This window comes from Spermophilus citellus, assembly GCF_964194105.1.
Source record: "Spermophilus citellus genome assembly, chromosome: 14".
Lineage (NCBI taxonomy): Eukaryota > Metazoa > Chordata > Mammalia > Rodentia > Sciuridae > Spermophilus > Spermophilus citellus.
In genome coordinates, this window is record NC_138194.1 from 71,417,532 (window position 1) to 71,489,620 (window position 72,089).

General features: G+C 35.7%; 2 protein-coding genes across 2 annotated transcripts; one reads left to right on the forward strand and one right to left on the reverse strand.

Annotated features, from left to right (window-relative positions):
• Positions 1 to 4,628: 4,628 nt before the first annotated feature.
• Positions 4,629 to 19,211, reverse strand: SLC25A32 (solute carrier family 25 member 32; the record flags this gene model as incomplete). Its single annotated transcript, XM_081266472.1, has 7 exons — positions 4,629 to 6,464; positions 7,399 to 7,544; positions 7,872 to 7,985; positions 9,453 to 9,613; positions 10,691 to 10,776; positions 13,472 to 13,622; positions 19,058 to 19,211. The coding sequence occupies 7 exons, from the start codon at positions 19,209 to 19,211 to the stop codon at positions 6,326 to 6,328; spliced, it is 951 nt and encodes a 316-aa protein (XP_081122598.1). The 3' UTR covers positions 4,629 to 6,325.
• A 418-nt stretch (positions 19,212 to 19,629) lies between these two features.
• Positions 19,630 to 58,044, forward strand: DCAF13 (DDB1 and CUL4 associated factor 13). Its single transcript, XM_081266471.1, has 11 exons — positions 19,630 to 19,805; positions 32,299 to 32,498; positions 33,062 to 33,169; positions 37,620 to 37,709; positions 38,773 to 38,928; positions 42,422 to 42,499; positions 44,565 to 44,647; positions 49,949 to 50,113; positions 55,329 to 55,464; positions 57,121 to 57,284; positions 57,862 to 58,044. The coding sequence occupies exons 1-11, from the start codon at positions 19,736 to 19,738 to the stop codon at positions 57,947 to 57,949; spliced, it is 1,338 nt and encodes a 445-aa protein (XP_081122597.1). The 5' UTR covers positions 19,630 to 19,735; the 3' UTR covers positions 57,950 to 58,044.
• Positions 58,045 to 72,089: the final 14,045 nt, after the last annotated feature.

Below are 72,089 nucleotides of genomic sequence, written 5' to 3' on the forward strand. Positions count from 1 at the left end.
ATGCTACTGAGCATTGGTAGACATCAGGTGACCATATGGCCTGAGTTTCCCATATTACCTGAGTGTTTTCTGACCCATTTGAAAGGTTGAGAATGCAGATGTGTAGTAGCAATCATAGGAAGGAAATGGCATATGAGACAGCTTGGGAAAGTCCAGAAGGTACCTTTAATACCAACTCTCCCATACTTCATGCCTATGGCCTCCTGGTGTGTTCAACAGTTGACTGATTAACAGAAAGGTCTGCATGTTACTATGACACAAGCCCAAAGCAGATACGCTGATGTAAGCCCAAAGCTGTAGCACTATAGTCCCAGTAACAGGTGACCCTGAAGGAGAGTTAAGGAAAATTGGGTACTTCACGCACTGGAGTGAAAAATGATCAAAGTATAGATCTATACTAATTCATGGACAGTTACTGTTGCTTTAGCTGGATGGTTAGGGAACTAGAAGAGCAAAAGAAAATGGTAACAGGAAATTTCTGACAAGATGTAGTGGATGGATCTCTGTGAGGATATTTGTGTCCCTTGTCAATGACTACCAAAGTGCAACCAATGCAAAGCACACTCTTAAGAATGAGGGATTGCCAGACAGGGTGGCACATACCTATAATCCCAGGAGCTTGGGAGGCTAAGGCAGGAGGACTGAGAGTTCAGAGCCAGCCTCAGCAATGATGAGGCGTTAAGCATCTCAGTGAGACCCTGTCTCTAAATAAAATACAAAATAGGGCTGGGGATGTGGCTCAATGGCGAGTGCCCCTGAGTTCAATCCCAGTAGCTGCGCCCCCCCCCCCAACAAAAAAAAAAAGAATAAGGGATAAAATAATACAGTGGTTATGTCAGTTTTTTCTCCACCCACTTCAGTGCTTTCAAAGATACTAGGTAATCTTATAAAGGTCCTGATGTACTTACTATTCATAAAGTGGCATCAATTTCTATAGAAACAAGAGCCCATTACTTGGCAGCTGATTGGAAAGTAAGAGTTTAGGATCTATACCTATGAAGCATTCAACTACAACCAGTAATAGAAAAATCCAACTGAGACCAACTTTTAAATGAAGAAAATTTATTTTCAGGGATATATGTTGAAGGATAGATGGCGAGTTGATTCAGAATCCCATATATGTGACTTAGAACAAGGTTTCTGTCAATCTCTTATAGTTGCTTCATTGATGTTGACTCTATTTTGGACAAACTTCACCAATTCATGATCCTAAATTGGTTTCCAGGAGGTTGGAGAGTTATATGCACCCTCATTCAAGAAACAGCAAAAAGAAACATCTGTCAACATACTCAGGAAAAAGATATTTAAGTGTTACTTTGATTGATTAAATAACTGCCACTTCCAAACTGGCCATTATCATTAGCAGAGATGGTACCTTCAGATTGGCCTTGCCAATCAGGGCTCACCTCTGGGGAGGTGAGGCCAGTTCCTTCTAAATCATAAAGCTGAGAATGGAGGGAAGAGGTAGGTTTTGAAAGAAATTCAGGCTACTTCTCCAAGAAAGAGAAATGGACACAGGGCAGTCAATAGCAGGAATTCGTTACAGATATTTCCTATTTACTCTTTTAGAAAGAAGTTCAAAACTTTAACCCCAAACCACATACTTTCTGTATGTTACCTAACACATATGATTAAGAAAAATCATTTCACGGTATTTATTTATTTACTTTAAAAAATATTTTTTAGTTGTCACTAGACCTTTATTTATATATGGTGCTGAGAATCAAAACCAGTGATTCACATATGCTAGGCAAGCGCTCTACCACTGAACCACAACCCCAGTCCCTATATTTATTTTAATAATCACTACAGAGAATTTGCTACAAAATTGGTAATAATACAATTATTATTGTATTATTCAAAAGAAATCCTAATGACTTCTGAAATCAAACACACTTTAGCTGATATCCCTATTTTAGTGTGCTGTCTAAAAAACATGACACTATAATTGTTGTCAGACCACAAAAACATGTATTGAAATGGAATGGCCATCTTTACAAAGCATGATACCCATTGCTTTGGGTATCTGATCATAGTTTCTGATGCACAGCTTCAAGTTGTTCATTTTTTGGCTTGTCTTTTAGTACTCTACAGTCATGTTCTGGTTTTTCCTTTGCCAACCTCTCCCACCTCCATCCCTTCCTAGACTCAGAATACTTTTTCATGATAAAGTTTACTTTTCCGAGGCTGGGGTTGTGGCTCAGTGGTAGCAACTTGCCTGGCACGTGAGAGGCACTGGTTTCGATCCTCAGCACCATAAATAAATAAGATAAAGGTATTGTGTCCATCTACAACCCCCCCAAAATTAAAAAAAATATATAAAATTTACTTTTCCTTTATCAGTTGAAATCCAAGAAGAGCCCACGGTGAAATACATCTTCACAGTTCACTTACTACCTTAGCTATTTGCAACCTGTCCTCAACTTCTATAAATCGAATCTGCTTAAAGTTACCAATAGCATCAATATTCAAACTACCAAAATATTTACATGGTTGATAACATACTTTTTAAGTTTGCTTCTCCTATCTGATTGGTCTTCCTATCACCCCTAGCCATGTCTCTGTACTAATTACTCACACTTCTCTTTTATGGAATAAAACCCCAACAGGTTTAGTAAGGTTCAGAGTTAGCCACTGGCTGTGTGTGTGTGTGTGTGTGTGTGTGTGTGTGTGTGTTGCTGGAGATTGAATCCCAGGGCCTTATGCATGCAAGGCAAGCACTCTACTAACTGAGCTATATCCCGAGTCCACTGGCCCAAGTCTTGCAGCTCACTTTTTCATTTATTATACTGACAACTTACTGCTCAAGACAGGCCACCTCCACTTCCTGCTTGCTACAATTTTCTTTAGATTTCCTTTATAATCTTCCATCAAGGCCCCGCTTAAATATTTTCCCTTTCATGAACCCTGTTCTAGTTCCCTCAAACTGTAAATCACCACCTCTGACTTGATCAACCATGTCTAAGGTTGATCTTTTTTTTTAAATTTTTTTTTTTTAAAGAGAGAGTGAGAGAGAGAGAGAGAAAGAGAGAGAGAGAGAGAATTTTAATATTTATTTTTTAGTTATCGGCGGACACAACATCTTTGTATGTGGTGCTGAGGATCGAACCCGGGCCGCACACATGCCAGGCGAGCGCGCTACCGCTTGAGCCACATCCCCAGCCCCTAAATTTGTTCTACTTAGTTGTACATGACAGAAGAATGCATTTCAATTCATTATACACAAATGGAGGGCAACATTTCAATTCTCTGGTTGTACACAATATAGAAACATACCATTTGTGCAATCATACATGTACCTAGGGTAATAATGTCCATCTCATTCCACCATCTTTTCTATCCCCATAAGTCCTCCCCACCCCCCACCCCTTCGCCCAATCCAAAGTTTCTCCATTCTTCCCATGATCCCCCCACCCATCACAGATCAGCATCCACTAATCAGAGAAAATATTCGGCCTTTAGTTTTTTGGGATTGACTTACTTCACTTAGCATAATATTCTCCAACTCCATCCATTTACCGGCAAATGCCATAATTTTATTCTCTTTTAATGCTGAGTAATATTCCATTGTGTGTGTATACATATAATATATATTTATTACATATTCTTTATCCATTCATCTATTGGGCATCTAGGGTGCTTCCACAGTTTAACTATTGTGAATTCAGGTGCTATAAACATTGGTGTGGCTATATCACTATAGTATGGTGATTTTAAGTCCTTTGGGTATAGATTGAGGAGTGGGATAACTGAATCAAATGGTACTACCAACTCTCGACTAGACACCTGTAACCTTCCTAACCAGTATCCCTCTTCTTGCCTGTCTCCTAATTGTTTCTCCACAGTCACCAGAATGATTTCTCAGACAATCTAAACTTCTCACCATGGCCTACAAGATCTGGTTTCTGTTAAGGTTTATTTGTCCAAGAACTGTTTTAAATTCTTTTTTTTGGATTAATCCAATTAATCCTGTCAATAATCCTATGGCTATGTATCAGATGCTGCTGATGACTCATCTAGATCCCTTTTACAGGGCTGGTGCATTTGTACACTAGTTGCTACAGGTGTTGGCTGCCAACAGCTTTCCACCCTTATTTGGAGGACTGCCCTTACTCTTCTTTCCCTTCCTTATCCGTTTTCTTTATTCTGTTATAGAATTTTCCTAAGAGTACTCCTTCAGTCATTTGCCCAAGAATCCCCATCTCAGGCACTGCTAGAGGAACTGATCTGAGACTTAATTTCACAGATGAGAAACCAAGAGGCAGGTGAAATGATCTGCTTTAGGTCAAACAGAAAATTAGAAGGTTGAAACTTGAAGCTAGTCTGATTTACCAGCCTGCACTCTTTCCTGCAATGCTGTAATGGTACTTCTCCAACCTCCCCTCTCTTATTTATCCTCTAGTCAAGTTAAGTCTTGCCTGAGGGCCTTTGTAATTTCTATTCTGACTGCCTAGAATAGGTTGTCTCTATTTTCTTGTAGTTTGTTTCTCCACTTCTTTAAAAATGTGTCAAATATTACTTTCTCAAAAAGACCCTGCCTGACACAAACCATCCTAAGGAGCCAATATTATCCTCAATTCTGTTTTCATTTTATTTGCTTTCAACACCTGAAATTATACACAGAAAATCCCGAAGGCAGGAATGTTTTCTAGCTGACTTACCACTACATCCCTGAAGCCTGGTAACTGGCACTCAGTAACAGGTAGTTGATAACTATTTGTTGTTGAATGAGTGAAGTAAGATCTCCTTTCTCAGACCTCTTATAGAAACTCTGTAGAAATTTCCTTGAATGTTCTTAATCTAGAACTGTAGTTATTTAATGCAAATTTTATTATGTAAGCTTATATGCTCTTAGAGGACAAGAATTATGATCTATTAATTTGGGGATACTCGGCAGGATTCAAATGACAGTACCTCTAAAACTCCAAATATCAACTACAGCTTATCTTTCCATATAGGTATTAATTTTAGGATTTCATATGAATACAATATAATCCAAAATATGAAAAAAAGTCATGCTTAATTTATAAAGCATTCCTATGCATATTACAATATGGATTAAATACGATTAGGTACTCATCATTTCATCTTTATTTTAAAAACAATGCCATTTCCAAAATATAAAAAATAGACCTATTTTCAAAGAACCATTAAAATATGGCTTTGAAAACCATAATATTTTATTTACAACAAGTAGATGGTAGTGCAATAGCACAAAATCATGTTTATGATAAATAAAGTGTCAGTATTATTCTGGCATCTTTTGGGGGTAGGCTTTTATACCCCAAAGAGAGTTAGAATGACCTCAACAAGTAAAGATCAATAATAGTCATTAATGTAATGTATACTTCAATATGAATTAGAGTGACCAATGTAGATTGATCATTTATTTGGGAACTGGATCCATACATCTGGAAATTAAAGTAGAAATTTAAAACTTCTCCTTTTTTTTTTTTTTTTTAGTTTATTAACAAACACATCCCAAATACTCCAGCATTGGTAAAAGGGAATATACTGAGCATTTCTCACAAGTGATTCATAGCCACACATGCTAAATAATGGCTGTCATAGAAGACCCTAGAAGTTTAGATTTTACAACTTTAAACTACATTAAGTATTTATGTCCCACACCAAGAACTAAGTCCAGGATTACGTTTTAAATTATATTAGAGCCATGGGGGAAATAATGAGCAATGTAATGACAAAAAATGTTAGCTATTTCTCAGAAAATTACATAATTCCTCAAATTTCTACAGTTGGTGTGTTCCAAATGAATTAAAACTAAAGCATGTTTACAATGGACTTTTCTCTCTAAAATATCCCCACTTAAAAAGATCTGGATTTGGCTAACATCTTATTCAGTAAAATTCTTAACACCTTATTCAGTAAATTGTTAAAGTTTAATTTACCCTTGAAACAAACAACATTCTTTTAAGAAGCTGTTTTCTTGCTATTGCACAAGGTCAATTTAAAGTCAATCCAGGCAAACAAGATCAGAAAAAGCAGCAGATTCCTCTAATCCATTTAGCAAATGTTGCAAATTAGTTTCTACTTGAACAATCAAACAGAGAAATGTCTGAAACTCTACAGTTGGTGTCAGTTTTAACATGTTGATGTCAGCCATGACAGGTAGAAGTAGCCAAGTCCCATATACATGAAGAAGCAGAAATGATTGTGAAGACTTAGCAGCTCTTCTAAAGATTAAAGACAAATTATGTTTATGAGCCATTTTGCTGTGTGGCATTCTTCTGAGTTTTATGTCTCAAACACAAAGGAGCGTGTTGCTGCCTTGGGCAAACATATTGAAATTACCTTTCTTTCTTTTTTAGCTTACTTTCTTGTCTCTAAGGCCAAGTAAAAAATGTGAGACATTTTCATATACCACAAAGGTAATACAGCAGGCTGGAGTCACTCTAATCAAATTGGGGGCAATTCCTTTGTAAAATCCACCGATGCCTTCTTTCCTTTAGAGGGAAAAATAGATATATGCTTAATTTCCTAAACAGCAAGCCAGAAAATACAAACTTTAACAGAGATAGGACAGGGAGTAAATAGTCAAATCTTGTTCTGATTTAAGTGAAAATATAGTTTGTAGCCATTTGTAGGGGCCTACATTCTTTTCATAAACTGACTAAGAAAGGGGTTGGGAACACCTCAAAACTGAACTGAAAAGTGCTTTAAATTAATCATCTTTGAAATGCTTTTACTTGTACGGATATGCAGCAGTTTTAACTGATCTACTGTAAGCATTAAAAATCCCATAGCTTATATAAATGCCCACAACAGTAAATATAACACATATAAAAATTTATTTCCTTGATGCCTCCAATATGGAATAAGGCCTAGGAACTTATCACTTAGGTTCTCATTCAGTATTTCTTGAATTGAACTCAATTTACCATTATAAATATTCTGCTCTGGCTTTTTAGAATTAAAGGTAGATAACAGTTTATTCTCATAATGAAAAGCAAACATCTCTTCCATACTGAGGCCTTCTAAAATGTATTAAACTAAGTTTTACACATTCAATGCCAAATATTTACAACACCTCAATTTTATTATTTTTTCATGTATCTCATTTTTTTTTTTCCTTGAGATGAGGGTCTTGCTGTGTTGCTCAGGCCAACCTCTTAATTCGCAATCCTCCTATCTTAGTCTCCCAAGTAGCTGTGTCACCACCCCCAGATCACATTTTATTTTTATATCCATCTTGTCAGACTATTTAGTCTAAGTTTACAAATGAAGAAATCAAGTCTCAGAGAATTAAGTCCATGCCTACACAACAGTAGTAGTAGCCATATTTTTTACCACAGCAATTTGGCCTTTGTTATACAACATGTACAGAATAAAATAAGTAAGGCACTTCATCACAACAATTCTGATATTCTGCACACTCACCTCCATGTCTTTGCAATTACATCCGTTACACCACTATAAAACATGTGTTGATCCTGAAGACGGGCTCTCACAACTTGATATGGGTATGTTGCTGCTACAGCAAATATTTTGGATAGTGCAGCCACAGATATATATTCTACTGTGCTCTAAAATGCCAACACAAAACATTTACAGACAGGACTTCTTTAAAAATATAGAAATAAAAATTATAAAGGACAAAAATATTTAAATAAACCTTTAGATGAAAAATACTGTTTTTCCTCTTTAATGCAAACTCTATGTAATTATGTGGTTTCACTTTAAACATATGTGTATCATTAACTTAACATATAACTGAATATTTAAATACAAATTAAATTAGTAGAGTCAGTATTCATTATTACAGCAATATTACCAAAGTACGCATGACAAAATTTCCATCTCTTAAATGCCTATACAAGTAAATGATATCATTTTTATAAGAATCATCTTACCAGTTGGGCTTCCGGTAATCTATTGATATGCTGGTTATATTTCAACTTTAGCAATTCATATGCCATAAACTGAAGGGCACCATGTGATGTTCCAAACAGCCCAGGAATAAATCCCTAAAAGGGAACAATTAAAAAACAGCAAAAACTAAACAACTTTCAAAGAAAGATACATTTAAGTCAAATATATTCTCTCTCCTCTTAAGTGTAGTACTTTAAGCAAAATTTTATATAAGGTTAAAATACTTTTACTTTATTTTTTAATTTAAGATTTGGATTTTTGCCCAGCATAGTGGCATAGGCCTGTAATTCCAGTGAATTGGGAGGTTGGGATAGGAGGATTGCAAATTTGAGGCTAGTCTCAGGAACTCAGTGTGGCCCTAAGTAACTTAGCAAGACTCTGTCTGAAAAATAAGTGTGTGGGGGGGTCTTAGGATGTAGCTCAGTGGTAAAGCCCCCTGGGTTCAATCCCCAATACTGTCTGCCCCTCCCCACCTGCCTCCAATATGGATTTTCATGTTAGTTCTTCTTTAAACAGTACATGTATAAACACAAAGACAATGCACACCATCAAGAACCAGGTATGAGCAGGCAGTTAGATTCTGGAAAAGTGAAAAAGAAAAGGTAATGATAATTCAATTAAGTAAGTACAGATATTCTAAAAGAATAAGGCAAAAAAGTGATGGAGGAAACACAGAATTGATTTATTTCCAAAACTTTTGCTTATAAGTCAGTAGTCTATAACAACCACCTCATGTTATTGATTTTAAAAACTAGTACATGATTCTTAAAAAAAAACCTAAAATTGAATAAATCTAATTTTGATTTTAAACTGTGGATGACTGAAAAATAAGTACTGTGGGAACTAGGTGTGGTGGCATATGCCTATAGCTTGAGATAATCAGGAGCTTGAGGCAGGAAAATCACAAGTTAAAAACAGTCTGGTATACAGTGAGACCCTGTCTAAAACTATAATTTTTAAAAAAGAGCTAGGTATGTAGGGGTATGTAGCTTAGTGGCAGAGCACCAGCCTATCATGTATGAAGCCCTGTATTCAATCCCCAAAAGTGTGAGGGAAAAATTTATAGGAATAAGACACAGGTGGGAGTGGATGACAGAGAAGCATAAAATGGGGGAAAAGGAGTTATAAAATCAGAAAACAGATGTTAACGCCACTAGTAAGATATTTTGAAATTATAACAATAGGCAAGGGAGTAAGGTTTTTGTTATTTAAAAAATTCAAGTAAGGTTTGAAGTTTGCACAATTTACAGTAAAATAAGATGCTATCAAATTCACTTATCTCTTCTCCAGATATGTTATCCCAACTTGGCTGTCTGACTTACTGAAAAGACACCTGATGAAGTTTTAGACAATTCTCAAACCCACCAGTGTCATGATGATAGAGAATAAATAGCTTAAAATACAATTTCAATATTATAAGTTACATTTGAGTTTTCATTCAATTGGATCTTGCCTAAGGGAGGCTTCTTTTTAGAACTGAATCCAGGTCATTCAGAAGAGAAACAACAGAGCCAAGAGAAACTGCAATTTTCAGTTATGAATATATATTGATGACTCATTACCTTATACAATCCACGCACACCTTCATAATTATATATTTTCACAAGTGCATCAAACATTCCTTTATATTGCCGCTGTGAGGAGTTAACAACACCTTCATACTGTAACATAAGGCGAGTTTTTGTTACCCATAATGGGTTTGTAATGCAGAGGGTCATGGCTCCTAAAATCAAATTTAAAGAAGATTACTCAGCATACAGGTGTTTTTCTACTTAATTCAAACTAAAATACAGTCCATTATGTAAAGGAGGAGGTTACCTAGAAGCTGTACCTGGAACGGCAAGATGTGGTCTTTTTAGGGTCAAATCGTAGACATAATTTTTGAGAGTTCTAAAAAAATTCCTCATGTGGGAGTGAGAGGTAAGTTAAGAGGGAGACAGAAATGAAAAACACTTCGGGATAGCAAAGATGCCTTGACTCCTAACCAATGTGGCCTGGTATAGAAAATAGATGGAAAGGAGACACAGATTTTAGGAGCAGAAGACAGTATAAACCAAAGGGGCTGAAGGTAAAAAGGAAACCAGGAACCCAGCATCTCAATAATCTGTGCATGTACACACATATATCCAACTCTTTTATCACAATCTTTCCCAAACCCATTCAAAGTAGCTACTCCCCCTCAAAAACTGTGTGATGCAATAAGTCACAACTCACATTCTTCACCGAAAATCACAACTTTTACAGAGAAAAAACTAACTAGGCAAGTTTCTAATCTTCTACATTTCTAAGGAGACCTTTATTAAACCGATATTTGTTGAGTCTTATTATGACTCTGTTAGCAGCTAGTTATTAAAAAATGAGTGAAACAGTCCTTGCTTTAAAAAACAATCAGTAAACATTGAGAAACCAAGGTAGCAAGGTATCAAAGTAGGATTTATAAAGATTTATGGGTCTCACTTTGTTCTCTTCTCTAGATAGTACACAAATATAAGTTGATGAAATGAGGCTACTAAATTGAATACTTACAAAGTTGAACTTATACTTAAAAAAAAACATATACCAAATCATCTTAATCTATTAGGGATTCATAACTTTTTTCATTTTTCCACCCTTTGTGAGAAGTACAATTTTTGAAATCCAGAGCGATCAATAAGGACAATCCTAAGAAATATTATGTGATAACTAGTTAATATACTTAGATAAATTTACTTAAATTCTGGTGTCCAAAGAAAAAAGACAAAAAATAAAAATAGAAAACAAGTTTGGAAGGTGATGTTTTATATTTCACACATTGCCTTACCAGCTTCAGCAGCTGAGATGAGGTATTCTGTTGCCTCTAACCGTTCAGCTCTTCCTTCTGTTTTATATGATTTGATGGCATTGTAACTGAAAGAATTAAACATGAGCAGTTTAATTAAAATAGATGTCTTAAAATAGTAAAATCTGTTTTAAATAATATGTAACTTAATGGCACTATCCCCAAAGTAAAAGTCAATGAAAAATACAACCACAAAATGAGATCTTATTTTAAAAAATGGACATGACAAAAATGGTTTACCATAGGATTACACCACCTCTCCCCAACAAATATATATGGCTGGCAATACATATGTAAAATATTTTAATCACATATTCAGCAGTTAATTTAAAAGGACAAGAAAATGGGGAGTATGGAAAGATGTAACTGTGATGCAGAAACTGGGAAGAAAAGGCAAAGGAGAGTCTAATTTGTGCTTAACAAATATGTATGCTAAGCATCTATGTTTAGGAACTTCCTTTGCTTTCTGACAGATAAACATCAAATATAGATCTTTCTTAATAGATTAACAAGGATCATAAGTGGCATACAAATAAACATAGTAATAGACATAATAAAATGATAATCATAAGAAAAGACACAGTAAAATAAGAGATCCAGAAACTATGAGATCACAGAAGGCTTTATGTTGGAGGTGGCACTGAGCTGTGTATTGAGATGGGCACGGTTCCAATAAGGAAAGAGATGAGCATGGGGAAAAGTGACAGTAATAATAAAGTAGATGGTAAGATAGTAAAAACTGAACCTCAATCGAGTAACAGAGATTTGGGTTTTATCTGGCAGAAAACAGTCACTAAACATTTCATTGCAGGGGAGTCAAATCAGGCCTGTTTTTTCTAAACACAAATTTTACTTTCCTCTGAGAAGGATTCAGGTTTTCCCAACACAATTCTAACATGAAACAAACTTTTATTATAAGCAATTCTCATCACATAAAGCTAACTCATATGGCTTGTTCTTAGAAACTCTCTTGGACAATATACAGAAATCAAATTCATAAAGTATTCTTTCCGGGCATGGTGGCACAATACCTGTAATCCCAGATACTTGGGAGGCTCAGGCAAGAGGATCACAAATTCAGAGCCAGCCTAGGAAACTTAGAGAGATCCTGTCTCAAAATAAAAACTTAAAAAGGCTAGGGATGTAGGTCAGTGGCAGAGCACCCAGGCTCAATCCCCAGTACTATAAAATAAAAACAAGCCCAAACATATATGTGTGCATATATCCATACAGTTTACCTGAATATGTCTTTGGGGTGAAAATAAGAAAAACTTTTAAACAAAACAAAGGCTGAATTTTAGTTTGTTTTCACTTTAAAAATTTAAGATTGGTTTGGATACTGCCATTAACTTATGAGATTAAGTACAATATATAACACAAAGGAGAAAAAGGGAAAGACACAGGTGTTGATGTTTTCCTAAAAATGTCCTCTGTTAAAAGAAAGAAAAGCTTTCTCATTCGTGGATTCAGTCTCAAATATCAGAGGCAAGCTCTCAGCAACATGTGCTTCTCCACAGCAGTGCCATGTTGCTCCCTCCTTCTTATACACTCAACAAGATGAATATGCCTGCCATAGGCTCTTTCTGTGGCTTCTTCAGAAGGCCTGCAATAGAAGTTATTTCTAATAGTGATGCTATCTGACTGGTGAAGGAGTAATAAAATGAAAATGAACATGCTGGGAAGATGGAGCAGGTCACATAAGAGTATAAAGTGATATGCTTCAAAACCTTTTAGCTCTTGCTTTCTTTTCTCAATCAGGCTCTTAAGTTATATGTTTTTAAGGACTCCAAATCTGCCTGTTCTTGTCTTTCCAAGTTCATTATGAATCAAAATGCATTTCTGGGTTTCTTTCTTTCTGTGATACTTTAGTGAGGTAAAGTACCCAGGGTGCTTTACCCCATTTTTTTTCTGAGACAGAGTCTTGCTAAATTGCTGAGATTGGCCTCAAACTTGCCATCCTCTTTCCTCAGCCTCCGGAGTCATTGGGATTATAGATATGCGCCACCACACCCAGCAAATCAAATACATTTCTGTAAGTCATCTCAAATATTTCAAGAAACTGTCTGAGCATAAATAAGCAATGATCTCAGGATACTTTTTAGTATTTATAAAATATTCTATTTTAGTATTTATAAAATTTTCTAATCTTGTATAAGTGGAGGAAAAAAGTTATCTTCTTTTATAAAAAATAAATACCAAAGAGAACTGAAATTCATGATTCATTTTAGACAAGAGTTCCAGATTCCTCCAATCTCTGCAATACTTTGCAAAACTACTAATAAATAACAAGTAGGTATATTCAACTTTTTCTAGTCTATTTTGGCTGTTAGAAATGCTCAAGAGTCCTGATATGGCCCAAACACCTCAGAAATTCTGAGGGTGTCTTAAAACTTCATTTTGAATTGTCCAAATTGTTTTTCAAATGGCTTTAACTAAGATAAAAAGTTCTCTTCTAATATGTGAGTATTCTGCTTATAAAAGAAATCAGTTAAACATCTTGCCCTCCTGAATTCATAAAAATGGCTTCTATAAGGGTTTCCCATTTCATTTCTTCATCCTTTCCTTTACAAACTTTCTTCTAGACCAAATGTTTCTGATTATAATAGCTGAAAGCAAAGGAAACTAATAAGCCATTTGCTCTCTAATCATTCCAATTTCCAGAACTGACTCAATGACTCATCTTTCTTCATTAACCAGTATAAAAGCCACCAAAACAAAAATTCCTTTTTATTTAATACTGTGAAATCTCCCAGATCTACTCACAAGAAAAAGTAGAGTCCCCAGGATAAACCTGCACCCCAAACATTTGGAGTTACTCCTTGATAAAGTCCCCGAAGTCCATCAAGTTTCCAAATGGTAGTCAAGCAATGTAAAATTCCTTTATATTTTGGTCTCAGTTCCAATCCATCACTCACTGCATTAAAGGATACACAAAAATTCTAGTTCAGAATCACATATAAACATAGATTCATAAATTAGCTATATAAAGAAAAAATTCAGAAGAAAACCCCTTATTAGGAAGGAAAAAAGTATTTCCTAGGATATTCTATACTTTAAAATTAATGTTAATAAATTTATCAAAGTATTTACTGAGCACATACTAAGCACCCAAGTAATATTTCAGGAAGCATCATATTGGCTATTAAATAATCCTCCTGAGTCACTGGGATTATAGGCATGTTGCCCGAACACCTACCTGTAGTTTTTTATACTGCTTTTTCCCTACTCAAAGAGAATATAGAAACATTCCCCCTTGCTTTTAAGTAGATTCCAAAAATAAGACTTTAAAAAAATGTGATAGTTTTCCATTTCACAGACATTCTATCATTTAAACTTATCATTCCCCAATTTTACATGTTAATTTTCTTTTTCTATTACAAAAAGTTCTCTAAAGAATATCTTGTATGGATTCTTTTTTTTTTTTTTTTGGTACTAAGGATTGAACTCAGGGGCATTTGACCACTGAGCCACATCCCCAGCCCTATTTTGTATTTTATTTAGAGACAGGGTCTCACTGAGTTGCCTAGCACTCACTTTTTGCTGAGGCTGGCTTTGAACTCTCAATCCTCCTGCCTCAGCCTCCTGAGCTGCTGAGATTACAGGTGTGTGCCACTGCACCTGGCTTGTACGAATTCTTATTTCTTTAAAATTAAGTATTAGAAGGGGAATTGATATGGCCAGGCGTGGGTATAATCCCAGGATACCTGTAATCCCAGCAATTTAGGAGGCCGAGTCAGGAGGATCCCAAGTTCAAGGCCAGTCTCAACAATCAAGACCCTGTCTCAAAATAAAAAATAAATAGGGCTAAGGTTGTAACTCGTGGTAGAGCACCCCTGAGTTCAACCCAAATACACAAAAAGGGGAAGGGGGAAATGATATAAGTTATAAATACATATTGAAATTGCCCTCCAAAGAGTTTACAGTTTATTAGCCACAAATAAGCATGCCCAGTTCAATGTACCCTTGCTTCTACTTTACTGTGTGTAATAAGCATGACAAAGAACAACCACTGGACTTGTGTTTCAGTGTGAGTATACACTGATTATATACTATTGGATAGCAATGGTAAAATTTATTTACTACTAAGAGTTGTGGTCAAAAAGTGCAAAATGTTGGCTGGAGATATAGCTCAGGAAAGAGCCTGCCTAGCAGCCACTTTGGACCCCACTGGGGAACAAAACTAACCAAATTATACTGTTAAATTGTGTGCATATACAAGTAAGTAACAACTAATTCCACTATTAAACCTCACTCATTATCTCCCTGTCTCCATCTTCAATATCTCGCTTCCTTTTTTTTTTTTTTTAAACCATCAGAATTTAAACAGGCTTAAATCTCTCTTGAGTTGCCTCGTATTGGATCTCACTGCCTCCGTATCAGTTAAGCTGCTACAAATGAGAAAACAACAATCCAACTTTCTCACCTCCATAGCAATCTAGTCTGGGCTTTACCTATTACTTCAAGGGCTCTAGTTAAGGACCTCCAAGTGCACTTTGGGAGTCCTCTCTTCCTTAAGAACCCCTTAGTGGCAGCTGACATTGTTTATCTTCTAAAACACCTCTTTGTGTTGGCTTGCCTCATCCCACATCCTCCTGATTTTCCTCTTCTTTGCCACTAAATTTTCCTGGCCTCCTTTTCCTCTGCCCATCCTTAAATGTTAGTTTTTATAGGCACTCTTTCTACTCTCAACTAAGTAAATTCACTGCTATCCCTGTGTTCCACTTTCTTGATCACTATCCTGATCTCTTTCCTAACATCCAGCCCTAGATACTGTTTTTACATGGCTTAACTTTCTGGAATTATTTTTTTACTTTCGTTTCTAGCATTTAAATTTTCCCTTCCACTATACCAAACTATCCACTCAGAGCTTCAGACTAATAACATATGTTATTGAATCAGACTTCCTAGGACTGAATCCTAATTGTTAACAATTATTGTGTGACCCTGAGTAAGTCATGTGATTACTCTTGTATCTGAGCTTTCTCATTCATAATATGAGGGGGGAAAAACCCCAAAATAAACTCTAAATGAGTTAACACCAATTAAATGAGTCAGTATTAATGAGTTAATATATGGACAGTGGAGCTAGGGATATAGCTCAGTTGTACATGCTTGCCTAGCATGTGCAAAGCCCTGGGTTCAAGTCCTAGCACTGTTAACAGACACCCCAAACTTTTTTTTTTTTTGGTACCGCAGATTGAACCCAGTGGTGCTTAACCAATGAGCCATAACCCCAGCCTTTTTTTTTTTTGTATTTTATTTACAGACAGGGTCTCACTGAGTTGCTTAATGCCTCACTTTTGCTGAGGCTGGCTTTAAACTCCTGATCCTCCTGCCTCAGCCTCCCAAACCACTGGGATTACAAGCCAAACAAACATTTAAAGCACCTGGAAACATGTCTAGAAAACTGCAAGAACTAAAAATATTAGTTTATTTATGCCACTGGTTCTTTCAATACCACATAACTTTGCCATGTGCTAGTCTTGTTACTGTACACTATGGTTTCTTGATTAGTATTACAGATTTAGTCATATTCTCCTTTCTTCCTACTTTCCCCTAAAAAAACTCACAAATCTTTACAAATGGGGTTATTTTAGGAAATTACTATTTTTACACATTCTTATTTGCTGGGGTTCCTGCCATTTTTGAATCCTAAAAAATTATTTCATGAAGTTAGAACAGATCTCAAAGATCACCTAACCCAATCCTTCCACCCAACACAAAAATATCTTCTAACCTCTGTCTGAACCACTTCTAGTCATCACCAGTTTTATTTCATAACACCATAATGTTGTCAGACCAAAATCTGCTTCCCTGTAATTTCCACTCAACTTATGTCTGACCTTAGGATCAACCCAAGAGGCAGCTCTCTCCCCCATGGAAGTTCTCTATCTTAAAGATTTTCCCCATTCTAAGCTAACCTAGTTTCTTCAGTTTTCTCACATGAAATGATTTCCAATCTTTCTGACTTTGGATATCTTGAAATTTCAATTCACATTCAGAACTCATAAAAAAATTCCAGGTTTGGTTTAGTAGCCCATACATTCAGGACTAAACTCCCATCATCAAATATTAACTTTATTTTATTTTTTCAGACATTAATTTTATTAAATGGTTTTAGTTATACGAAAGAATAAAAACCATGGGTTAGAGCATTGATGCTGATGACCAGATGCTGTATCTCCATTACTCATCTAAATTTTCCTCTTTTCTATTATATCAAAGCCACACTGTGGGCTTTATTATTCCTCTCAATAGCCTATATGTAATAACCTAAACCCTACTAGTTTTCCACTACTCTCCCACTTCATCAAGATTACCATCTTCTCAAGATACCAAGAATTTTCTTCCTTCAGATATAGTCTGCTTCACAGCATTGTCTTAAATTCATCAACCAACAATACTATTTCTCAATGATCATCACAACTGCCACCTTTTCTGCTCCTAAACAAAGTTGCTGAAAAAAGACATCAAGTTATACAGGCCCACACCTGCAGCCAAGCCCAAATTCTTTTATTCACGTTCAAGCCACTGTATACTGGGATTCATAAAAGCAGCATGGTAAGTAGTTAAGTGCCAGAGGGTTCCATAGTTGGACTCCATGGGTTCAAATTCCAGATCTGCCTTTACATTCTGTGACGTGGGCAAGTTAAGTCAATTTCAGTTATCCTCCAACTGTATAAGAGGATAATAAACTCACAGGATAGGGAACAAGAATGTATCTAAAGCTCAGGTAGGCATGGTGGCACACATGCCTATAATCCCAGTGGTTTGCAAGACTGAGGCAAGAAGATCTGAGATCCTGTCTCTAAATAAAATACAAAATAGGGTTGGGGATGTGGCTCAGCAGTTAAGTGCCCCCAAGTTCCTCCAATTCCCAGTACCAAAACAAACCAACCAACAAAGAATGTTTCTAAAGCTCTTAATTCATTGCCTTTCTTCTAGGAAATGCTCCTAGCAAATGCTCAATGAAGATTAGCTATCAATAATAATCGTAACTATATGTATAAGCATCAGAAACTCCATAAAATTATCCATTTGTAGTGTCTTTTCTAAAGGTAACACTCCATAATTTTCACTGATTTTCCTTCATCAAATTGCTTAGTGTCTTCTTTCTGCCAAAGTATTAATTCTCCTATGGAGAACCTCAAGATCCAGTCTTGCATGGAACCTTTACAGATGCATATGGCCATCAGCAATTATGATTTTCTTATAGCCTATCTGTATTCCTATGTTGTATTTTGATTTATTCTACTATGCCCTTGATTTTTGTTGTCTAGAATTATCTAACATTACTACTAAGTCTGAAGTCTTACAATTAGACACTAAGTTCCCTGAAGTCAAGAACTTTATAAAACACTTTTGTAATTAAGAGATACATAAGAAGTGAAGTAAATAAAATACCTAGTATTACTGTAAGATAAATCAAAATTGCAAATCGAATGCTCAGGGCAGGACTTAACTTGTATTAATAACTGAAATAAAAGAAAACAGTTTCCAAATGAAGTTGCCAAAGTTTATTTTGAAACTATCTTTTACAGAATTTAGTAAAACTGCTAATAATTCGAAAGCAACTCCATTTTGAAAATCAGCACCTACCCTGCCAGCCATGATCTTCCTGTTAGGCCCACCCTCAATGACTACCCAACTACGGAAACCACAGCAAAGGCACCAAATAACAATCACAGGACCACACGTTATTTTTTAACTACTCCATTGTACCTGACTATAATAGTTTAGAAGTTTTTTTCAGCAGGCTGCTGCGCCTTGCAGAGGGCAGCCTGGCAGATATTCTCTGTCTTTGCTTGAACTCAGAGATGTGTGTCCAGGATATTTGCGCCAGTTATCCTAATACATATTCACTTAAACAAAAGAATATCTAGAGCTGGCTATTTTTTCGTTCAAAGGACACTGTGCCACACTGTACACATCAAAAACCAAAGAAACTTTGAAGATAATTCTATCCCAAACTCTACCCCAAGCACCTGGTACTTTCCGTTCTGCTTCCAAACACGTGGCTGACCTATAATTTCGAAGTACCTCCTAGAGTGAATGATTCGCAGTGTGACAGCCAAGTCCTAAACTGTCACAAGCCCATTTCCTCCCCCCCCCCCCACACACTTTGCCCACATTCCCTATCCCTTTCCTCGGGGAGCGGGAAAGAGAGAGGCCAGGCCCTGCTTTCTCAAATCCAGTTCCAGATGAGGCAGCGTAAACAGCATCTTCTTCAACGCTCTCCTCCTCGCAGTACAGAAGATACAAGGGAGAGGTCACGGCCCCTTTTTGAGTTTCCACCACTCAGCGCGTGCTTGCAGCAAGAAGGACCCCGGTGTCTAGGCGGGCTCTTACCGGCGAAGCGGATCTTCACGAGGTCGAGCGGGTGCAGCGCGAGGTTAGACAAGACCCCGCCGCTCACACCAGCTACCAGGTTCTCATACCGGACGTGGCGGAATACCGTGCTCCATGCCGACGACCCGGACGCCGACTGGCCCTGACCGTTCATAGGCTCGGGGCCCGACGAAACCACGGCGCCCAGGGTCGCGGAGGTGGAACGAGATGCAGTGGCCGCCACTGTGGCGACGGTCGCTGCCCGGGAGCAGGAACCGTAGGGCACGAGCCCACTTCCGGGACTGGCGAAAAAGCTCCGACGGCCGGGTAGCGGGAACCGAGCCCGGAGACCTTAGTGCGGAGGGGCGTGAGGGGGCACGGCCACACGTCAAGCCGGTGGAGGGCGTGACGGAGGCGGGTTGCACGCCTCCACCTAGTGCCCGCCCCACCTCCCCGGCTGAAGCAGCATGCTTGAGCCAAAGGACGTGGACGAAAACAACAGCTCAAGAACCGCCCCCTGCCAACCTTTGCCGGGACTACTACGGAGCGCCGCGGGATCCAGCTGAACCCCGCTGGCGGACTCGAGGTGGTATCGCGTGACAGGAAGTCTGCGAGAGGCGGAAGTGGAGTGTGCGGGAGGAAGCGGTGGTACTGACCGGACTGAGAGGCTCGTGGAGTCCGGGAGGTAGAGCCGTCAAGATGAAAGTGAAGATGCTGAGCCGGAATCCGGACAACTACGTACGCGAAACCAAGTTGGATTTACAGAGAGGTGAGGGAAGGTGATTGGGAGGGGCGTCTTCTGCCAGGCTTAGGTTCGGCCTCCATTTCCTTGAAGTAAACGAGTGGGGAGACCAGCACTTCGGTCTGGTTGTTTTCCCAGTTTTCTTTGGCCCAGGGGAACTTTGGATACCAGTGTTGTTGCGGAACTGGGTAGAGGGTATGTTTTTTAAAGTCCTTTCCCCCCCCCCCCCGAAGAATTTTTAGCAGTAACTGGGAGTTAGCAATAGGGGGAAATGCTTCCGCCTCCGCAGGTTTCTGTTGTTGAAAAGTGGAACTTGAATGAGCCACACTCGAGGATTGAAGGATTTAAGGATTAAACAGGCTTCTTTAAAACTTTCCAGCTTCTGTAGTCCTTTTATTTCCACTTAAAATTACTTCTGCTTATGGAAAGAAACAGATGGGTTTTAAAGCTATCAGTTTTCGCTTACCAAACCATCTTTGTGAAAAGTTTAAGGGCAGAAAGGGTAAAGTGAAATTAGTAAGTTTTATTTATAATTAACGACCTGTTCGCTCATTAACATGTCGACCGCTTATGAACTGTGATTTTGTTTATGAAACCTAAATGACAAGAGACCAAGCTTGTGTGGACAGACCATTGTAAGTGAAGAGAATAATACCTGCAAAGGCTAGGGCTGTGCCTTCTTTCTCAGGCATAGAAGGAAGGGCCAGGTCTTCGGAATTCGAATGAGGGATAAGCGATTAAAAATGAGGCTGGAACAATGTTTCACTTATGATTAATAGAGACTTGCCAACATATTTATGAGCACTGCTAAAATGTAAGTGTAAGGGTAAGTAACAAGACAGGGATGTTCCCTAAAATGCAAATTAGATTTGTCCTTCAGACTTGACATCATCCACAGTCATTGAACCTCTGGTCCCTACTTCATCTCCAGTTTCACCAATCACTACTTTTCCCACTAGTAGCTTATATTCATCCTTGCCAACATGAGTGCATTTCAGGCATTCTCTTTCAGATTTCCTGTGGCACACACCTTTTCCAGTTAAGCTGCTCTGTCTGGGAAGCTTTCTTTGAACAATAATTTTGCATATTTATTCCCTGCACGGACTCACCTCCACTTCAGTAGCCCTCTTTTATGACATTTTTATACTTTTGTCAGTGTTTATCATAATGTCTTGTGGTTATTACTTTGGTGAATTGTTTTTCCCATCAGACTATACTTGCAAATAGAGGGAAAATCTTTTTTGGTGTTCACTGTTTAAATAATAACCTGGTACATAGTAGATGCTTTATGAATGTCTGAATGAATGAATGAATGAATGATTGGATGGGCAGGTAACTGGTCATAGAATCTCAGTGTTAAGATGTTCTTATTCATCTAATCTTGTTATTAAGGTATTTTTCCTACATTTCCCTATTTATACTTCCTGATGGAAATAACAATAAATGGAAAGATAGAAGTTTTGGAGCTCTGTAAAACAAAACAAGAAAGACATTTATTGTCTTTATTCCATTTTTATCTTAAGTGTTATTTTCTTATAAATTTTACAGAATATTCAAGAATTGGGGTAAGCATTGGGGAATATGTTTTCTAAAATCCCATGGTAATTCTGATGCAGCTGGTTAATATGTGTGAGAACCCCTTACATAAGTATATGCAATGAGGTCTGGGGATGTAGCTCAGTGATAGAGTGCTGGTCTAGCATGCACAAGGCCCTGGGTTCAATTCCCAGCACTGCAAATATATAATAAATGCAGTGAGTTTATAAATTATTTTGTCTTCGGTGCTGGTGATGTATGGTAGGTCCTCCATCAATATTAATTGAATGTTTCTTATTGACTGGATTATGAATTTAGGGATGGACACGATGTTATCTGAAAAACTTTATAGAAGCCATAAGATTTGAATAGAATCTAAGGGGTACATAGGGCTTAGATGGGCTAGAATGAAAGTTGGAGTAAATTCTTGTTGGAAGCCATAGTGTGTGGAAGAATTCAAGAGTGGAACAGTACAAGACAATTTTAAATGACAGTGGGTAAACGTGTTGTCTGGAACTGAACTTCAGAAGGAACTTGAAACCAAACAGGTAGATTTGGGCCAGATTGTAGAAGACCAGAAAGGAAACTGGAACTTCTGGTCTTCTAGAACTTTATTCTATAGGTCATAGATCTCTGAAAATGGATGTTTGGGGAGGGGCATTTATTACAGTGTGGAAAAAAACAATTGGAACTTCAATTTATTTCCAATCTTAAAAAACAAATGAATTTTTATTTATATAATATTTGGATTGATAGGGACTATCTTGTTTCAGCCATGTTAAAATAGTCACATACTATATAAGGTAATTCATATATCCTGAGGAGTGAAGGATTGACAGAGCAATACTTCTAGCTTCAGCATTTTGCAGTTTATATCTATTGGGGGATTATAACTTCTAAGTGATGAAAGGACCATGAAAATCTTTTCATATAGAAGTTCCTTGGTTTTATTATAGCAAAGTTCTTGAAAGAGTTATGGAACATACAGTGAATTAAGCATTTCTTAAATTTGGCAGGCTTCTGTGCTTATGAATGTGAAGTAGGAGGCTTTTTAAAGTTTTTCTTTTTTAGAAAAATGTGTAACAATCCTGATATTCTCTTGTACCAGACTAGAACCTTTTAATCTATCACAGTGTTCAATTGTATTCAAATTTTTAACCATTTTTAATGATGAATGGCAAAATGACTTCAAAAAAGACTTGTAATATGTAGATATTATTTTGATGATGTATGCTTGGAAATATATCCACCATTTAAAAATTTTTATACTGAAAATGATGAAAGCGTTATCTATAAAAATTCATTTTGCCTTTGAAAAATTTTGGAAACAATGATCTTTTTGTTGTTGTTGAAACTGTTGAAATAGCAATTTTGTAGGAACAACAGCTGTTGACATCAGAGGAGGTAGAACTTTTTGGGGGGTATGGGAATTAAACTCAGGGGCACTGAGCCACATCCCCAACCCTATTTTGTATTTTATTTAGAGACAGGGTCTTACTGAGCTGCTAAGCACCTCACTGTTGCTAAGGCTGGCTTTGAACTTGAGATCCTCCTGCCTCAGACTCCCGAGCAACTTGGATTACAGATGTGTGCCACCACGCCTGGCTAGGTAGAACTTTTTAAAACATGCTTCAGAAATAGACTTTGCAAAACTTATGGATGGAACTGAAAATTAAATATACTAAATGAATGTAGCCAACTGTAGACTTCTCTTTGGATCTCTTTACCTTTGTGAAGCACAGGCAGTCCTCACTTTCCACAATGCTGTATTAACTGAACCAGTTCTCCTCTTTGAGACATTCTCAGTGACTGAAGTCACAGGTATTACCATGGGAATGTGCCACACAAGGAATTGGTTCCAGGATGTTTTCAATGCCATTAATATAGTATTGTGCAGAAGCTAGTACTGTCTGAGTTCTTTTCAACTATGTAGCACTTAAAACCAAATGCTGAAACAAATTGAGATTAGACTAGAACCTTTAAATCACAGTGTTTAATTGAAGTTTGTTTTTAAATTTAATTATTAGTGCATATTGATTGTGTGAATTAATGGATTTCATTGTTAGGTTTCCCTTCATGCATGTAACATGATTTGATTGTATTCAACTCCCTACTAACCTTCATCCCCTTCCCTGAAAATTCCCCTTCTACTTTCATGGGATTTTGTGTTTTTTTTTTTTTTTAATTTGTTTGTTTGTTTGTTTTTTAGATTCCACATGAGAGAAAGCATGTGATACTTGTCTTTATAAGTTTGGCTTATTTTACTTAATGTGATGCTCTCTAGTTCCGACCATTTTCCTGCAAATGACATGATTTCATTCTTTATGGCTGCATAGTACACCAAATAAATAGTCCTGGTACTTTCTTGTGTATATATATCACATTTTCTTTATCCATTTATCTGTTGATGGTCTTTTAAGATGATTCCATGACTTGATTATTGTGAAAATGCTCCATTGAACATGGGTGTGCAGGTATCTTTTTTTTTATATTCTGACTTTAATTCCTTTGGGTATATGCCCAGAAATGGTATAGCTGGAATGTATATGTTCTATTTTTAGTTTTTTGAGGCACTTTCATATGGTGTTTCATAGTGCCTGCATTAATTTACTTTTCTACCAATAGTATATAAGTGTTCCTTTTCTCCTTGCATTCTCACTAGCATTTGTTATTTTTATTTTCTTGATTATAGCCATTTTGACTGGGGTTAAGAGAATCCCAGGGTAGTTTTGATTTGCATTCGCCTTTAGCTAAAGACATTTTTCATGTATTTATTGGCCATTTAGTTTTTCTTTTGAGAAGTATCTGTTCAGTTCACACGCTTATTTGTTGATTGGATTATCCATTCTTTGGAACTTTTTTGAATTCTTCATATATTTCAGATATCAAGCCTATGTCTGAATAGCTGGCAAGATTTTCTTACATTCTATAGGCCGTCTTTTCACTTTGTTGATCGTTTCCTTTGCAGTGAAGAAGCTTTTTAATTTGACATAATCCCATTTGTAAGTTCTTGCCATTAATTCCTGAACAACTGGAGTCCTATTTAGAACTTCACTGAATCTTGAAGCATTTGTCCTATGTTTTCCTGTAGTAGTTTCGGGTCTTACATTAAGGTCTTTTTGAGTTGATTTTTATATAGGGTAGAAGGGATCTATTTTCAATCTTTTTTTAACAAGTGTATGCCCAGTTTTCCCATACCATTTGTCAAAGAGGCTATCTTCTCCAAAGTCTATTTTTGGCACTTTTGTCAAGAATCAGGTGGCTTTAGATATGTAGGTTTATTCCTGGGTCCTCTGTTCTATTTCATTGATTTACATATCTGTTTTTATGCCAGTACCTTGCTGTTTCTGCCATAGTGACTGTATAGCATATTTTGAAATCGGGTATTTTGATGCCTCCCTATTATTCTTTTTACTCAGGATTTCTTTTGCTATTTTGGGTCTTTTGTACTTCCATATGAATCTTAGGACAAAATTTCTAGTTCTGTGAAGAATGTCATCAGTATGGGGCTGGGGATTTGGCTCAAGCGGTAGCACACTCACCTGGCATGCGTGCGGCCCGGATTCGATCCTCAGCACCACATACAAACAAAGATGTTGTGTCCGCGGAAAACTAAAAAAAAAAATAAAATAAATTTAAAAAAAAAGAATGTCATCAGTATTTTGATGAGGATCCTAGATTACTTTGGGTAGTGTGGCCATTTTAACAGTATACTCCCAAATGATGACAAGGCGTTCTTTCCGTCTTTTAGTGTAGTCTTCAATTTCTTAACAGTTTTATATTTTTCATTATAGAGATCCTTTACCTCCTTCGTCAGATATATTACTAGGGTTTTGTTTGTTTTGGTTTTTTTGAGACTTGTGAATAGAATATTTTTTCCTGATTCCTTTATCTGCAAGTTCATTATAGGCATATAGGAAAGTCATTGAGTTTTTTTTTTTCTTCACATACACAGCTTTTATTTTGAAAAATAAAATACAAAAGTCATCAAGTTGTCAAGTTGTAAATGTATACAGTAGTCACTGATTTTTTTATATGTTGTTTTTGTGTTCTGTTAGTTCAATAACTTTTATCAGTTTTAATTTGTCACCAGTCTATGTTTGGTAGACACTTAAGGGTTTTCTAGGTATAGAATCATATCATCTACAAATAAGGATAATACAACTCTTCTATTCATCCCTTTTCTTTTGCCTGATTGCTCTAGCTAAAGTTTCTAATACCGTAATGAGTAAAAGTGATGAGAATGGATACCATTGACTTGTTTTTAATTTTTGAGGAAAGGCTGGTAGTTTTTTCCTTATTCAGTATGATGTTGGTTATGGCTTCATCTCATATGTCCTTCATTAGGTTGAGATGTGATCCTTTTATACCTAGTTTATTCAGAGTTTTTGTCATGAATGTTGAATTTTATTGATGGTACTCCTGCATTTGTTGAAATGATCATAATGATTCTTATCCTTAATTCTGTTTATATGATGTATTACATTTATTAATTTGTATATGTTGAACCAATCTTACATCCCTGGAAAATACCTTGATAATGATGTATGATCTTTTTGGTGTGATGTTAAATTTAATTTGTGAGTATTTTATTGAGGATTTTTGTACTTATTTTCAAATGATTTTATAGTTTTCTCTTTGGTTTGGAAGAGTTCCTTTCTTTTCTCTTTTATGGAATAGTTTGAGGAACACTGATTAGTTCTTTGAAAGATTGAATTCAGCAGTGAATTCATCCAGTTCTGGGGTTTTCTTTGTTGGGAGGCTTTTTATTACTGCTTCAATCTCACTGTTAGTTTTTGATCTATTTAGAATTTTATATTCTCTTAATTCAGTTATAGCAGTCATATGAATCCAGAAATGTATCCATTTCTTCTAGATTTCCAAGTTTATTGGCAATGGCATATAATTTTAAAAATATTCCCTTATAATCCTCTGTATTTCAGTAGTATGTGTTGTATTATCCCCTTTTTCATCTTTACTTTCATTTATTTGGGCCATCTGTGTTTCTCGATTAGTTTGGCTAAGGGTTTTTCTATTATTTTACCTTTTCAAACAACCAACTCTTCATTTCATTGATTCTTTGTATTCTTTTTTTAGTTTCAATTTCATTTATTTCTGCACTAATGTTTATTATTTCTTTCTTCCAACCAATTTTTAGTTTGGTTCTTTTTTTCCCTAAGACTGTGAGATACACTATTAAATTATTAATTGGAGATATGTTTTTCCAATGTAGGCACTCACAGCTATGAACTTTCCTCTTGTAATTACTTTTGATGTGTCTCTCAAAATCTGGTAAGTTATCTTTCCATTTTTATTCGATTCTAGGCATTTTTTAATCTACCCACCTACCCCCGATTTTTTCAGTGATACCCTGCTTATTCAAAAGTATATTGTCCAGTCTCCATGTGTTTGCATAATTTCTGAAGTTCCTCTTGCTCAATTTCTTCGTTATTCCATTATGGTCTGATAAGGTACAATTTGTGTGTGTGTGTGTGTGTGTGTGTGTGTGTGTTAAGATTTGCTGTGTGAATTAAAGTGAGATCTTAATTTGGAGAAAGTTTTGTATATATGCTGCCACTATTGGGATATTCTGTGATGTTTGTTGAGTCCATCTGATCTATAATGTAATTTAACTCTGATATTTCTTTGCTGTTTTTTGTTGTTTTTGTTTTTGTTTTTTTTTTTTTTTTTTTTTTTTCCTGGATGACCTGTATATTGGTGAGATGGAGATACTGAGGTCACCCACTATTATTGTATTGAGGCCTCTTTCTCTTTTTATGCCCTGTAGTGTTCATGTTATATGAACACTACTTGATGCTCCAATATTCAGTGCATATGTATTTGCAATTTTTTACAATCTTCTTTTCATGAATTGTACCTTTATCAATATGTAGTAATCGTCTTTGTCTCTTCTGATCAATTTTGGCCTGAAGTCTATTTTGCTGGATATCAGTATTGCTATTTCTGCTTGTTTTTAGATTCCATTTGTTATATCTTTCTCTATCCTTTCACTTTCAGTCTGAGCATGTCTTTGCCAGTAAAGTGAGTTTCTTGCAGACAGCAAACAGGTCTTGTTTTTCAGTCCAATCACCTACTCTGTGTCTTAATTGGAAAATTCAAATAATTTACACTCAGGGTTATCATTGAAAGACATGTATTGGTTCCTGTCACATTATTTTACTTTTGTTTGTTGTGAATATTTATGTTCTTCCTTATTCATCTTAAGAGGTTGATGCTACTCATGTGTTTATCAACTTTTCAATGTGACTTATTTTTTCTGTGCTCTTATGGTTGTGTTTACCTTGCTTCCTCATCTGAGTATAAGATTCTTGGAGTATCGTTTATAATGCTGGTTTAACGGTCATCAATTCTTGTAGTTCATGCTTATCCTGGAAAGTATTTCTTTGTTATTTTGAAAAATAACTATGCCTGACATAAGTGATTTGGCATTTCTCTTTTGCAGCTTTTAATATATTTGTTCTATACTCTTGTTTGTTTAACTACTGTATGTGATGGAGAGGTTCTTTTCTGGTCATGTCTCTTTAGGGTTCTAAATGTTTCTAATACCTGGGTGTCCATGTTAGCTCCAAGATTAGGAAAATTTTCTGTTGTTTCACTGATTGGAGTTTCTGTGAAATTAACCCATAGCTCTACTCCTTCCTCTAAACCTGTGAGTCTTAAATTTAGTCTTTTAATGTCCTGGGGAACTTATATGTTCTAACCATAATTTCTTTTTTTTTTTAATTACTGTTTGGATGTGATAATCATCCACCTTGTCTTCAAACCCAATTTTCTTTCTTCTTTTGATCTGTTGATGGAGCTTTCAACTGATGGTTGTTCCCCGCCCCCGCCCCCTTCTTCCCCTCTCCCTCTTTGGACTTACTGCTTTTTGCATTTCCAAGATTTCTGGGTCTTTTTACCATTTGCTATCTTTTTATTGAATTGTTTTTTCATATCTTGCATTGTTTTCCTTAATTCATTCAACTATTATATGTATCTTCTTTGAATTCATTCATCATTTAAAATATCAGTCTTGTAGATTCTTTATCTGACATTTCATTCACTTCAGTATCTTTGGAGTCATTTTCTTTTTCTTTACTTTTTTTTAAAGATACTTTTTAAAATATTCTTTTAGATATTGATGGGCCTTTATTCTATTCATTTATTTATATGTGGTGCTGAAAATTGAACCTAGTGCCTCACACATGCTAGGCAAGTGCTCTACCACTGAGCCACAATTCCAGTCCCTGGAGTCATTTTCTAAAGAGTTCTTTAGGAGGGCTTATGTTGCCTTGATTTTTCACATTTCTTGTATTTCTATGATGGAATTTATGCATCCATTAAGATGGAACTTTTTTTTTTTTTTAAAAGAGAGAGTGAGAGAGAGAGAGAATTTTTAATATTTATTTTTTAGTTCTCGGCAGACACAACATCTTTGTTGGTATGTGGTGCTGAGAATCGAACCCGGGCCGCACGCATGCCAGGCTAGTGCGCTACCGCTTGAGCCACATCCCCAGCCCCAAGATGGAACTTTTTTGTACTTTTTTTTACCTTATTAGTGAACACTTTTAATGAATGATGTGTTTAGGGAAACTGATTTGTATGTAGTGTTGAATCTGATTATTTTTAAAAAACTAGGTATGCAAATACAGTAATAGTAAATTAAAAGTAATTCTCACCACTTTACCAATAGTAGGAAAGAGAAGAACAGAAATACAATGAACTAACAAGTTATTAATTCATAAGGGTAAGAAGTAACAGATACTAAAAAATAATAGAGAGGAAATAGAAAAAAGTGAAAGTTTGGAAAGTGAGAAAAAGAGAAGAAAGAAAGGTCCAATTAAAGTTTTTAAAAATTTTTTTTTTTAATTTAGAAAGGGAGAAGTTAGAAGAGGAAAAAAAAGAAAAAAGATTCAATTAAAGATTTTTTGAAACCAAATGGAGAGACATGAAGAAAAGAAAACAAATATTAAAAGGGAGAAGAAATGAGAGAGAGAGAGAGAGAGAGAGAAAAGAAAAGGGCAAAAAGGCAAAAGAAAATATGTATATATTAATTTGTTTTGTTTATTATTTTTTTGGTACCTGGTATTGAACCTAGTAGTACTGTACCACTGAGCTATATCCTCAGCCCTTTTGACTTTTTTTTTGAGACAGGTCTCCCTAACTTCCTGAGGCTGGCCTCAAACTTGAGATCTTGCCACTTCAGTCTCCCCAAGTAGCTGGAATTATACGCATGTGCCACCGCACCTCTTTCACATTTTCAAACCAAACTGGAATAACCAAAAAATGTCTTAATAAAGAGGAAACATTTCCTTTCTGCCAATAATGTCAATTGTGTAAGAAAAAGAGGGTGTTTTCATTCCTATGCCTTACCAAAGGAATCTTCTTTTTGTACCCTCTTTGACTGTGTACCCTATGTATTTACCCTTTTGTGTGTGTGTGTGTGATGTTCACCTGGAAACCAAAGCTGAGCCAGTTGTAACAGTGCTTGGTTCCCTTCTCATCAGTACAGGCTAAAATCAGTGCTTCTGGGTTCGATTCTCAGTACCAGGTATACTTGTATACATATACATACATTTTCTTTGCCTTTCTTCCTTTTTTCTTCTTTTATCTCTTTCTCTCATTTCTTTTTATTTTATTTTATTTTTAAATATTTCATCACAAACTTTCTGCCAGTAGCATTTTACTCTGGTTTTATTATCACTGCATATTCCTAGGGCAGAACTGACACCAGTCATTGTAGCGCTCTTGGGTCTCTGGTCCTTTCTTTGATGGCTGCTTCAAGGGTCGGGAAATGCTGTGGGATCTCAGCTGCACTTAAGTGGGTGGGTGTCAACAGATTCTGCACATACTCTACCCCCACTGGCACTGGTGTTCTGAAAATTAGTTCTCACATATATTCCACACGCAATTCTTGTGTGTCCCTGCCCCCCGCTGGAGTTCCCATAGCTGGTTTCCCAAGTTGACAGTTCTAAGTGGAAAGTCATCTTTGTTCACTTAGGTGTCACAAATCATCCTCCCACTACATAAAGCTCTGTAGTTTTATATCAAATGCTTTCCATCATAGCCAAACCAACTCGGAAGGCCAGCACTTGCTGGTTTAGCGTTTAACATTTGCGCTAGTTCCCAGAGAAAGGAACGTATACGGATCTTTGACTCCCAAACTCCAGATAAGACCTTCTCAAGATGACTCCTTGATACTACACCATGATTATATGTAGGGTAATAGAGAATACTTCCGCAGTGCCAGTATGCTAGTTAGAATCCAGGTTTGCTGTCTGTTTAGACTATACTTGCGCTTAGTGTCGAAACCTCTGCTAACTGTGCTTTCTGGGTCATTTTCATTAACCTCTTTTACTTGTGTCACTGTCTCACTTTCTGTTCTACTCTCCAAAATCTTGCTTAATCTCAAGGAGTAGCTGCTCTTTATTTGTTTTGATTCCATCCCCAGGAGAAACTGGAGGTCATTGGGTACTGCTGTTGTACCATGTTGGACTTTCCACCAAGTATTTTTCTTTTTCAATTTTGTTTTACTTTGATGACAAGCTTCTTTAATTACATGCTCTCATTTAATATAGGAATGTAGAAGGGGAGACACTGGCTGAAAAACTGTTGCTAATGGGATACACAATGTAAAGGTGACTACTACAGGGAACCTTTAAAAGTTTTTGAGCATGGAGCTAGGCAGGTAGGCTGGCACATGGCTATAAATGCAGCTACCTGGGCAACTAAGGCAGGAAGATTGCACGTTTAAGGCCAGCCTGGGCAATTTATTGAGACCTGGTTACAAAATAAGGTAAAACAAAAAGGGCTGGAAATGTAGCTCAGTGTTAAAGCACTTGCCTAGCATGTGTGAGGCCCTGGGTTCAATTCCCAATACTGTTAAAAAAAAAAAAAAAAGGATTTTTGAGCATGGAGTGACAGGTTAGTGGAGGGAGGGAGAAGAGTGAATGAGAGAGATCCTTTCAGAGAGAGGATGAGTCAGGACTTTGAGTTTTGGTATTGGGGAATGTAGAATATGGAATTCACAAGGATGACCAAAGTTTGAGCTTTATTGTGTGTTGGATATAATGTACCATTAACAGGGAGTCAAAAAAATAATGATAGGGTGAAGTCATGGGGGTAAGAAGATACATTTTTACTTTATACATTGAGTTGTTTTTTTTTTAAGATGTATGAGCTTAGAATTATTTTCTAAGAATTATTAACTGGGGCAACATGTTTGGCAGAGTAATTAAGAACATGGCTTATGGAGTCAGACTTTATTAGTTTGAATACCTGCTCCATCATTTCATAAGCAGTCATTTAACCTCTCTGTGCCTCAGTTTCCTTATCTATAAATAGTAACAGTACCTAACTCATAGGATGGTATGGAGATTAAATGAGCTAATATGAAGTATTGGAGCAGTGCCTGGAACCTAGTGACCTGTTAGAGTTTTTCAAATAAGTAAACAAATGTGGAAAGTGCTCAATAAATAGTAGCTGTATAATACAATTATAACCACATTGTGTGCCTGTCATTGTAGTGTTTAACACCAGAGGTAAATAGCATTCTCTGCTCCCTGAGCAGCTTTGAGTTCAGTTGAGCAGAACTTCCTCATATACTTGTTATGTGCCAGGTACCATGCTAGGCATAAGGAGTACAAATGAGGAATGTGTCAGCCCTTCCCCTGAGAGGACACAACCAGTAGAAGGATGTACAGCAGGACATGTAGAAGGAAAAACCTTGTGTGTGTGTGTGTGTGTGTGTGTGTGTGTGTGTGTGTGTGTGTCCGTGTCCTAATTATTTTACGAGATGTATGCATTCTATGATTTTTTTGGTAGTTTTAGAAAGATGTATGGACAACAGGTGTTATACTTTTGTATTCTTCATAGTGCTAGGCATCAGTGTCCCTAAGTAAAGGCTCATTGAATAACACATTGATTAGTTTTGGAAAATATTGAATGTGAATTATTTTTTAAAGAGGGATTGTTCTTATTTCAGTTCCAAGAAACTATGATCCTACTTTACATCCTTTTGAAGTCCCACGAGAATATGTAAGGGCTTTAAATGCTACCAAACTGGAGCGTGTGTTTGCAAAACCATTCCTTGCTTCCCTGGATGGTCACCGAGATGGAGTCAATTGCCTAGCAAAGCATCCAAAGAGCCTGGCTACTGTCCTTTCTGGGGCATGTGATGGAGAGGCAAGTGACACTCTAAACCTTGATGTTTAAAACTAAAACATTTTATATTACAAATATTTTTTCTTTAGTTTTTAGTTATTGTAGGTTTTACTTTCAGTTTCATTCTTTAAGATTAAATTGTTTGAAACAGTAAGTTTGATAGTTTTATCTAATCCCCCCAAATTATAAATACAGTAGCTTAAGGCTCAATTTGACAGTAATAAAGTAACTTTACATTAACGATGTGAGTTTTTTTCATAGAGGATATTATTAATGATCCAACACTTCAGTTTCCTACTCTGATAAGGAAAAAGCTTTGAAATACTTTAAACTAGAATCAACAAAATTTGTGATGATTAAATTTTCTTCTCGTTGATACACACACACACACATACACGCACACACACATACACATTCATGTGCATTGAATTAGTTTAGGTTGAAGGAATTGTTTCTAGCTGCCTGGTAGAATGATTCATAGCCTTTTCAGTGACAAATTTCTCTTTCTTCAAATGTAGTATTCCTGTGCCTGAATGTTGTTACATTTATAGTTCACTGAAATTTCCTGGTGTATTTTATCATAGGTTAGAATTTGGAACCTGACTAAACGAAAATGTATACGTACAATACAAGCACATGAAGGTTTTGTACGAGGAATATGTACTCGCTTTTGTGGGACTTCTTTTTTTACTGTAAGTACACAACTGTTGTCATTGAATCTTGTCAACATGTAAAAGAATGATTTAATTGAACAAATTATTTTATAGTTCCTATATTTGTTCCAAAGTCTTATTGGAGTTTTACAATATAAAGAGCTTGTTGAACCTTGAAAAGTTCTAGTTTTAGTTTTTCTTATACTTTTTGTCTTATAAAAAATTACTTAACATCATTGAACTAATATTGTACTAGCACCTAAAAAGAGGGATTAATGGAAGGTAAGACTGACAAGGTAGTTTGGCTTACTCTGGAAGACTGTCTGCTAAAATGAATAATAGTACTTCAGCTGTCAGATAGTAAGGGATCATTGAAGGGTGTGTGTGTGTGTGTGTATGTGTGTGGTAAAATATACATAACATAAAATTTGTTTTAACTATTTTTAAATGTATAGTTCAGTGTTATTAAGTATGTTCATGTTTTTGTTCTATGATTTGCCATCCTTGGAGTGAAAATAGTAGAAAGAAATGATGATATTTAGTAACTTGGAGGTTTAACAGTCTTGACAACTGAAAGGTACCTAGGAAGAAGATAGTTCCTATTATAGAAAAGGACAGGTCAGGAGTATGAGCAAACTTAGAGGAGGGGAAAAGATATGGTTTGATGACCTGGTCTGCCAGTGGTTATTCTAGTGAAGATGCCTGTCATCCCTTTACAAATATAGGTCTGGAGTTAAGGAGGATCAGAGCTAACTGTGGCATTCTCAGTACAAAGTTAATGATTAAAGTCATAGTATGGCATCAGTAGGAGGAAATGAAGGGGAAAATTGTAAATACAAGATGTCAGAGGAGGGGCATCTAGGAAGTAGGAAAACCTGGGAGTAACCACAGAGCTCAAAGACCCTGTTAATGTGCACAAGGTGCCTGACACTATACTATATGTCATAGAAGGAATTTTGTGACAAGTTGGAGCAGACAACAACTAAGGCTTTTTCCATTTGTCCAGTTGGTTATTCTTCTGGATATATTGATTCATTTAATATCCCAGCTAGAGTATTTACTGTATGTTTTTTTAAATGCTCAAAATGAATAAAGGCTGGTTGGAAGCATTATTCACAATAGTAAAGATACGTAATCAATGTAAGTGTCCATCAACAGATAAATTGTTAAAGAAAATGTGGCATATATACACAATAGAACACTTTCAGCCTTTAAAGAGAAAATTCTGTCTTTTGCAACAATAAATGAACCTAAACTAGATGTGGTGGCATCAGCCTGCAGTTGGAGGATTATAAGCTCATGCCCTACCTTAGCAATAGTATGTGCCTAAGCAACTTAGTGAGACCTTGTCTCAAAAGAGAAGATCATAAGAGCTGGGGATGTGGCTCAGTGGTAAAACACCTTTGGGTTCAGTCCTTAGTACCAAAAACAACAAGAACAAAAAATTAATGAACCAGAGGACATCACGATAAGTGATTAGCCAGGTAGAAAAAGAGAAACACCGCATAATATCACTTACGTATGGACTTTAAAATGGTCAAACTCACAGTAACAGAGTAGAATGATAGTTCCCAAGGGCTTTTGGGGGTGGGAGACTAGGAAGACAGGCAGAAGAAATAAGCTCAGGAGATCTGTTGTACAGTTTGGTCATAACAATTATAATTTGGTATTAATAATATACTGTATTCTTGCAAGTTGCTCAAAGAATAGATTTTAAATATTCTCACCACAAAAAAATAAGCATATGAGATAATGGATTTGTTAATTAGCTTGATTTAGTCATTTTGTGGGGAGGGCATGTATACCATAGATTTCTGTCACCTTAAAAAATATAAAATAATAATTAAAAACAATAAAAATGTTTCATGTTCACCACTTATTCCCTTTTTTCAGATATCTTAAAATAATGTTTACTTTGTTAGACATGAAACAGTTTTTATTGATGCACTGTAATGAAAGTTGCCACAATTTTGTCACTGTTTTAAAAAATGTTTATTATACAGTGTCACAAAAGATACAACTTCATCAACTGACTTTTATAATATCTAAGGTACCCCAGTTTGTAATATCAGAAGGTCTTTCTTAGCTTACCCAGCATGGAGATGAAATATTCTAACCAGAATGTTTTCTTGTTTGCACAAAGTGTTGTTAAACCTTTTTCAAGATTGATGTTCTGCTGAAGCTTGTACTCAATAGACTGTGTACAGCAGCTTAGTCATTTACAAGGAAGTTCAGTCTTGAGCTTGCAGATATTATATCAGAAGCTTTGAGAGAAATTGCCTCAAAGGGGGGGGGGTGTGTTCAAGGACACACTTTATCCTGTTTTTTATAAAAGCTAAAATATCCCATTGGTCAAAACCCAATAGGCCAAGGCCTAGGTATCCAGATTATACCTTACTAACTCCCAGTAGAATCAGATTTCAGAATTGAGTTTTAGTATGTTGTCAGTAGCTCAGATTCAGAGTTATTAATAAGATGTAGTCTAACTAGATACTTTTAGCCTATTGTAAGGATGTTGTTACGGATTCTATTTATTAGTATCTTCAAAACCAGAAATTCCTGATTCTCTTGCCAAAACCTGTCTTTAATCAGTTTTCTGATGTTTTGTGTAATGTGAAGTGATTTGCTGGAAATGTTTCCATTTTTTAATTTGCTGCAAAAAGAAAGCTAAATTCATGTTCCTTTTGTAGATAAAAATGTCTCATTATTTTTATTAAAAATTCAGTATAGGGGCTGGGGTTGTGGCTCAGCTGTAGAACCCTTGCCTCACATGTGTGAGGCAACTGGGCTCAATCCTCAGTACCACATAAAAATAAATAAACAAATAAAGGTATTGTGTCCATCTATATCTAAAAAAAATATTTAAAAAAGTTTAAAAATTCAATATAAATTTTATATAACATAGAAATATGAACTTTATTTATTTATTTATTGTGGTGCTGAGGGTTGAACCCAGGGCCTTGTGCATGCGAGGCAAGCACTCTACCAGTTGAGCTATATCCCCAGCCCAGAAGTGTAAACTTTAAAACTAGCAATTTGGTACAGTTTAAACATTCTTTTTTTTTTTTTAAGAGAGAGAGAGAGAATTTTTTTAATATTTATTTTTTAGTTTTCGGCGGACACAACATCTTTGTTGGTATGTGGTGCTGAGGATCGAACCCGGGCCACACGCATGGCAGGCGAGTGCGCTACCGCTTGAGCCACATCCCCAGCCCAGTTTAAACATTCTTAATCTGAAATCTGAAGTACTTTAAACTCTGAAACTTTTTGAGCATTGGCATAATGCCAAAAGTGGAAAGTTTTATGCCATAAAACAGTTTCAATAAAAGTAGAAGGGAGACCAAATAGAGGAAGGGATCAAGAGAGAAGGAAGAGCATGAAGGAGTACTGGGGAACAAAATCTATCATGTACAGAGATATACCACAGTGAATCACATTTTTACATATAATTTATTAATTTAAAATAATAATAGATGGGAGATCAATAGAGTAAAGCAAATAGATCTGGGGAGGGAATGGGAAGGAAAAGCAGAATGAAATTGATCAAAATCTGTTATGTATAACGAATGCCATAATTGTGTATAATTACAGTGCATCAATAAAAACTGTTTCATGTGTACATATTAAAACTATTGTAAAAAATTACCTTCAGACAAGGGATATTCAATGTGTGTATGTATAGTTATGCAGTACCACATATATAATTACTATATACTTTAAACCACAGACCATGTTATATTACACTTTCTGTTTTGCATTCCTATTTGACCTAATTTCAAATATGACTACCAAATACTCAGAGCTAAGTTATTATATATTTTTACTTAGCCTTTTTTGGTTGAGCTGCCTACACGTCTACTCACCATTGTTTTGTCACAATCTAGGCAACCGTAAGCGTGGTGAGAAAACAAATGATGCTTTTTCTAGCATTAGCAAATAATTTTGATCTTATGAACCCCACAAAAGTTCTCAGGGTCCTCTAGGGACCTTGAAAACCACTAATTCAGTAGTTTGCAGAGTCTTATGTCACAGGAAGAAGGGCTTTATTACAAGATTATAAATAATGCCTTTTCTCTTGCTTTTTTATGTCTTATTTCAATTTTACATTTGTAATTATATATCATTGTATTATGTATGACATCAGATCAGCTTAAACTTTACCTAATATTCAAGCCATTTATTATAATCCATTTTTTCCCTAATTTGAAGTGACCTTCTTATAACTGAGTGCATTTTGCATCATATTTATGACCTTCTTTTTCCTATTATTATTCTTTTGCTTTACTTATGCTATTTTATGTACTTCATGTATGTGTCACAATTCTTTTCCATAGAAGGGTGGCATGTAACTGCATCAGTAAATGTGATAAAGGAACAATATTGTACGTGTAGTTTTTTAAAAATGAGATGTTTATAATTTGATATGTGTTGGCAAGTTTTAATTTATAACTGTTGTTCATTATCATCATAATAAAACAAATATATCTAGGTTGGTGATGACAAAACTGTGAAGCAATGGAAAATGGATGGACCAGGCTGTGGAGAAGAGGAAGAGCCACTGCATACAATCTTAGGAAAGGTATAAATATAAATTTCCTTGTAATTTGCCTATTAAAACTCTTCTCTCTTTTTATTATTTCATAATTATAATTTCCAGAAAGGAAAAATGTAAATATGAAATGAGAGGTTTTTATGTGTAATAATTGAACTATTTTAAGCAATTTTTAATTCAGTTACATTTCTTCAAAGCTAAAGAATTTGAACAGTTTTTTGGAGTTTATTATAGTAGGGTTTGATTTGTTTTTAGCTATAGGACGTAAAGGAACATTTTTTATAAAACAACATGGAATAAAATCTACAAGGTAGAGGTTAGGAAAAATAATGCATCAGCTTCTGTTTGGTTTTTTTTTTTTTTAGAATTTTAATATTTATTTATTTTTCCTTAGTTCTCGGCGGACACAACATCTTTGTTTTTGTATGTGGTGCTGAGGATCGAACCCGGGCCGCACGCACGCCAGGCGAGCGCGCTACCGCTTGAGCCACATCCCCAGCCCCTTCTGTTTGGTTTTATATCATCATAGATCTTACACAGCTCAGATTTTCTTGAAAGAATCCTTTAGGAAATGAAGAAGTGTAGTGTATGATGCTTCTTACAAATTGTTCTGTAGATGAGATGCTATGTTAAGGCAAAATTCTAAAATTAGATTTACTCTTTAACCTAAATATGTCCCAATTTTTTAAATCACCACTTTATTTCAGTATTGTGATTAATCTTTTCTTGACCTTCTGGCTAAGAGCAAGTGCAGTATACTGGTTAGTATATATTTTGGTTCTGCCTCAGATCTCAAGAAACTCCAAATGTTCCAAGGGACATGAAGGTGTTGTATGAATTTAAGATGGAGATAATTCCCAGGTGATAATTCCTAAAACAAAAGTGGGTTCATTCTTAAATCTTTTTTTAACTCTTTAGAATACTTTCTTCCACTTGCAGGAATGGCATTAAAGAAGTCTTTTTTTGTTTTGTTTTGTTTTGGGGATTTCCTTAAAAATGAAAGTATGGATAGATGTATTTAAATTTTTAGTCTGCAAATTTGAAATAGTAGTGGAAACATCCATCTGTAACAATCTCTTTGCTTTTAAAGACAGTGTATACTGGAATTGATCATCACTGGAAAGATCCTGCTTTTGCCACATGTGGACAGCAAGTTGACATTTGGGATGAACAAAGAACCAATCCTATATGTTCAATGACCTGGGGATACGACAGTATAAGTAGTGTTAAGTTTAACCCAATTGAGGTAATTTTATTTTAAAAAATATGTTGTTGTTATTTAATCATTTCAGCTCTGTTTAGGAAACTTTTGGATAAAGGAATTTTTAAAAATTTTATTGGTTTTCTGGCATTTGGTCACTTTTTTCAGATTATATCCAAGTTCTGTCAAATCTCAACATGTTTCTCTGAAGTTTAGTTCCAGACATCAGTGTTAACATTTTGAGAGAAAGAATGTGTGTGTGCTTATGGAGGTAGAACTACGCAAATACTCAACTGTTTAACTTTGAATTTATGTATACCTTCAACACTCATGTTTCACTGATTATTTCATTGTACTTTTAGAAAAATGTTAGGTTTTTTTTTTTAATTATCAGAGATCAGAAACAGCAACATTGAGCATTGTTTTCTTTATAATAATCATAAGGATATAGTGCTTCATAATAACATGCATGATCATTATTATACTCTGATAATTAGTGATATTTTTCTTTGTTTAAAAGTCTGCCAAGTTCCTTCCTGGTCTAAGAGAAGACTTAGAGATTGGCCACTACATATTATCTATTCAGGTGTGAATTTAGGAATGAAGGCTCCCTGGAGTCTATGCTAGCAAAGACTCCAGATCTTTTCCTGGGCTTTATTGTTAGAATGCATTTTAATAGCCAGGTGTTGTGGTGCACACCCGTAATCCCAGTGGCTGCGAAGGCCGAGGCAGGAGGATTGCCAGTTCAAAGCCAGCCTCAGCAACTTAGCAAGACCCTGTCCCTAAATAAAATATAAAAAAGGGCTGGGGATGTGGCTCAGTGGTTGAGCACCCTAGGGTTCAGTCCCCCCACCCCAAAAAGAACACATAGTAATGATGAATTCATTGTTCAGAACACTCAGTAGATATGCTTTCCTTCAGAAAGAAAAAGAGATCAAAGCATGCATAATCTCATTTTACAATTTTTCAGGAGACTACCATATTAGGTGCTGTAAACAAAAATCTTGATATGTAAGTTTTATACCCTCAGAGACTCAGACTAGTAAAAGGAGGGAAGAAAGATTAAGTCAAAGTAGCAAATAATGAGAACTATATGATATAATAGAATATAAGGTGCTGTAGTGTGATGTGAGTGTGTCTTTGAAGTATTGCCAAGAAAGCAGTCTAAATACACCTTTCTTGCCACCCACATGTGCCTATGTACACACTTCTAGGAGATGCTACAGATCTAGAGCAGAGGTTGGCAAAGCACAATCTGTGACCAGATGTGACCCATTGCCTGTTTTTATAAAGTACTACTAAAACACAGTTTGGCCCTCTTGTTTACATACTGTCTGTAGCTGTTTTACACTATAATGGCAGCATTGAGTATTGCTATAGTAATCACATGGCCCACAAATTCTAAAATACTCTCTGGCCTTTTACAGAAAAAGTTTACTAATTCCTAGTCTAGAGTATCTCTTTCTATTGTACCCTCATTCCATCCTCCAGCTTCCTTCATGTTTCCCTTGGTTATAGAGTACAGTATGGCCTAGAGGACCAAGCTGGCTTTACAGTGTAAGACCACAAACACAAGCAACTTAAAAGAATGTTTTATGTCCCAATTACTGTGGAGCCAAGTCAAAACTGTATTTTCTGCCAGTGTACCTTTGAATTGATTTTATCCACATCACCATTCTTCTCTATATTTTTTATTTTAAAATGAGTTTAATTATATCTTTCAGTGTATGTCATAGGTGTTTTTTGTGAGCGTAAATTATAGTAATGTATGTGAACATTTTTTAAAATGCTACTCAAATTCAAGATGATGATGATATTACTATAAAAAATAATGAACCCAGACAGATGGGTTTTTGCTTTTCAAGAGACAAATCTTTTGCTTTTCTATTTTGGTGAACATCTACGTCAAAGGAGCTGATGGACAATTCAGAAATCATAAGTCACTACTAGTCATGACCTAGCAACCATGTTTCACTACTAGTCATGACCTAGCAACCATGTTTGTCACACTTGCCTACATAATAGCTTTATTCATTCTCCTGTTTATTATTAAACCTATGAACTGAGTGCTAAAAACAAATGGTGTGTGTTTCTCTTATCCTGTATCAAACTTAATGGAAAAGACATGTTGCTGTGAACAAATGGACTATGTTTGACTACTCTAATTATTAATAATTAATCTTCTGTTAAGATATTGAAGCCTAGTATTCAGTAAAACCAAAAATTTATCTTGAGTGTTGCCATATTTTACAATGTGAAAATTGACTTTCAGAGTAGGTAGATTTTTTTGCTTTCCTCAGATCAGTCTTTATGTTTAGAAATGGAATCTGGTCATACCCTAAGGTGACATAAGGAAAAACCAAGAAAAATTGAGGGGTCTCTAGGGCTGCTCTCAGAGGCAACAATGAGAGAGGAGCCTTTTGGAAAAGTCTGAGAAGAAATCATGGTTGTAACATTAGCTTTATGATGTTGATTTGAACAGTATATGCTTAGTAGTAGGAGTTAGCAGACCATACACCAATTTAGTAAATAACTTCCTGTCCTGATCCATTTGCACTATGAAAGAGTCGGCAGAAGGAAGAGTTGTGTGTTAGAGACCATGAGTGAAGAGAAAGGGTAGTATTTAGGGCTCCTGAACTAGGTAGTAGAGGGCTTATTTTCACTTAATGTCAGTGGTTATGTAAGTACCTTGCACATTTAAAACTGATTTAGGAATAAGCTAAATGTTTGAAACATCTTAAAAAGGTTGGACAAAGAACAGGCCTAATTTATATAGAGAGTTAACAAATATTTAACTTCTAATAAAGCAGAAAATTTACGTGTTAAGAAAATATTGTCAAACAGAGGCAGTGACTTCTTGGGAACCTGAGACAGGAGGATCACAAGTTTGAGGCCAGCCTTGGCAACTTAGCGAGACACTTTCAAAAACAGAAAACAAAAAGAACTGGAGATACCCTTCAGTGATGGAGTATCTGGGGTTCAATCCCCAGTACCACAAAGAAAAGAACAGATATTAACTTTTAAATGACATTACATAAGACTGTCGTATTGCGGTAAAATCAGCATATTCCCACATTGCGGTATATATTGGTATGTCTTTTCAGAAAATAAGTACCCTGAATATCCAAAACCATGAAATTGTTTATACTTTTAAGTTCAGTAGTGTCACTCCTGAAATTTTACTAAGGAAAATTGTTAGTGAGTAGAAATATTTTAAGTGTTGTTTATAATAGTGAAAGCTTAAACAAGTCAAAGTTGAAGAATACATAAATAAAATATGTTCTATTATAAATTTAAAAACAGTGTTAGCTGCACACTGTTATCACTGGCATCTAAAATATATGCATGGGGACTTCACAATGAAACTACTTAGGTTTCTAAGATTATACATGATTTATAACCTCATAAAATGAGCTTTAATGTTACAATTTGGTGTTTTAGCGTAAAGATTAAGGTTATTAATTCATTTGTGCACTGAATAGACATGGTTTGCTGCCAAGCCTGACTTTTAACTGGTGATTATTATAATTATTTTTAGACATTTCTTTTGGGAAGTTGTGCTTCTGATAGAAATATAGTACTATATGATATGAGGCAAGCTACTCCTCTGAAAAAGGTGAGTTTCAATTTTGTCTTTGCTTTTATCATTTCTCTGTAAATTGAGTAGCTGAAAATGTGGAGCAAATATTTTTATTTTCAAAGAGATAGTCTTATATCCCAGAGTGGCACTCTCTCAGCTTCTCATTGCACTGTAGAGACCCTTAAGTTTCTGTGTCTTCTAAGATGCCAGCATGTCTTAGACATCTAATTTGTACTTATTGAATTGAAAATTATTTAATGACATATCTTGTATATTACTACTTAGAAATATATAATAAGGGCTGGGGATGTGGCTCAAACGGTACCACGCTCGCCTGGCATGCGTGTGGCCCGGGTTCGATCCTCAGCACCACATACCAACAAAGATGTTGTGTCCGCCGAAAACTAAAAAATAAATATTAAAAAAATTTAAAAAAAAAGAAATATATAATAATATATCAGGCCTCATGATTATCAGATGACATATATGATAAACAAAGTATTTTATTCCTGAAAGTTTTAGAACTCATTCACATAACCAGCTTTATTTGTTTAGATATATGCTGATGGGTACTATTTAGTTTGCGAGGTGGTTTTTTTGTTGTTGTTGTTATTTGTTTGTTTTTTAGACAGGCACTGTCTTGTCCAAGGTAATAGACTTCCCAACAGTTCTAAGATGATAATTTCAGGACTTACATGTCAAAGCTAATACAATTTATGCTAATTCTGAAGAGGGAGAGAAATATTGTCATAGGTAGAAAAAAGAAATATATAATAATATATCAGGCCTCATGATTATCAGATGACATATATGATAAACAAAGTATTTTATTCCTGAAAGTTTTAGAACTCATTCACATAACCAGCTTTATTTGTTTAGATATATGCTGATGGGTACTATTTAGTTTGCGAGGTGGTTTTTTTGTTGTTGTTGTTATTTGTTTGTTTTTTAGACAGGCACTGTCTTGTCCAAGGTAATAGACTTCCCAACAGTTCTAAGATGATAATTTCAGGACTTACATGTCAAAGCTAATACAATTTATGCTAATTCTGAAGAGGGAGAGAAATATTGTCATAGGTAGAAAAATGAGTACTATTTTTTAATGGTGTTCCACTACTTTTATTTATTTATTTATTTATTTATTTTTAAGAGAGAGAGAGGAGAAAGAATTTTAATATTTATCTTTCAGTTTTCGGCAGACACAACATCTTTGTTTGTATGTGGTGCTGAGGATCGAACCCTGGCCGCACGCATGCCAGGCGAGCGCACTACCTCCTGAGCCACATCCCCAGCCCCTTCCACTACTTTTAGGTTGTAGAAAATAACTGGTTCCATCCAGTTTGCACTCTGTTTATTCTTTTCAGTCAGTCAGGCAATAGGCAGAGTATATTAAACACTGTTTTGTTTTTTAAATTGTTGTGTCTACTGTCAGTGTTTCTTCTCTTCCTTCATTTTTCATTTTTATTTTTTGTGGTACTAGGAATTGAACCCAGGGTTTAATGTGTGCTGTTGCCCAATCATGGTATATCCCTGACCCTTGTCATTGTTTCTTGTTATCTTTTCTAAATATAGTAGTGTTCAATCAGGGGTTATGTTCCCGCACAAGGTATAGTGTTCAAACATGAGAACAGTTACTGGAGAGCTGCTTGAGAGTTAAACATCCTACAGTAGACAATCACACACAATAAGATTATCTTCCCCAAAATACCAGTGGCATTCTGTTGAGAAGCACTCTAAATTATTGGTAATCATAAATGAGTTCAAATTATGCTGGTCTTTTGAAACATTTCTTCTGCACTTTAATTGTAAACTCACCATTAATTTTGTCCCTAATTTGATACTTAGTCATTTAAATTATTTGAAATTCAGGGACAAGGTATTATCCATTTTTCTATTTTTCATATTTGCCACTCTGCCTGTGTATTCAGGAAACAATTATTAATTGATTTCCCATTACTTGAATGATAGTGTACACATAGTACATGTTTACTAAATATTTGCTTCAATCAATAGGGGCGAAAAAGAAATGAAGAAGGAAATTTATTCTTTTTAAAGATAATTAACTTCATACTAATAGGCTAATATGTGCTTCCTTTCTCAGGTTATCTTAGATATGAGAACAAATACAATCTGTTGGAACCCTATGGAAGCTTTTATTTTTACTGCAGCAAATGAAGATTACAAGTAAGTTTTTCTTTTGTAAAAATTTATTCTATCAGAAAGGGCTCAATTGCATACATTTTACTAATACAGTATATTTTACTAGGTAAGTATACCTTCATATACAAGTTAGAAAACTGATTTGTTTTACTAAAAATAATTTCCAAATTGGAAGGGCTTTTTAGAAAATTATTTTCTGTTTTCAGAATGATGTATACCAAGGATAATAAACTATAACCTTTGGAAAAAATCCTGCTTTGTGTTTTTATAAAAAGTTTTACTTCAGTTTGTTCACACCCATTTATGTGTGTATTAGATATGGCTGCTTTTGTGCTGTAATGCCTCAGTTGAATAATTTTGATACAGACCTTATGGTCTACTTGGCCAAAAATATTTACTACCTGGCCCTTTATGAACGAAGTTTGGTGCTTTGATATACTCTATACGTAAAGACTAAACCATCATGTTTTAATGGAAACAAAAATAATTGCCTACAATTTTGGGTTGGTAGGGGGTACTTAGGCACTTTACGACTGGACTACATCCCTAACCCTTGTTGTTTTTTATTTTGAGACAGTCTCTCTAAGTTGCTTAGGGCCTCAGTAAGTTGCTAAGGCTGGCCTTGAATTTATGATCCTCCTGTGTCAGTCTCCCAAGTCACTGGGATTGCAGGCATGAGCCACCATACCTGGCATCTGCCTACAAATATTGGTAGCTCTTACTTATGTACTTATGCCATCAACTGTCACTGTTACAGTATTAAGGCAGAAGAAAAATTATACTTGAAATTTTTAGCTTAATATTTGCGGATAGGTTATTCTGTGACTCTGTTGTTTAAAATTCACTTATCAGCTTTATATTCTATTTTTTTTTTTGGGGGGGGGGGTTGAACTCAGGGGCACTCAACCACTGAGCCACATCCCCCAGCCCAATTTTGTATTTTATTTAAAGACAGGGAGGGTCTCACTGAGTTGCCTCACTTTTGCTGAGGCTGGCTTTGAACTTGCAACTATTCTGCTTCAGCCTCCTGAGCCACTAGGATTACAAAGCATGAGCCATTGTGCCTGCAGCAGCCTTATATTCTTGATCTATGTAGAATTTTGTTTCCTTATGTAATGTTTTAACATTTGTTGAAGCGTTGCACAACGGCTCTTATTTCATCTTTTCTTGAAAGATGAAAACAAAAACGAACATCACCTTTTTTAGGATATTGAAGCAGAGAGATTAACCTGTTAATTCTTATCCAATGCATTTGTTGTAATACTACGTATATGGTAGGTTCCTAATAATTTTGTTTGTTTCATTGGAGAAGGTTGAAGTTTGGTGGTGGATTGAACTTAGATATTCTGTATTTAAATTTTGTATTCCACTTTATAGATGTGAAAGCATAAACAGTAATATTAGTTCATAAATGCGATTTATTACATACTGTTTTAGTGGTAATGACTAAAATCATCTCTTATGATTTCTGTACTAAAAAGAAGCACAGTTGGTTGGTTATTAACTAGCAGTAACCACTCACACTAAACAAAATCCTTTTTTGCTTTTATTGATGTTTCAAAATTAAATGACAGTGTTCCAATTAAAGGCAATGAATGATAGGAGTAATACTGCAGTATTGTGACCACTTTAATAAAGTACATTCTCATTAGCTATTTTGACAAGGTGGACTTTTTTCAGAGCTTCCTTGGAATTTCTTGCCTTGGGAAGAGTTATGTATCATAGCACCCAGAACAAAGAACAGTATAAGAAGTGATTGTTAGAATGTCCCATAATTGCTTTTACTTGAAAATCATCTTGCTGTGGTATCCCTTTTCTGTATGTGTAAATATTTTCCTTCTTTCATAAATGTCCTTTAAATATTCTAATTGTTCTGAATTAGAAACCCAAGTTCGAATCTAGGTCAAGCAGTAATTGCTGTAGAAAGTTGGGCACATCATTTAAACTAATTCTTTGTCACAGTTTTATCATCCGTAAGAAGAGAACTTTGATATAGATGATCCCTAAAGAGTCTCATACCTCAAACCTTGTTGAGAACTGTTGTACTAGGCAGGTAACATTCTTTTTTTTTTTTTTTTTTTTTTTGAACAGAATACCTTTATTTTATTTATTCATCTATTTTTTTTTTTATTGGTTGTTCACAACATTACAAAGCTCTTGACATATCATACTTCATACATTAGATTGAAGTGGGTTATGAACCCCCATTTTTACCCCAAATGCAGATTGCAGAATCACGTCGGTTACACATCCACCATTTTACATAATGCCCTATTAGTAATTGTTGTATTCTGCTACCTTTCCTATCCCCTACTATCCCCCCTCCCCTCCCCTCCCTTCTTCTCTCCCTACCCCATCTACTGTTAGGCAGGTAACATTCTGAAGCAGTTGTCAACTCAAAAATTTAACCTCAAAAATCAGTATGATCTTGGGTGACAATTCTATAAAAGTTTAAAAAATTATTTCTTAAAGAGCAGTGCAATTCTTTTTTTCGTACCGGGCATTAAACTCAGAGATGCTTAACCACTTAACCACTTAGCCACATCCCCAGCTCTTTTTTATATTTTATTTGGAGAAGGGGTCTCACTGAGTGGCTTAAGGTCTCGATAATTTGGTGAGGCTGGCTTTGAACTTGTGATCTTTGAACTCGTGATCTTGCTCCTGCCTCAGCCTCCCCAGCTGCTGGGATTACAGGTGTGTGCCACTAAGGCTGGCAAGTATTAATTTTTAAAAACATACCTTTGAAATAATTTTAGGTTTACTAAAAAATTGCAAAAATATGACATGTTGTCATTGTCCCCTAATGGTAATGTCTTATACAACATAATCATAGCAAAACCCAGAGGTTACCATTGGTACAGTATTATTAAAAAATAATACTATTAACTAAGCTACAGACTTTATTTCATCACCAGTTTTCCAGCAATGTTCTTTTTCTAATCAGGGTTCTGATGCAGGATCTCAGGTTGAATTTAATTGTCATGTTTCCTTAGTCTACTTAATCTATAACTGTTTTTCAGTCTTTTCTCATCTTCTGTAACCTTATATCTTTGTTCAGACTGCTGCAACAAATTTCCATGAAATAGGGTGGCTTAAGCAACACACATTTATTTCTCAGAGTTTCGGAACCTGGTGGTTGGAGATCCAGGTGCCAACATAGTCAGGTTCTGATAAAGGCCCTCTTCTATGTTGCATCCAGCCATCCACTCTCTCCTCCCCTCCTCTCTCCTCCCCTCTTCTTCCCTTCCTTTCTTAGGGCAGGCCAGTCCTCTGGATTCTTCTTATGAGGGCACAGATTCTATCTCTTCCTTTATGACCTTATTGTTTCCCCAAAGACCCTGTCTCCAAATAACATCACAATTGGGGGTTGGACTTCAACATATGAATTTTGAGAAGACATACCAACATTTGGTACATAATACTTAGTACTTTTTTTTTTTTTTTTTTTTGGTACCAGGGATTGAACCAGGGGTGCTTAACCACTAAGCCACATCCTTTTTATTTTTTATTAAAATACAGGGTCTCGCTAAGTTGTTTAGGGCCTCACTAAGTTGCTGAGGCTGGCTTTGAACTCATGAGCCTCCTGCCTCAGCCTCCCTACCTTCTGGGTTTACAAGCATGTGCCACTGTGCTCGGAACCTTAGTCCTTTTGAAGAGGACTTACCTTTCACTTATTTTGAAAACTGCCCTTAATTTGGGTTTAGCTAATGTTTTCTCATTATTAGATAGAAGTTATGTTTTTGTCAAGAATACCACAAAATTGATGTGCCTGTCTTAGTATGTTAATCAGCTTTCTTTTGCTGTGACAATACCAGAGAAAAACAAAAGAAGAGAATACTTATTTTGGCTCACAGATTTTTGAGGTTTCAGTCCAATGTTGCTTGTAGAACTCATGACAGAGGAATAGTATTTACCTCATGGTGGTCACGAAAGAAGTGGAGATTACCCCAGTGACCTACTTTGTACAACTTTGCATTTTCTGCCACCTCTCAACCTTTAATTTAGGAATTTATTAGTAGATTAATCCACTGATAAGGTTAGAACCTTCATGAACCAATCACCTTCCAAAGGTCCCCACCATTAACACTACTGCATTGGGGACCAAGTCTTAAACACCTGAGCTTTTGGGGGACATTTCGCATCTAGATCATAATTGTATCATGTAAAGATTTGGTACTTGATGTCAGTATGTTTTACTAATGATAATATTAACCTTGATTAAGGTGACGTCCATCAGATTTTTTACTACGGTTATTATACTTTCTTTTATGATAATTACATAACTTTGGGGAATATACCTTCTTTTTTCTAAAACTTAAACTTAGTAATCTTAGCATCTTGAAATATTTTGGTATTATTGGTCACTGTAATGCTGTATTACTTTTATCCATTGTCTTTGTTGGCTCATTTGGGGCACTATTTTAGTTGTTAAAAATTATTTTTAATCTTGAAACTCAGAAGTCAGTAGGTTTTACCATTTGTGCATAAAGTAACTTTCTTATTTTGGTACACCCCTTGAAAAGCTGTGTTCACTTTTTAAAGAAATTTTTGTAGCTCAGCATAACTGTTTTTATGTATGTTTGTTTGTTTAGAGCTTTATAGTTCTGCCCCCTGGTATGTCACTGATAGGAATATAAATTAACTCAGCTTTGTTGCAAATGATTTGTCAACTCAAGCCTTAAAAATGCTCCTGCTTTCAGATGTGAAAATCCTACTTTAGAAATCTGTCCAACTTTAATTGAATTTCAGTTTTTAATTCAAATTCAAATATTTGAGTTTTGTTTAAGCATTATTTTTTAAAATTGGAAACTGTTTCAAAAAAATAGAAATTATTTGTACTCATTTAAGAATAAAATCTTTTCAAAGATTATTTAATGATATGAGAAAATATTCATGAGAAGAGCATTAAAATATAAAGCTTTATACAGTATTAATCTCAATTTTATTAAAAATATAAATTTAAATAGCATAGTAAAAAGATGTTTAAAAGTCTTTATTGTACCAACTGACTTTCTCTGGGTAATAGAGTTAAAGGTAATTTTGTATTCTTTATAATTTCTTTGAAATTTTCACATTTTCTATTTACATTATGAGGAAAAAAGTGTGTGTGTGTGTGTGTGTGTGTGTGTGTGTGTGTGTGTAAAATCTTAAGGAGCAATAAAAAGTTGATATTTTTCCTTGTCTCTTGCCTGCCTGTGTTCAGAATTGAGCTATTTATTTAGATGCCCATGATTAATCAGTAGGTCTTATTTTCATTAATGCCTTTTAGAAACACATATGGCTTTTTCTAGAAATTTATATCAGAATTTTAAAATTCTTTTACAGCTTATATACTTTTGATATGCGTGCACTGGACACTCCTTTAATGGTCCACATGGATCATGTATCTGCAGTGCTTGATGTGGATTACTCCCCCACTGGGAAAGAGTTTGTGTCTGCTAGTTTTGATAAATCTATTAGAATCTTTCCTATTGACAGAAGTCGGAGCAGGTATGTGACAACCAATAAACTACTTGTTTTTCTTTGATTTTGGGGTGTGTGTGGAGAGGGAGTCCTAATCTTAAATGTTCTGGCTGGTTATGTATATATGATGGGGCTTACACCCATGCATTATGGCTTGGGATATTAGCTTCCATTGTATCATCTATGGGCAAAACATTAGCCTATCAGGTGGTTTCTTTCACTGAACAGAGCATTATATTTATGTAATTAGTAAACTTTCTAGAAATTTTTAATTTGCTGATAAAGAACTTACATAAGTTTTAACTAACGCAATATAAGAGCAATTAGTATTGTTTTCTTCTTATTTCTTACTCATTTACATTCAACCAATGCAAAATTTAAAAGAGCAAATAAAATTGTCAGCTGACCCATAGTCTTATTTGTGTGAGATTCATATTGTCTTATACAGCTTGGCTCTCTACTATACAGTTTGTTACTAAATATAATATAGTATATATTTATACATCTGTAATATATGGTATCATATATACAACTGTGTGTGTATGTATATATGTGTGTGTATGTGTGTGTTTTGGGTTTTTTTGGTACTGGGTATTGAACTCAGGGAAGCTTTACCGCTGAACCTCATTCCCACCCCTTTTTCTTTTGAGATAGAATCTCACTAAGTTGCTGAGATTGGCCTTGAACTTGAGATCCTCCATGCCTCAGCCTCTAAGCATGTACCACCATGTCAGTGTTATATTTTTGTACTGAGGTAATCTATAGAAAACGATGACAATTTAAGGACTTTCAAGGGTTATTTTTACTTGATTTTTTGCTTTACTGACTGGCTTTATTTTTCTAGCAGTCCTGGGTGTCAAACCTAGCACCTCTTATATGCTGCACAAGGACTCCACCACTGAGCTGTATCCACAGCCCCTTTAGGCTAACTTTAAATAAACTTAGCTCCTATATAAGACACAGCCCCTTGTGTTTGTGCAGTGTGCTTTGGCTTACAAAGCACTTTCATACCAGGCATAGTGGCACATGTCTGTAATCCCAGTGACACAGGAGTTAAGACAGGAGGATCTCAAGTTTGAGGACTACTTTAGCAACTTAGTAAGACCCTTTCTCAAAGTAAAATACAAAGGGCTAGAGATGTAGAGGGCTTCTATGTTTAATCTCCAGTACTGCCCAAAAGAAACAAACAAACAAAAAAACACTTTAATACACCTTCTTACTGTTCCTTAGTAATAATATCTTAGATATGTTTCTAGAGATATGCATAAAGCAAATTAAAGTAAATCAAAGGAAATTTTTCTACAAAAATTATGATAATTCAAGTATTATAGTAGTGTCACTCAAAAATAAAGATATAACCACTTCCATTTTAATATGACAACTACATATTAAAATAGAAACAAAATAAATTAATCTCTAAAATGCAACACACACACACACACACATATGCATGTATGAGTATGTGTACACTCTTACTTCATTTAGTGTCCCGGTCTTGGTTGATAAAATTAGTTGGAGAAAACCAGGGATTATTAAGGTAGTAGAAAAGGAAAAGAAAAAAAGGAGTAAAATGCAGGACTGGGAAAGGAAAAAATAGAAACCTGTGTAATGAGATTGTGTGACAGCATGTGGAAATGGTAACACACTTTATCAGCTTCCTAAATGTTGATGGTAGCAGAGAATCTTTCTCAGACCATTTGTTCACTTTTAAAAATTAGAGAATGCTTAATTCAGTGTTGTAGCTACAGCAGATGAAGATGCTCAACATTTTAGTGCAGTGGTGAGAATTTTGATCATTACTCTTAATGATAAATTAAGCCTGTGGTTTAGTAGGTTTCTGAACCTTCTGGAAGAATGATGTTTGTTTTCAAAGACATATCCTGCCCTTTTCCTAACGCACCCTCTTTCTGTTCCAGCAGGGTCAGGACTAGGGAAAGACAAATTAGGTGCATTGGGGCAGAATTTAAGAAGTTTCTTGTTCTCAGGGTTGGGCCTGTATATATACCACCTTGAGCATAAATGCCTTCTTAAATTTCAGACAGTGAGTACCTCATTTGCCTCAACTTTGTTCAGCCCTATGTTCACCACAAAAAGATCTTTGAGACATTGTTGCCTAAGAGTCATGCAATTCTTCCATGCCTTTTTCAGTCAAAGCTGATTTGCTTGTCTTGCTCTTCAGTGTTTTAACTTGTGATAGTTGCATGGTTCTCTATTCTTGATTCAAGGAAGCCACATTGATTCCCACACCTTGTATCATTAATTGCTGGGAAACAATTATCATCATCATTGTTTAATCTGATTTTGAAGATAACTTGCGTTAAAGGCATACTGAAAAGAGCATTCTGATGACTTTGATCTTTATTCCATTATCTTCATTGTAGAAATACTGATATTTGTTCTTATATGGCTTTTGCTTCCTTTGCAACTGCCTTAATATTTTCCACATTGTCTTGAATGGTTTGTGGGGATAATTTAGTCAGGCCCAAGGCAAGACTGTTAAGAATCAAGAGACTATAGTCCTTCATAATTTCTTGTCACCAGAACGTCTGAAGATAGTAGGACGATATACTTTTCTAACATGATGCATAAAGACAAGAAATGAAAAACAAGCAAAAAGTTAGAGAAATGGGAATATGTATTTGTGTATTTACCTTTGATCTCAAAGACCTGGTTGCTGAGCTGGGGTTGAATTATTCCTAAGCCAACGTGGCTGGCTAAATGCAGATAAGGTCAAATTATTCTGGAATTGTATATAGAAATTCTTATCCTCATTTCCAGGGAATTTTTTTCCTGATGTCATTTGGAGATTTTGTAATCATCATCTTAATATATGCTGCTTCCTGTTGTGTTTAGATATAAATCGTATTCCCTGTGACCTTTGCTTCATCTGCTTGAAAGCTCATCCCACTTTGTTTCCATGGTCTGCTGTTGTTTCCTCTCATTATGTGCATCAAGCAACTCAGGCCTAGGCAGCTTTTTTAATATCTATATTTTTAAAACAATTTCCTTTGAAAATCAAAAAAGTATGGGTTTTTTTGTTTTGTTTTGTATTCTCCACTACAGGAAATTAAACCCAGGTATGCTCTGCCACTGTGCTGCATTATTATCTCAACTTTTTTTTTTGGATATCAGGAATTGAACTCAGGGGCACTCAACCACTGAGCCACACCCCCAGCCCTATTTTGTATTTTATTAGAGACATGGTCTCACTGAGTTGCTTAGCGCCTCGCCATTGCTAAAGCTGGCTTTGTATTCGTGATCCTCCTGTCTCAGCCTCCTGAGCTGCTGGGATTACAGGCATGCGCCACCACACCTTCAGTCCTTTTTTATTTTGAAACAAATTCTCACTAAGTTGCCCAGGCTGACCTCTTATAATCTTTATATATTTATAAAAAAAATTTATATGTATTTTATGTATTTATATATATAAATATATATACTTTATTTATATATATGTTATATGTATAAATATAATAATTACAAGCATATAGTTCTCCTGCTTCAGTTTTCCTAGTAGCTGGGATTACAAGCTGTCAAACCTGACTTAAAATGTATTATTTTAAAGTGATTTTTTTAAAACTAAGGTTAAGTCATTGTTGGAAGTAGGTTTCTCTGAAGATTTTATTCAGTATTTACAAATATTATACAGGTATTGAACAAGTACATTCACTGTAAGAATTAGTTCATTTTGGGGAAAAAATAGTTTATTTTGACTACTAAAGAATTTAAATTTTATAATGTATTTGTTTCTTAATAGTATAGTTTATAAAATGTAGCATGTATGTGAACAAGAAGTTAAGAACTCTGCATAGTTTACCATTAAGGATGATTCTAAGTTAGTTAAATGTCTAACCATTCGATTTCACTGGTTTGAACAAGTTTTTTTAAAATATATATGTTTATTTATTTATTTTAGTTTTAAGTGGACATAGTATCTTTATTTTACATTTATGTGGTACTGAGGCTCGAACTCTGTGCCTCAAGCTTGCTAGGCGAGCGCTCTACCACTAAGCCACAATCCCAGCCCACAAGTTATTTTCTAATAGTTATTAAAGTCTGATTGGATTTTCATAATTTAAACACATTGTATTGCTGTGGGAAGAAGAGGGGCTCTTAAGCAGGTAAAGATTATAAGAAATGAGCCGAGTAAAAGCAGAACATTGAGAAAGAAGAAAAAGCAGTCAGTGTCATCCAGTTTTCATTTAATAGGCTGTTCTGTTTAACCATCCTCCCCCCTTTAAAAAATAGGTTTCTTATGATTTATCATACTGATTAAACATAACTCTTAGAAATAACATAAAAGGCTAGTTGGGTGGTTATACATTAGAGCTACTTTTATTGATAATAATTATATTTGATGTGGTTGTCCTCTATGGGTTTTCTTCTCCTGTGTATAATTTGTTGAGCCTCTTTCCTTTCCCTTAATGTAATCTGCATTTTCAGTCATTTAGTCCAGATTTGGAAAATTCACTTCCCCAAAAGTCTTAGCTTATTTTTCCTGACCTAATCTTTTAACTTGCTTTAAAATGCTGTTTTTAACATTTCCCAATATAGTATCTTCTGTGCATTCACTTAGCATGTTTCACAGTCTTTCCAAATAGGTATCAAATTTGACTATAAAATGATTCTTACCTCAACTTATAAGACACTTTTGTAGCCCTCCCTTTCTTTTCACACATGTAAATTAACTCTCACTTCAATTAAGCTTTTAAACAATGTGCGGAGGCAAATAAAATCACACATCAGATTCAGCAGATCACAAGGTGCTCTTTGAATGCTATTGTTTTTTTGTTTTTTTGTTTTTTTTTTCCTAGTTTTTGAGTGTTGGGATGGGAGGGTAATTGTTGACCTGAACTGAAGTGGAAATGGGCAAAAGGGCTTATTAAGAGCAAGCCATTTTTTTATTGTTACAAAGTTACCCCAACTTTAAAACTTTATTGTATTTGCAATCATATATTTTTTGAAATTCTCTATACATCTGATTTTGCTTAATTTGTTTGTATTTATTTCTTTTATTGGATTATACATTCTTCTAGGGGAGGAATTGTTTTTAAATTCCCTAGAATTTAGCACAGAACAGTATTAATTTGATTCAGTAAAAACACATTGAAATGAACTTGAATTTTCCTTTTATATATAGTCCCTTAGGATTAAAAAATGGTATCCTGATACTTGGCAGGCAATGGGTAAAGAAAATCTATACTAAAATCCCTAGAGTTTTAACTTACTTCTTCTTCTGTAGAGAAGTGTATCACACAAAACGAATGCAACATGTTATATGTGTAAAGTGGACTTCTGACAGCAAGTACATTATGTGTGGGTCTGATGAAATGAACATTCGTCTCTGGAAAGCTAATGCTTCTGAAAAATTGGGTGTGGTAAGAGATCCCATTTTCTTTCATCTCCATAAAGCTAGTTGTTAATTTATTATCATGGATATCACAATGTTATAAAGAGATTTATTTGAAGTTTTTTAGGTATTTTGATGAAATTGATACCTCTGTGATAAAAAAAAAAAGATAAGTTAGCAACAAAACAAACAAAGCTACTATTTGGTAATATTTAAAAGTACTTGGTTTCTTTGTGTCTTCCTTGAGGAAGGTAGTGAAGATATAGGGACTAGAAGCTTAAAATTTAGAAGCCTCTCTCTTCTGTTAGCAGACTAGTAATTGGTAGATCAAAGGTTTAAAGTCGCTGTAAGATCTCTTTAATATCAAAGCCACTAAAACACTTACATAAAAGGTAAATACAGAAAGCTTCAGACTTTAGGGGCTGGAATTATGGCTCAGTGATAGAGCATCTGCCTGGCATGTATGAGGCCCTGGGGTTTTATCCTCAGCACCGCATGTAAATAAGCAAATGAAATAAAAGATCCATTTACAACTAAAAAAATGTTAAAAAGAAAAAGTAAAAAGCTTCAGACTTAAAAAAGATTCAATGAAAATACAGCAGATATTATCATTGGCTAATTACCTTTGGGTTGTGGGATTGTGATTGGTTTTTGTTTTGTTCTTAATGTTTTTTCTGAATGTCCCACATTTTTTTTTTAAAGAGAGAGTGAGAGAGGAGAGAGAGAGAGAATTTTTAATATTTATTTTTTTTTAGTTCTCGGCGGACACAACATCTTTGTTGGTATGTGGTGCTGAGGATCGAACCCGGGCCGCACGCATGCCAGGCGAGCGCGCTACCGCTTGAGCCACATCCCCAGCCCCTGTCCCACATTTTATATAAGAAGTGTACAGAATATTTTTATCAGAAACAAATATTAAAGTAAGAAGTAAAGGTTAAGGGTTGGAGTTGTGGTCCAGTGGCAAGCGCTTGCCTAGCATGGGTGAGGAACTGGGTTCAATCTCCAGCATTAAATAAAAATAAATAAACAAACAAACAAAATAAAGGTATTTTAAAAGTGACACCATGTTTTAAAAAATAAATAAATAAATAAATAAGAAGTAAAGGATAAGTACGAATTATTTTCTCCTTAGGCCCAGTAGGAAAATCAAGGTATAATAAGCTGTAATTAAAGGCAATTCTAATTTTAAGTTTAATAATTAGTAAGTATTGCCTTGTGCCTGAATTTAGTTCATCAATATATGTTCCTCTGATTTGTAGTATCCTTAACATTAAACAAAACCTAATTATTATGAAGTCAGATACTTTTTTTCCTTTTCTCTTTGCATACCTATTTTCAGAAAAAAATAATTGAGTAATTGATTTAGGTGTTTTTCATGTGTTGTTTATACCTACAAGGAAGGCCTACCTCAGTGATGCGCTCAGCCCTACTTCATAGCACTGCTGTGCTTCATTTGTTGGCATCTATCCACGTTGTGGACGTGCTATCTAAAAGGAAATGTGGTGCTTACAGGGTCATGTTATAAATATAACTTTGTAAAAGGCACAAGTACACTGGCAATTTTGATTGCCTGGCATAAAAGTAAAGTTTTAGGAGCAAAGAAGGGTAAGCCTAGATTTGTTATACTGAAACAAAACCAATGCACTACTCATTAAGATACCAAAATGCATTTTTCTTTTTTTAGCTTACATCAAGAGAAAAAGCAGCCAAGGATTATAACCAGAAATTAAAGGAGAAATTTCAATATCATCCTCATATAAAACGTATAGCTCGTCATCGACATCTACCAAAATCTATCTACAGCCAGATTCAGGAGCAGCGCATCATGAAGGAAGCTCGAAGACGAAAGTATGTACTGAGGCAAATGACTGTGTCACGGTTCCCTTTTCTGACTTTCCCATCTCCCCCCATCCTTTTTTCTTTTTTCAGCAAAAGTGAAAGCAGTGAGTATAAGAGTTCCTAATATACTTCATGTAACATTTGAGATCTAACATTTTGTATCTAAAGCAGAACTGCCCCTGCACTGCCATTTCTCCTGTGGAATATTATCTTTGAAACATTTGAATTAATGCACATAATGCAAAGTATTAATAGAAGTTTTAAGTCAGAGCTCTTTTTGTAAAATTAAACTATAAAAATGACTATTATTTTGCTCTTTTGTTAGATGTTGGAATAGGATCAAATCGTTTGTTTTTTAGTAACTGTGGCAGGTTTGTTTTAGACTAATAAAGAATACTGCTAAAAAGCAAATAAGTAAAAAGTTTATTTCTAGTTAAGAGCATCACCTTTTTACAAAACTATTCTCATTGTGAAATTTTTTTCAGTAGTCATTTTTCTGGTGAAAGAAAATGCTTTTGATTTTTTGAGAACATTTTCTTTGGTTAAGATGATTTCTCATAAACTTGCTTATTTTGTTTATTTCTAGGGAATTGAATCGTCGTAAACATAGCAAGCCTGGATCTGTGCCAATTGTGTCAGAGAAAAAGAAACACATAGTGGCAGTTGTGAAATAATATTTGGTATTCCTACCAATCCTGATGTGTAATTAATTGTTGCTTTGAACTGGGAACTCTACAAATAAAAGTACTGGCTCTAGTTTAATAGTAAATATGAATATGTGTTTTTTTCTTTCCCTGTCATCATTTACTTGCCTTTCTTTTTCTGTTTTCCCTGCTTGTGTTTTGACATATCTAAGACCTGGTTGTACTTTAGCCTAGTGAACTATTAGTTTATGGACCACCTAAAAAATGAACCAACCATATATATTTGCCTGGCTTCTTGTCAGGACATTTGGTGTTAACTGCCATGAGAAGTCCCACCTGCTGAGTCACTGGCATTACCTGTTGCTACAACCTGTGGTTTCCATAGTGATGTCCAATGACTTGCACACAACAGAACCTGACTGGTAATGACATGAGCAATTTCCTGTAATTCAAGCCTTTTACTAATCTAGAAATGGGAGCATGATTTTGACCATTTTGAAATGTAACTTTACCACTTCAAATCTTTTAGAATAAAATGCACAGATGTGTTTTAACAAGTGAGCGTGTTAGGGTAGAACCAAGAGGAAGGAAATAAGGATGGTGGCAATATGAAAGGGTTACTTAAGCAGGTAGAGAAACCTAAGTAAATAAATTGAAAAAATTTATTGTAGCCCCTTAGGTTTCCAGTGCCTTGCTATTAATTAAGTCTTGTAACTTGGTTCCTGCTATGTGACCCTTTTCTTTGACGGAAACAAAGCAGATTGCTCTTTGACCTGTTCTTTTATAATCCCCTCTCATCACCTTATTTTCAAAGAATAGGAAGGGAAAACCCTTAATTATTGTCATGAGCCAGAAAGAATAATCAGGAAATGAAGATCTTTTTATCTTTAGAAGATATTCAGACGAGCTTGAAGGTTCAAGCAATGAATCAAAAAATTCTTTGCAACTCAGTAAACACTGGTGATTCATAGTAGGTCTTACAGCTCCATGTTAGAAAGTACTAAGTAAGTACTTGTCTATTTGATGACAAAGATTTCAAAATATAATGGGTCAGTGTTTTCCAGTTTTTTGTTATTATGACAGTCCTAATAGTGCTAATGGTGTATATATTTTAAGAAGTAAAAACATTGTTTGCTTTGATCCCTTCCATTAAAGTTGTTGAATAGCTTGGATTAAATCAGGGCCAAGAACTCTTTTTCAATGAATGAAAGAGTGAGTAATGTATAGAATGAACATTCTTTCATTTAGTCAACATGTGTTGAGTCTTAGCTGTGTGTTTGTGTGTGTGTGTGTGGGGGGTGTGTGTATGTATTTTGAGTCAAAGGCATACTTGGATTGCTTCATGATCACTGAAGACAGTGTCTGGAAATGAACTCATTATTTTGCTCCAGCCCCTAAATTTCATTTTCTGCATTCCCTGAATGATACACCACCCACAAGATACTCAAGACAAGCCTGGGTGTAAAGGCACAGGTTTTATTAATACTAGTAACAATTGCAGCTAATATTTATTGAACACTCACTATACTACAAATGATTTTTGTGCACTTAATTGAAATTAATTTACCTTTAATTCTCATAAAAACTCAAAAAAGAAGGCCTTAATATTGTCCATATTTAGTTTCTGTATTCAATTTATAAGAGTCTTAGAGCTCTGTCTCAAAGGAGATAAACATGGAAACAAGTAATTGAGAACATTATGATGTCTTAGCAGGATCCTGTAGTAGCACAGAAGAAGAAAAGCCTTACTTCTATCTGGGGAAGAAAGAAGCCATCCAGAGGTGAAACAGTGTTTTATTATATGCCCCTCGTTCTGTCATATTGCAGGGGTGAGTAGAAATGGAGTAAAGCTATTTTCAAAATAAATTTGAGATTTCTTATTTAGATATATTACTGTTAAACTGTTTGGCAATGCTGTGTTGCTAGACACTTATTACCCCAAGTCAGTATTAGTTTGGGCTAATATTCTTTCTCTAAAGAGACAAGGGAATTATAGGATGGGAATTAAATTAGGTAGTAAAGATTAATGAATCAAAAGGCACAAAATAGGGCTTGGGCGGTAGCTCAGTGGCAGAGCCCTTGCCTAGCATGCATGAGGTACTGGGTTTGATCTGTAGCACCACATAAAAAATAAACAACAACAAAAAATAAATAAAAGGCTCAAAATATATACCCAGGGGTTTTAGGAGAGAGAAGAAAGGGTGAGTGTGAGATAAAGTTGAAGCTGAGTGTGAAAAGCAGAAGATGTGGGGGTGTGCTGCAGATCCTGGTGGATGGGCCCTTGACAAAAACAACAGGCTTCCAGCAGGTATTTGCGCACATACATGCTCATGCATATAAAAGATTACAGAGGCTAGTAGCAAAAAAAGAAGAGATCTCTTCTATCTTTACCCCAATAATTCACTCAACCAAAGGCTAAAATCAGTTTTAGGATCAACATCAAAAACAACCCTTAGGGCTGGGAGTGTGGCTCAGTGGTAGAGTGCTTTCCTGGAAAGTGTAGGGCACTGGGTTTGATCCTGAGCACCACATAAAAATAAATAAAAGTATTGTGTCTATCTACAACTAAAAAAAATAATAATAACAACCTGATTGATATCATGATTCCTTCCTCTTCTGCCACTACTAAATAAAATTTCTATTGCAACTAAAAGATTAAAATACAAATGTTGACTGAGTTAATACATTATTGATCTAAATATACTAATTTTATTGTAGATTGGGGGTAATTTTGTCACAAGAAAAAAATATTTGGGGCTGGGGATGTGGCTCAAGCGGTAGCGCGCTCGCCTGGCATGCGTGCGGCCCCGGTTCGATCCTCCAGCACCACTTACAAACAAAGATGTTGTGTCCGCCAATAACTAATAAATAAATAAATATTTATTTATTTTTCTTTCTTTTTTTTATTGATTATTTAAAGCATTACATAGCTCATGATATATCATCTTTCATACATTTGACTCAAATTGTGTTTTGAACTCCCATTTTCACCCCAAATACAGATTGCAGAATCACATCTGTTACATACTCACATTATTACATAATGCCATATTAGTGACTGTTGTATTCTGCTACCTTTCCTATCCCCTACTATCCCCCCTCCCCTCCCCTCCCCTCCCATCTTCCCTCTCTACCTCCCCTGCTGTTGTTCAAATAAATAAATATTTAAAAAAAAAAAAAGAAAAAAATATTTTCCACAAGGCAGTTCAAGGACTTTGTAGGAAGGAGTCACAGAAACCCAGGGCAGCTGAGGCAGACCTCCAGGCATTGAGCTGGGCCCAGCTGGGCATTGACACTATATGTATCTGCTTGGGTATCTGCTCTATACACCTGCTGGCTTCTATTTGTTCAAAAGTTAAGCTCTTCATGTCCCCAAACAGTTGCCCTAGCCTGGCTTGACGTGACCTTTCAGTTCCAAAGATCTTTTTAAATTTTTTAAAATTTATTTATTTTATTAGGTATATGTAATAGCCAAAAGTATTTTGATTCATTATACACAATTGCAGCACAACATTTCATTTCTTTGGTTGTAAACGATGTAGCGTCGTACCATATGTGCAGTCATACGTGTACCTAGAGTAATGATGTCCATCTCATTCCACCATCTTTCCTGCCCCCATACCCCCTCCTTTGCCCAATCAAAGTGCCTCCATTTTTCCCCACCCACACCTCTACCCCATCCCCATTATGCATCAGCTCCCACTTATCAGAGAACATTCAGCCTTTGTTTTTTTGAGATTGGCTTACTTTGCTTAGCATGGTATTCTCCAACTCCATTCGTTTACCTGCAAATGCCATAGTTTTATTCACTTTTAATGCTGAGTAATATTCCATTTGTGTATTATACCACAGTTTCTTTATCCATTCATCTGTTGAAGGGCATCTAGGTTGCTTCCACAGTGAATTGAGCTGGTATGAACATTGATGTGGCTGCATTACTATAGTATGCTGATTTTATGTCCTTTGGGTATAGACCAAGGAGTGGGATAGTTGAGTCAAATGGTGGGTTCCTTTCCAAGTTTTCTAAGGAATCTCCATACTGCTTTCCAGATTGGTTGCATCAATTTGCAGTCCCACCAGCAATATATGAGTGTGCCTTTTCCCCACATTCTTGCCAACATTTATTATTGTCTGTATTCTTGATAACTGCCATTCTGACTGGCATTATATGAAATCTTAGTTTTGATTTGCATTTATGTAATTACTAGAGATGTTGAACATTTTTTCATATATTTGTTGATTGTATATCTTTTTTTTTTTTTTTTAGAGAGAGGGGAGAGAGAGAATTTTTTAATATTTATTTTTTAGTTCTCGGCGGACACAACATCTTTGTTGGTATGTGGTGCTGAGGATCAAACCCGGGCCGCACGCATGCCAGGCGAGCGCGCTACCGCTTGAGCCACATCCCCAGCCCGATTGTATATCTTCTTCTGAGAAGTGTCCAGCTGCTTAGCCCATTTATTGATTGGGTTGTTTTGTTTTTTTGTTTTTGTTTTTTGGGGGGTGTTAAGTTTTTTTGAGTTCTTTATATATCCTGGAGATTAGTATTGTATCTGGCATGCATGTGGCCAAAATTTGCTCCCAAAATATAGGCTCTCTGTTTATCTTGTTGATTGTTTCTTTTGCTGAGAAGAAGCTTTTTAGTTTGAGTCCATCCCATTTATTAATTCTTGATTTTATTTCTTTCGCTTTAGGAGTCTTGTTAAGGAAGTTGGGGCCTAATCTGATGTGATGAATATTTGGGCCTACTTTTTCCTCTATTAGGCGCAGGTTCTATGGACTAATTCCTAAGTCCTTGATCCACTTTGAGTTGAGTTTTGTGCCTGGTGAGAGATAGGGGTTTATTTTCATTTTGCTGCATATGGATTTCCATTTCTCCATTGTATGTTTTTTGTGCCTTTGTCTAGTATGAGATAACTGTATTTATGTGGGTTTGTCTCTGTGTCTTCTATTCTTTACCATTGGTCTACATGTCTATTTGGATGCTAATACCATGCCATTTTGTTACTATAGCTTAAACTATACTCCAGTGACCTATTAATTGGCCGTTTACCTGTCTGACTTCAGTTCCCCAGAGGAGAAACTCCTTATCTGTAACCAATTCTTTGGAGGTAGGGTTCTTAAAGCAGAGTCATCTCAGAGCTCTGGGTTAGCAGCTTTTAAATGTCTGCCCTTGACCACTGGCTTAGTGTGGGCTAGAGGAGCAGTGCTTTGGAAATGAGCAGTTGGTAGGAAAACTAAAAATGCTTAGTATATTCAATTAAAGCATCAAAAGAAATAGCAATATCATATTGGTATTTTTGAAAGGGAGACAAAGTTGAAGACAGCAGTGTCTCTCAGGTCTGGATATAGACCCTAATTGCCATCCTTTCTCCATGTGGCTTCATCCTGAGCCCCTGTGCTGACTAGGCCATGGCTCCTGCCAGATCTTTGTCTTGGTGGCCAGCCTTGCCCTGCTTATTGGCATAAAACTGGCACTTGCTTTATCCATCTCCTATAATGAACCACCAAATGAAAACCCAACCACCCAATGAGCCCCTGAATTGTGGCTGAGCTTGTTATACTGCATCACTGCTGAGAGCACTGCAGCCATTCCTAGCTGCTGCAGCTCTTAGATTGCCAGCCAGACCTGATGCCCTGCTTGCTTTGCACCTAAGAAGAGCACAACTTTTGTAGACTTTGTAATTACCTCAAAGGGAATTTTATCTTTATTATAGCAGGAATAAAACAGAAACTAAAGAAGTGTGTTGTCCACCTATGTGTTCAGGAAGCCTTGCTTTGCATGATTTATGAAGAGTTTTGTTGACTTTAACACCTTGAACTTCCTCATGAAGAAACCTGTTTCCCTAAGGATTAATCAAAACATCACAACATTAGATATTTGGAAAAGTGCCTTTGAGCAATTAGAATTGGGAAGGAATATAAGCCAAAATATTGAGTTTGATGTGATGGTAATACATATTCCTCAAAACTATTGTTCTCAATATTTGTAATTTTAATTTAAAAATTCATTTGGATTTACATGTATTATCAAAGTACATAGAATCCCAAATATAAAAGCCTTAAGCTCAAATATAACTAAGTAACTAGAACAAATGTCTTTGAATCTAGTTTCAATTCTATAAGGAAATAGGTCAGGAAATTAATTTGTAAAAAGCAATCTTGTTAATTAGATTTCTTTCCAGGTGAAATTTGAAGCTTTGAATAGCATTATCCAATCTGATTTATAATGAATGAATTCAATTTCAGTTATAATAAAGAGATTTCCTATTCATCTGGGACTTTCAAATCACTATCATTTGTTTTATGAGAAAAAATGTGAAATATTTTCTAGAGGAAATATATATTTTAAGATAATTTTACTAACCATGTTTTGCTTAAGTAAGGTAGAAGAAGTTAATTGCTCTAAGTCCGCACTCCATAATAACAATCATGCCTAGAGAATGACTAGAGGCAACATACCCTCTCCAAGAGTGTCAAACTTATATGTAAAATGTATTTATTAACTTGGGTGTACCCACACTCATGGGGTTCTAATGAGACCATGCCATGCCCTGAACAAGCAGCAATCTTCACAAAGATATTTGCTTCAAGATCTAAGAAAGAGTCAAGGACAGGTCAGCCTGGGTGGTTATTATTTGAGTTGGTTATTGGAGGTAACACTTGAGAAGGGTTCTTTGGTTGCCCTTGCAAACATTTCTGAAATCCTTGCCTGAAATTCTGTTTTTTCATTACAATAGTACTTTAATAAATTATATGCAGTGTGCACTGAACATTTGTTCTTTCCTAGCTGCTAGCATCTATTTGGATGGAATCCATGCTGTGGGATTCTTAAAAGTGACGGAGCCGGGGCTGGGGATGTGGCTCAAGCGGTAGCGCGCTCGTCTGGCATGCGTGCGGCCCGGGTTCGATCCTCAGCACCACATAACCAACAAAGATGTTGTGTCCGCCGAGAACTAAAAAAAAATAAATATTAAAAATTCTCTCTCTCTCTCCTCTCTCACTCTCTCTTTAAAAAAAAAAAAAAAAGTGACGGAGCCAAAAAACCACCTCTCTTGATTTACTTAGGGCAAACAAATTAGATGTTCCTGCCCAAGACTTTGAGTCTGGGGTTAATGAAGTTAGGGACAGTTTTGTTTTGTTTGCAGGAGCAGGGATTGAACCCAGGACCTCCCACATGCTAGACAAACACTGTGTCACTTAGCTACATGATGAGGTTTTTTTGTTTTATTTTATTTGTGTGTGTGTGTGTGTGTGTGTGTGTGTGTATGTGTGTGTTTATTTGAGAGACAGTCTTGTTTCCTCTTGCCCAGGCTGGTTTTGAAATTGTGGTCCTCCTGCCTCAGCTTCATGAATAACTCAGATTACTGTGCCTAGTTTGTAGGGACAGTTTTGAAGTGACACATGGAGTGACATTTAGCAGCAGCAGAGTGCAGACAGTCATGCCCATTGAAACATCCCAAATATGCCATTTCTGCAATAGAAACTTTGGCTTGATTTCTGGTCCCTTCCCTTCCCTGGCTCCTTCAAATTTCCAGCCATGGGGTCCAGCCTTCCTATCTTATCTGTGAGCTATTCTACACCTTTCCAACAAATTTCTTTTTTGTTGAAGTTAGCAGAAAACAGTTTTTGTTGCTATAACCAAGAACAAGTATATAGTCCTTGGACAATTAATTAGAAAACTACATTTGGGATAGTTACATTAGAAAGGATTCCTATTTCCTAGTGTTTCTTAAGTAAATCTTGCTTCCTGAGAATTATTTTTCTTTAAGAAAAATTGATAGAGAACCCTACAAAGAATGATAAGCCCTGCAGAATCTATTGTTCTTAGTATCTTGGAAATGAATTGCCTTTTCTTCTAGTATGGATAGTAATTATTTTCTTCTATGGGGCTGTACATTTCCCTTTCTCTTTTCTTTTGTAACCCTTTCTCTTCTCAAGACCATTGTTTTCCTCTTCTCCCAACCACTGCACCACCCACATTTCTACCACCATTGCCCTACTTGATAACTTCAGTTGGTCAAGGAAGGGTTTTTACTAGAGACAGGTAGAACAATATAGAGGGAAAACTTTGGTCAACTTCTGGGAAAGGAAGAAAAGTAAGAAAGGAAAATCTCACATTCCTATTTGATTTTTTTTCACTTACGCATTTTGGCAGTGCTGGCAATCAAACCTAGGATCTCTACATACTAAGCATGAGTTTATGCCAGCTCCCACATTTCAATTTTAATAAAACTCACTTTGGTATATTCTCTACCCAGTCTCTGCTTTTCGTTCTTGGGATAGAAAAATAAGAAAGAGAAAAGATAGAAAAGGAGAGAAGACCTTATCATTGATACAGTGCTGGGGTCTTCTGAGAAACAGGTATTGTGAAGGCCCCCCTTCAAGCTCTGATTCTTGGGATCAAGTCAGAAAGATTTCAGACATGTTGCTCAGAGTAACAGACATGAGTTTATTCAAGGAATAGGAAAAGGGAAAGCAGACACTGAAGGGAGAGATTGGGTTCTCTCAGGAAAGGGACAGTGTGCCCCTTCTGCCCTCCAGTTCCATTGGGGGTTCTGGGGAAGTTTTCAGAGAATTCTGCCCATGTCTACCTCTTGATTTTTGACTAACAGCAGGATGACATCAGACTTTCAATTCCCAGTTGCCACGACCACTCTAAATCACGTTTTGCCATGCTAACCAGTTCTAATCGGAAACTGTTCTTACAGATTTATGGTTAGGGGGAATTATCCTTTTCTCCCTAAATTCTAGGATGTGGTCTGTGAAAGGTTCCCAAAAATCTCCATTAGGGTAACTTGTGTTCCTCTTATTAGAATTATTTCAGGCCTGTATTTCTCCTGCAGATAATAGGTAGTTTGCTGAGGAATGTAATGTATCCTGTCCAGTTAAGCCAGGCAGGGCTGCAGGTAAACTGCTTCTTGGACAAGAATCATGTGGGGGTCAACACAGTGAGCCCATTTAATGTTCCCTTAACCTCATATTCCCATCACTCGCATCTGTCTGTCCCCTATAATCACAACTTCCTATCCTCAATCTCTTATTTCAAACCAGACTTGCAAGGGACTTTGTATTGCTTATTAATTTCTCAGCATATGAACAGTATCTACCACACTGGAGGTGCTCAGTTAAGTTTGTTGAAGAATTGTGACAGAACAACATGATTTATGTAAATTTCTATTCTAGCTACTATAATGCTTCTAATAAGTTCTTATGAGCTGCTTTAGAAATTTATGCCAAATTTATAGCTATTTCTGTTTTTCTATTAGAAAATAAATCCGTAAGTTGGGTGTAGTGGCACACACCTATAATTCTAGCTACTTAAGGAGTCTAAGGGAGGAGGATTGCAAGTTTGAGGTCAGCCTCAGCAACTCAGCAAGACCCTGTTTCAAAATAAAAAACAAAAAAGACCAAGGATATAGCTTAATACTTCTTAGGATTGTTAGGCAAATTAAATGAATTAATATGTTGAATTCTTAGAACGGCGCTTGTGTATAAGTCACGTTGTGCAAGTATTTGCTATTTTCATTCTTTGAACACAAGACTATGCTGCATAGACTAGCAAAGTTAATTTTGTGAGTGTAGGGTGTATGTTGGTCATGTTAATTTTTATTTGCCCAATGGCTAGCACAGTGCCTAGCACTAAGTAATTATACATTAAATATTAATAGCATGAATACAAGGAATACCATATGATCATTTATTGAACATCATTATAGTAGAGAATAGCAGAGAAGTTACCTCTTATTGAGAAATTTCCATAATTATCTGAAAATGAGGGTAATTATATCTTCTTCACAGGATTGTTGTGAGATTTCAGTGATAGTAAAGTCCTAGCACAGTAAGCTCTCCAATTACAGACTATTGTTTATTCTCCAAACTCAGAAGCTAGCAGGTCTCTTTCCTTGGGTTCCAGTATTAGGTTCTCAGTTCTGCCTCTCTTACTGTCCCTTTTATTATGGCATTTGCCACAAGATGGTTTGTTTTTTTAACCTCCAACAGTTCTGTAAATTCTCTATAAAAGGCTAGTGGACTCCTCTGCCTTCCGTATTAGCTAACATATGCCCTGTCTGGAGGTTACTCCATCCTTAACAGATATTTAGAAGGTAAATGGAAATGATTAGAATGTACTTTCCAAACACAAAATATTGTACTATAGCAGTCAGCCAAAACGGATTAATATAACCAGATATCTGTAGAAGAACTTTGTGAAGACCCAGTCTATCTTGCAACTTCAATGACTAAGATTGTAGATATGATAGAAATCTATAAATGGCATGTAAAAGAAAATTCATTTAATTCTAGACCTAATGCATTATCCCACTGTAAACAGCATGTTCCTTCTTCAGATGCTGCAATAAATGAAAAAGATGGTTGTCATAGAGATAGTTAAACTGTGCCCTTTGGCTAGCAGATTTGAAGTCCATTCCATCCAGTAGAAGGGAAGGTATTTTGTCTATAAGTGATATTTACAGATTGTTTCTATCACAATTGTAACCCAAGTTATTCAGCTCAAATGTTAAGCCTATAAACATTGCTCTTTACAAAGACTTTTGTTCCTTTTGTAAAATGTATTTTAACATTTATATATAAACCTTAAAAACCTTGGAAAATATATTTTTAAATTCTGCCCTCCAAGATATTATAAAAATCTTCCTTGAAATATAGTCTACCACCTACATGGCTTCATTTCTTTGAAGCTCATATTTTATTTTTTGAATCATTTGTCAGAGGCAATATGTAGTATCACAAAAGATGCACCAGCACAGGAAATGCTTATGAAACATGGAAAACTCATTTTATAATAACTCATAGTAATCAGCAGAAAGATTTGTGGATGGTAATATTCAGATCCTTATGTAGTCATTTAATCTTTTCTTCAAAATTCAGAAAGTAATTACAAATCCACAGCTGGGAAAATCTGCCAGTTGATGCAAGCATTTGCTCCAGGGAGAAAATTTGTCAAGGTTAAGCTTATTTTGTCTGGTTGGGTAAGATAGGTTCTGTGGATAACAAAGACAAAGGTAGATTTTTTTGTGTCTTGAATGAATTTTATGTGATCATAAATCTGACCACTCTTGCCTGAAATATTGCTGCATAAATTTATTTTTCAGGTATAATAACTTAAAAGAGATTTGTGTTCTCTTTTTTCCTGGCATTGAGGATTCAGTCATGACCTTCCTTGCCCAGGTCAAGGTTTAAATAATTGCTTCATTCCCCTATGCTGGTGGTTCCTCTATTTATATCATTTTGCATGTGTATATGAGTGTGTGTGTGTGTATGTGTGCATGTGTATGCGGGAACATTAAGGGTGTATGTTTTTTGGTTTTGGTATCAGGGATTGAACCCAGGGGCACTCAACCATGAAGCCACATTCCCCAGCCCTATTTTGTATTTTTTAGAGGCAGGGTCTCACTGAGTTGCTTAACACCTCACTTTTGCTGAGGCTGGCTTTGAACTCAAGATCCTTCTGTCTCAGCCTCCCCAGCTGCTGGGATTACAGGAGTGTTTCGTGTACTACTGCACCCAGCTGGGTGTATGTTTAACTGGGCATTTGAAAGAAAGGAGAATAGTAGGGGAAAATGTATAACCTTCAAAATAAAAAGTTATTATTGCCAAGACCAGACCCCTTAATGTTCTAAATTTAGGTAAATACATGATCATGTAGCCCATTATGTATCTTTTCTACTTCCCCAATCCCCAGTGTTTTTCTCTTTAATGTACTAAAACCAAATGAATCAATATGTATCAAGATTTTTTTAGGATCGGAAAAGAATGACCACAAATCATTAGGATATAATATCAGTTTTCATTTTTCCTGAGATAAAGTAAAACTTGAGCAACTACACACTTCCTAGGTAACCAGAGTTGATATAGGAGACACACAGTAATGTTCTTGTTTATTAGGCATAAACTAAGTTTTCTTTTTTTTCCCTCATCTAAGAATGTCTTTAATATTTGTTCAAGTGTGGCAGACAGCAAAAAGTTTCTAACTTCAAATCCATTCCCAACTCTCTTTATTTTCATCCCTCCATTAAAGAAGCTGGAAATGCTAAACATTTTCTTTTTACTTCCACTGTAGCTAGGAGTAGCCTTGCGAACAGATGTAAACAGAAGTCTACTGTGAAGTTTCTGGGAAAGCTTTTAATCCCTAATAAAAGGAAATAATGTTGGTGCTTTCCCAATCCCCCACCCTACTCTCCTCATTATGTTCACTTAAGACATGTTCACCTTAAACATATGTTCATACATGTCAGGCACTGCGGTAGCCAGATTGTGACCCTGAGTCCAAAAACATGAGGCTAAATATGGTAGAATGGAAAGAAAAAATGCCAGGAGGTTTGATGGTATTATTTAGCAGATCTAACTTTCCATCTCCTGTCTTCAAATTATATGAGACAAACAAATCCCTGTTGGTTTAAGCCATTGTTATTTTGATCTTCTGAATTCTTATAGCCAAGAAAACATCCTAATGAATAGAAAATGCAGTTTGAGTTTCAGTCTGAGAAGCACCCACCCCCAAGGAATATGTGAATACTTTTCTGTTTTATTTGTTTTCTATTTTATGTGAGATGTTCAATCTGTAGTAATCATCAAAAGCTTTTTTTTTTTTAATTCAGCAAGTGAGCCGACTTTTTTAAAATGTGAAAGACAAGCTATAGTTTGGTGTTATGTAAATATTAGCACTGTATCAAGATGTGCATATAACACAGTTTAAGTTTCATCCTCAGGATGATAATAACTTTAACCAGTTTGGAAATGAGGCCAATTACAGATCAGGAAGAAGCAAATTTAAAATTATTCCTTTTTAATCAGGGTTCAGATGGCTCATATCCACTTAAAAACATCAAGGCATTTTCTGTAGAGCTTAATGAAACTGGCTTTCATAAAATAGAGAGCACACCCTCCTAGTAAGGATTCTTAGTTCTTCCACATCAATTCTGTATCTCTGGGAATAAAACTTGCTCTCAACAGACTCATGTGCTGTTAGTGGAATAGTGAATAACTCCTCCAAAGCGCTTCTCCTGTGACCTTCCCCTGGTCTTAATTAGTACTCCTACAGAATAGTAGATGTACTTCTATAGTTTCTAAGCCATCAGCTGCTTGCCACGTATCTATCAGCTCCATCATCTGACACTATCAAGTTCCCCATGATCTAGCAGTCACTTCAGAGAGCCAGTCATGTTCCAGTTAATGTCACCTGTTCTGATACAATTATTCATCAAGTGCTCCATGATTCCAGTTTCGAATTTGCATGTCAGATCATTCCACAACAATCTACTATATTTTGTTTTAAATTGGGATTCTAACATACAAATAACCAGTTTAAAAGTACAATTCAATGGCATTTAGTGTGCTCCATTCCATACCCATCCCTCTATCAAGCTCTAAAACATTTTTATAACCCCCAAAGTAAGCCCTGAACCCATTTAGCAGTTAGTCCCTTGCCATTCCCCTCTTCTTCCAATCTGGCGCAAACATTAATCTGCTTTCTATCTCTATGTATCTACCTATTCTGGAAATCTCATATAGAGGGAATCAGATAGAATGTAAGCTTTGGTATCAGGCTTTTTTATTAGCATAATGTTTTTGAAGTTCTTCCACATCATAGCATGGATCAGTACTTCATTTCTTTTATGAATAAATAATATTTCATTATGTTCACCTACCACATTTTATGTATACATGTAATTGATAGACACTTGGGTGGTTTCTACCTTTGGGCTATTATGAATAGGGCTGCTATAGGCATTCACGTACAAGTATTTGTTTAGTACCTGTTTTAAATTCTTTATGTTATATACCCAGGAGTGGAATTATTGGATCATGTGAGGAACTCCTACACTGTTTTCTGTAGCAGCTGCCACATTTTATAGATCTACCAGCAATCTACAAGGATTCCAATTTGTTCACATCTTTAACAACCCTTGTTATTTTCCTTTTTAAAAAGTTATACCATCTGGGGCTGGGGTTGTGGCTCAGTGGTAGAGCGCTTGCCTAGCACATGCAAGGCCCTGGGTTCAATCCTCAGCACTACATAAAAATAAATAAAATAAAGGTATTGTGTCCAACTACAACTAAAAAATAAATATTTTTTAAAAAATCTAAAAAAATAAAAAGTTACACCATCAGGACTGGGGTTGTAGGGTTGTAGCTCAGTGGTAGAGTG

Bases quoted from the DNA above. Each gene is read 5' to 3' on its own strand.
- DCAF13 (XM_081266471.1), top strand. From the start codon at position 19,736: ATGAAAGTGAAGATGCTGAGCCGGAATCCGGACAACTACGTACGCGAA. The intron at 37,710-38,772 runs GTATAAATATAA...TTGCTTTTAAAG, and splicing joins TGCATACAATCTTAGGAAAG to ACAGTGTATACTGGAATTGA. The intron at 57,285-57,861 runs GTATGTACTGAG...GTTTATTTCTAG, and splicing joins AAGGAAGCTCGAAGACGAAA to GGAATTGAATCGTCGTAAAC.